The sequence below is a fragment of the Sinohyriopsis cumingii genome, chromosome 7 (genome assembly GCF_028554795.1).
Source record: "Sinohyriopsis cumingii isolate HCF-2022 chromosome 7, ASM2855479v2, whole genome shotgun sequence".
Classification (NCBI taxonomy): domain Eukaryota; kingdom Metazoa; phylum Mollusca; class Bivalvia; order Unionida; family Unionidae; genus Sinohyriopsis; species Sinohyriopsis cumingii.
In genome coordinates this window covers 15299578-15371666 of record NC_142967.1, presented here as the reverse complement: position 1 = coordinate 15371666, position 72089 = coordinate 15299578, and the positions used below count along the sequence as shown (strand labels likewise).

The following is a 72089-nucleotide window of genomic DNA, read 5'->3' as shown; positions in this document are numbered from 1 at the left end:
TTTTCTTATCCTCTCTAAATCAACTTTTGTTGACCAAAGACAATACATTTTATAAGCAAGGCAGAACGCAAAATCACATTACCCATCCACGAGTACAATGAAAATATGTAAACAAAAATAGTTAATAAAATTCCAAGGTATGTATAATATTGTAATATATTTTGGAGTATGCGCATTTGTTTACCGCTCTCCATTTTAAGGATTCCTTATATACTTGCTTGAATATGGGAAGTCGGTGCTGGGATTATAGTCTTTAGACCAAAATAATTAGCCAATTACTAGGGGCAAACGTTACGGAGTGAAGTGTAAGTGAGTTTCAAGATGACATGGTTTACTTTTGGTGAATTCAGGTAAGAGCCGCATGAGTATCCCTGTCACTCAGTAGTCCCTATTCAAATCTAATTGCGTGAATTGATCGTGTGACTCCAGGTGCAGTATTTATGACTGGAGATTGGTAAATTATACAATGGAATCAACAGAAAAGGACTGTTCCGCCGTCGGCGGGCGCCATTTATTGTTGCTGTGGTGGTAAATATGTTACAAAGTTACAGGCGAAATGAAGCTAAAAATCATGATTTAAAAGGCCTAAGGTGGCGTAGTAAAAACGGTTCCCTGTATTAGGTTGTTGAGTTGTATAGTTTCACGGCGTGAAATACTGGCGGTAAGTTACGGAAAGTTAACGAAGAGAAGCTTTGCAGTTGTGACATTGACATACAATTGGGAAGTTGGGATTTGTGGTCATGTATTAATTAGAGTAACATTACTGATAGATTGGACGCGTTGGACTTTCCAGTTTGCAGAAGTAGTTGTACAGGATTCCTTTGAATCGGGGAAACCTATGACTCGTAGCGGGATTCGCGCAAGGGCTTGACATCGCTCGGTCAAGAAACCCATTTGGTTGATACAATATTTCTTGCGTGAGCATAATGCAAATGTGTATATTGGCTTGCACTGTTTGCAGCTATGATGTACGATGTTAAGATCTCAGTCGGTCAGGATATTCTTTAACAACGGTATCTTTTATCCTAACACGTCTTTCAATACGGTACCATTTACCCCTTGCAATAAAGTATATCAGTTGGAGGTTGAGGATGAACTAATCGATATTGAATTTCTCTAAGTACTGTTTGGTCAATGTTCGGATCTCATTATCTTGTTATTGCAAAAAATATATATTGGTTATAATCAATTACACCTTTAGTTTTATGATTATTTAGACATTCTATATAAATCCAGCATGGTATCAGTTAATACTTCGACGATATTGTTATATGTGACCAGTACATTTGAACATGTATGATTATAAACAGTAAAATTAGGCATTTAAACTGTAGGAAAAAAAATTCTACTGAAAAATGTTTCATCAGCATAAAAAACTAAGGCTTGTCAAATCCGAGACTAGCAATATTTTATAGTACCTATATTTGCTCTTTTCAGGCCAAGTTCTCACGTAATGGCTTGTTTTAGTAAATTGCTTGTTTTTGTGTGGGGTTTTTTTTGGTGCTCCCACACAAAATGCGCATGCGCGGAATTTATTTTCCGTTGCCATGACGTATAAAAGTTACCGGCCATGCACCAACATTTTTCTTTATACATCAGATTTGCATAACATGATTAAAAGTAGTTATACTTGAACAAAAAGAACCAAAAAAAACCTATAAAGTGTACAGAAAAAATAATTTAATTTCTCGAAATAAAAGTATACATCACTGTTACTTAGATACGATTTTCCACCTATAGAGGACGCCAGCAGGAAATGACGTACATTTATCCCCACAAGACGAAGTACTGGGGGGGGGGGGCCGGCACCAGACAGACCCCCCACCCCACTTTTCCAAAAAATTATAGTGTTTTATGTGTATTTATCCCCCCCCCCCATGTGTTGTATGTTTTATATTATGCAAAAGAATTTAGGTCAAAAAAATTTAATTCTCCTTTTTAACGGGGTATTTCTTTTAAAACCTAGTTTTATCTATAGGGTTGTTTTTCCGAATAGGTTTCCATCTTTCCATCACCTGACTTGAAATCCCTTCCCTATACTCTTGGTTGACCTTGGCTAGAGGTCGCCTATATCCCGTGTGTGCTATATATATATATATGCTATAGTTTGTGTATGCTATATTTTGCTTCCATGTTGGGATAGCCTTTATTTTTTCCCAAATCTCCCCAGTAATCTTAGGACCTTATAATCGGATCAAGAAAAGGTTTATTTTTATTTATTTAATATATTTTTGAATTTTGGCTAAGTAACGGTGTATTATAATTTAATTAAGAAAAAAAAAACTTAATGTGTTCTGTGTGCAAATATATTGTGTCATTATTCACATATTGGATTTGTAAATTGAAATCCGCTGTACTCGAGTTGGAGTCCATACACTTTTTTATTTGCTTGTATTTCTCCCACCTAGAGTTAGGCCGTCTCAAATTATTTATTGGATTTCTGCCAAAATCTCTAAAAATGGTTGTTCTTCCCACACACACACACACACACATACACACACACGGTGGGGATTTACCGTGCAGTGCGACAGCTGCACATTTTGAGCAAATAGAATTAGAAGAGAGACTTATTAGATCCTTTGTTTTCGTGTATGTATGTAAAGTTTCCTATATGAGGTGTTTTTCCCGACTCTTTCATAGCCCCATGACGTCATTATCTCGTTCTTTTCCCATATAGTTTCTCTGTCCCGATAATTAGGATTTGTGATAGTTTACGTAATATAATTAAAGTCTATTTAATTATTTAATTTTAATTGTAATGGATAATAAAAAGAAACTGAAGCTGTTTAGGAAAATTTATAAGAATCTAAAAGGGTGGCGGCTACAGCAGATTCCAATCCGGGGTGGGGGTATGAGGGCAAGGGTTCACTTTGTGATGGTCCCCTTTAAGGGGAGATTATCCATTGCCCCATCTCCCTCCCCTTCTTTTCACCCTTTGCAGCCCCGTCCCTCCCATTCACAAATCTTCCTAGAAGTTCTTTTTTCTAATTAATTTGAAAGGATTACAAAAAAATTTGCCTATTCATTTTTTTTATGTTTATGACTTGGTCACACGCCATCATGGTTTTAGTTATGTTATCTGTTATTTTTCCTATTAAAGTTTTGTTAAAGTTGCCGTCTTGATATAAAACTTGGTTTCTTCTGTATTTTTATTTCTTGGATATCTCCATAATTAATTGTATCCTGTCTTGTTTCCTAAACTCGCACTGTGCCATCGCATGATATTTTGTGAAGTTCGCACATTTGCACATGAGATAATTTACATGTATGCATATGTCGTGTAGATATTTGAATATCAAGCTTTGTATTTTTGGAGAGCCGATGTTGGTCCAGTACCTCTAAGGTCTGTCCCAATTAACCGAGATATTTCCTCCTCTACTTTATTTTTAATTTTAGAGGTTAAATTTTCCCTTATCCAATTATATGTTTCCTTAGTTTCAATTCCCCAAAGTTCCTCATTTTCCCTATATTTACATAAAAGTTCCTTTATACTTCTAAAGGTCCTTGTTGTTTCTAGTCTTTTTACCAGTTTATTATTTTTGTAGATGTCACTTATGTTTTTCATGCTAAAACCAAACCAGTAAATGTATAAAGCTTCCTAAGGGGTTTTGGGTTGGATATTTACTTCTTTTACATTATAAATTAAATACTAGAGAGGAGGCCTAACTCGAATCGGGAGAAACACAAATAAATAAAGAAAGAAAGTGCGGACCCTGACTCGAATACAGCCTACCTCATTTTGAAAATAGACTTTAATGTGAGAAACACCACACCATAGTCAATCACATAAAACAAAAGGTTTTATTTTAATTTCAAATGGTAGTATACCGTTCATCTCGCCGGAATTCTAAATTGCAAATTAATTCAAAAGCAACTAAATTTATACCAGGACAAACAAATAAATTTGAAAAGTCCATAGAAAAATATATATTAAGACAACAGAGACAAATTTGACATAGTATTGCTGTCCCTACACACAGACTATATAGCATACACACACCATAGCATTGATACACATAGCATACACGGAACATAGAAAATTCTTGACAAAGATCACTAAAAATCAAGGATATGAAATCTGAAAATGGGAATAAGACCCATGTTTCAGACTACTACCCTTTAGAAAACACTAGGACTAATTATAAACTAAAAGTTTGATCAAAATTCCTTTTTTAAACTTTAAACAAGCACACACATCTTGGGGTATACAAGAGTACATGAAAACACTTTATTTTTTATGTGGTGGGGGTCATCTGTCTGGTGCCCCCCCCCCCCCCCCCCGATACTTTCGTAACTCGTACCTGCGAAAGATTATCATTTGCACTCACATTGTATGTTCTTTAAAATAATGATTTTTTTTTTTTATTTGCGAGATATCGTCGTATAGTTAACCTGGATACAATATAATCTTGGTCCGTTTGCACCTTGAAACTTATCATGCGTGAATGGCAGGCGCCTTCAAGCAATCTGGTGATATTTTCGTCTCTTTTGCGATATTTTTTTTATCTGACATTAGCGATACACACACAGTAAGGATGCATACGCATGCCGACATCCGCTACATTTACGGAGTTCGTTGATATATTTTGTTCTGTAAATTTCGCATGATGAAAAAAGAAGGAATACATTATAACAATGCAAGGTTAGTTTCTTTTATTTTATTTTCAATCAAGTGTTTGTTTATTGTACCGTGCCGGGGCGGGGTGGGATGGGGGGGGGGGCACAAATTCAACACAAAATTAGTTCCTTTCTTATCTGCATGGAATAATGGAGCAAATATGATTGACGATATTGACTGGTAATAACAAGCTTTCAATTTACGCGCGCACACACGAAGACAACTTGAAAAATAGAAACAAACAATAAAATTAACTGGTAACTTCGCACTTGCTCAAGGCTTTGTAGTTACAATGGGGGGGGGTCTGTGCTATTATCTGGTTAGGCATGACTATTTCGCAGAAATACAAACAAATCTTTTGAGATGAGCATAAAATACAATTATTTCTTTTCCTCCATACATTTACGATGCTCTCAAAGGACCCACATATTTAGGTAAAAGTATGACCGTTACCAGGCGTTACCGAGTTGAAAATATGCCGAGTAAACTTACGAATTACGCCACGTACAATGTATAAACAACACTTGGCAACTTTTAATGATAAAAGATGGTGTTTTCATTTATTTACTTATTTATTTAGTTATCAGAACTCTTTCAGAATAACAATGTAACTGCCGATTATACAGCTCGCCTCTAAGAAGATTTTCGTAGTTTCCAACTGCCATGCATAAAATAAGTTTATGCCAAAGTGATCGTGACCTACAAAATGTTGGCCATTGTCACAGGGCATAAAATTCATAAAACAATAAAGAACATTCCTTTTTGTTCTACCAAAGCAGCGGAACCATAATGAGTTGATAAAACACAAGGATATTTGTTGTTATTTTGCAAACCATTGCTAATAAAATCAGCTTCAGAAACTATTATTATTGTCCGCCCTAGAGGAAAGATTTTACAAGGTGGAAATCACTGACTGTCAGTATCCCTGGAATGACAACCAGAATGACAACTATAACTAGTTTGTGCATCAGTAAATAATCTTGAGTAGCCACTGCACCTGAAATGCGTCCAGTCCATTCATCGAATACCTCCTATTCATTCATTGTATAATACACATTTTACTTACTAAGAATACCCTATCACAGTATAAATGTTTAGTCATAAATCGGGAAAGTTTACAACTGTATATGCATATTTATTTCTATTTTAACCGTACTGTCATAAAGGTACTTCTGTGGAGGCTAGTGTGTATATGTCATGATGAAAGCTTATGTCATTAATAGTTTTCTTTCTTTGCTCTTTACAAAAAATCAAAATAATAAGACTTTCGTTATCTTTTGTCAGATTTCATATTTTCTTGAGAATTTTTTTAAAAATGTATCTGGAAAGTAAACATAAAAATACGATAATTTAAAAAATGAAATTTGGGTCTCCATCTAAAGAATTTATATATTCTTAGTTACTACTCAGTAATTTTTAATTATTCATAAATGATTGTAAGATAAATTAGTTTTACAGTGTAAAAGTGCGAGTTTGCTCCATTTACAGAAGGGTTTACTTGCTATTCTCTTTGTATAATTCTCCCAGCTTTAAACTACAGATACAGAACATTACATAAGACAGCGAATTTCAGTCTTAACCTAAAGCTCGAGGCTGGAGAAGAGGTCACTAAATTACCGTTTCCATAGTTACACACTGGTCAGATAGAGCAGTCTCCCGCAGGTATCATTCCCTATAGATGAATTAGAGGCCAAGTAAACTGCCTTCATTTCATGAGCTATACTAGTGTAGTATAGATGAAATAAGTTTTAAATTGCAAAAGTTGTCTCTTTTGTAACCAAAGTGCAAATCAATAAAGAAATATAATGACATGTAAAATTACATGAACAGCAATGAAGGATCTTTTCACGAGAATCGCAAAAGATTGAAACTATTTAACGAATTTCATAAATTTCATTTTAAATAAACTTAAATGTAAGATTATGTTATGTGTATCACATGACAGAAATGATATTCAATAAAAAGCATAAAAATAGGTTACATAATTGACTTTAAATTGCATTCGTCATTACACCTTCAATTCATATGTCGTCATGCCGGCATGTGCTGAGTTACTGGGTGTTATTAAACGTATCATATAGTTACGTATGATACTGGAAAATATCATATGGGTATATTAATCTTAAGAGGAGCAACATTGGCTCAGTGGTTAGCGTCTCAGACCTGCGACCGAAAGGATGCAGGTTCAACCCCTGCCATCGGATCAAATCCTCGACCTTATTGGAAAATAATGAGATAACAAGTACATTCTACAAAGACATGGAACCTATTACCTCCACTGAAACGTACGAAATGATCATCTAAATTTGCAACAAGTGATCAGGAGAAGTGCGACCTGTTGAACTCGGAAGTTTGATATGTTACACGTTTAAAAAATTATGATAAACAGTTACCGCATTTTGAAGTTAGAAATGAAACTTTTATTTCTGCCATCATTATATATAAACAAGAAATTATAGATGTAGTAACTAGTCTTGACCTAAACAAAACCGCTGGAACCAATCCAATAAGTAATAAACTTGTACAAGTATAGTTGAAGAAATGTATGTTCCATTGCAAATACATTTAAATAAATCACTCCCAGCCAGCGTGTTCCTAACACAGTGCAAGCTAGCGTATGACATACCGATGTATAAGAAAGGAGATAAAACACTACCGTCTAAATGCAGACTAATTGTTGACTTCAGCTAAATTATATACACTATTCATAAGTCCAACCTTAGAATATACTTCTGGAGTCTGGGATAATTGTTCTATTGAAGATTCGGAAAGATCAGAATAAAGGGGGGAAAATCAGATGGAAGATGCACGGATCGTTCCAGATCTATACCCATTAATTCTTCTAGATAGTCTCTTTATGCGGAAACTGCTTGGTTTGCACAACGAAGGAAAAGGAAGAGATTATGCATTATGTATTCGATTATAAATACTCAAGTACCTAACTATTTAAACGAACTTCTTCCACAAAGGAGATATGAGGCATCTAATTATCGTCTACGTTACTCTCAAAGTATCACACCAATCTCAACCAAACTTTATATTTTCACACGACCTTTTACCATATACGATTCGTCTTTAGAACTCTCTGCCTGATGATATCCGAAATCCTCCAAATCTTTCTATTTTTAAGAAACGTTTCTCTAATTTAACTAACGGGTCATCACACAAGCAGAAAGACATCTTATTGTAAGTGAGTAGTCACGTCACTTTTCAATGATAAATCTAGACTTAACCAAGAAGTGTATTGAAAGGTAGAGCGAAAGAGCTGGGATCTTTGGCATTAGGTAAGGGGCAATAGACAAAGTGTTCAACTTCTTCATTATCATAAGCACATGCACACGTGAAAGAGTTAATTAAATTCACCATGTAAAGGTCGGATTTCAGGAGACTACCTGCTTGTCTAAGTTTAGTATGTAGGATATTAAGGTGACATTTGTCAGTAGCGTAATTTTAGCGTGATGACCCGTTAGTTGAATTAGAAAAACGTTTCTTAAAAACAGAAAGATTTGGAGGATGAGAAACCTATAAACTAATATCAAATGTGTTAACATCGGTGGTTCTTTACAATTGGCATGACTTATTTGGTTATATACAAACCATCAAAAAACGGCAAGGGTAGAAGCGGGTAGCAAAGATATGAAGATCGGTAAGTCGCAAGCAATACCGAGACAAAAAAGGCAACTTTCAAGGTAGCATTTTCACACATTTATATTGACACGGGTCGTTTTAGACTAATGAGAAACCAATGACTGGATATCAAATAGGTCCAAATCTTTGTAGCTTTTTTTACGATTAACATGACATATTTAGCCTTATAGAAAACGATCATGTTGCAAGGATATAGGCGCACGGACAGAGAAATGAAGATGTACTTAATAAGATACATACACATAATTTTTACTGTTTTATTGCTTAAGTATATGCTTCATATCACTAGTATCAGCATCGAGGTATGTGATACCATCGCAAAACAGCAATACTAGAGGCACGTAACAAGGATATGAAGATTGGTAATGGTAAAGTCGCAAAGGATACTGGGTAAAATATATAAACTTTTCTAGGTTGCATTTTCACACATTTCTGTAGGCATAGATCAATTTAGACTGATGAGAAACCTACCAAATAATACCAGATTTGTCAAAATCTGTGTGTGCTTACGATTGGTATGACTTATTCGACTCTAAGATAAACGTTCGTGTTGTAAAGATCTAGGAGCACTAACATTCAAATGATTATCATCGAATTATATGGTACCATCTCAAAGCGGCAAGGGTAGAGGCACGTAGGTAGAATATAGAATATGATGATCCGTTGATGATCCGTAATATCGCAAGCGACACCAAGTAAAAAATATCAACTTTTTTACTTGCATTTTCACACATTTATATATTTCACAGATCAATTTAGACTGATGAGAAACCTATCAATTGATATCAAATTCGTCTAAATCGCGTTTTTAAAAAATTACTAATGTTATAACTTATTTGCCTATATGGAAAACGCTCATTGAGGAAGACATTGAGCGGACATACAGACACACAAAGATGTACTTTATAAGATGCATACACATATTATATATTGTTGTATAGCTTTCCTTATATGTTTGAGATCTATAATATTAAAATTGAAATATGTGGTACCGTGGCAAACTGCAATGGTAGAGGCACGTATAAGTCGCAACCGATATCGAGTCAAAAATACAAACTATTTTATTTTCATTTTCACACATTTCTGTTGGCACATATCGATTTAGACTGACGAGAAACCTAACAATTGATATCAAATTTTGCTAAATCGGTGTTTATTACTATTGTAATGACTTATTCACCTGTTTGTTAAACGATCGTATAGAAGACATTAGGAGAAAAGACAGACAAATGAAGACGTACTTAATAAGATACACACACATATTATTTACTGTTGTACAGCTTTAATTATATTCTTCAAATTTGTAGTATTAGTATCGAAATATGTGGTACAATCGCAAAACGGCAATGGTAGTTTCACGTACCAAGGATATGAAGATCGGTAATGTCGCACCCGATATTCAGTAAAAAGAACAATCTTTTTTATTTTGCATTTTCACACATGTCTATTGGCAGAGATCGACTTAGAATCATGAGAAACGTATCAATTGATATCAAACTTGTCAACATCGTTGGTTGTTTGCGATTGGTATGACTTATTCGCCTATATGGAAAATATTCGGTTAGGAAGGCACTAAACGCAAGGACGTACAAATGAAGACGTACTTCATAAGACGCATACACATTATTTACCGTTGAACAGCTTTTATTATATGTGTCAGGTTTATAGAATTAGCATCGAAAAAATGTGATACGATCGCAAAACGGGAATGGCAGATGGACGTAGCAAGGATACGATGATCGGTAACGTTGCAAGCGATACTGAGTGAAAAATACCAACTTTTCTATTTTGCATTTTCACCCATTTATATTGGCACAGATCTATTTAGACTGATAAAAATTTATCAACTGATATCAAACGTGTCAAAATCGTTCTTTGCGATTGGTATGACTTATTCGCCCATATGGAAAACTTTTGTATAGGTCAGATGTAGGCACACGGAAAGACAGATAAAGACGTGCTTAATAAGATACATACACATATTTTATAATTATGTACAGCTTTAATTCTATGCTTCAGATCTATAGTATTAGCATGGACGTATGTGCTACCATCGCAGAACGGGAACGGTATATGAACGTAGCAAGGATATGAAGATCAGTAAAGTCGAACCCAATATTCAGTAAAAAGTACACTTTTTTGTATTCTGCATGTTCACACATGTCTGTTGGCACAGATCGAGTTAGACAGATGAGAAACCTATATATTAATATGAAATTTGTCAAAATCGGTGTTTATTTACTATTGGTATGACTTATTCGTGTATATCGAAACCGTTCGTAGAGGAAGGCATTGGGCGCACGAACATACATTATGAAGACGTACTTAATAAGAAGATACATAAACATATTATTTACTGTTGTACAGCTTTAATTATATGCTTCAAATCTATAGTATTAGCATCCAAGTAGGTGCTACCATCCCTAAACGGGAAGGATGGAAGCATCAAGGATACGAAGATCGGTAAAGTCGCAAGCGACAATGAGTCGCAAATAGCAACTTTTTTATTATTCATTTTCACACATTTTTTTTAATTATTTTTTTTTTTTTTTTTTTTTTTTTTTTGCACAGATCGATTTAAACTGATGAGAAACCTATAAATTGATATCATATATGTCGAAATCGGTGGTTGTTTACGATTGGTACAACTTATTTACCTATATGGAACATGTTCGTGTAGGAAGGCATTTTGGCGCACGGAAAGACAAATGAAGACGTATTTAATAAGATATATAAACATGTTATGCTGTTGTTTAGTTTTAATTTTATGCTTCAAATCAGTAGTCAGCATCGAAGTATGTTGTAAACTCCCCCTCCCCTTAGTATGCAACTGCAAGCACACTTTGTCAAATGCTAAAAGGCACTAACTTTCTTGAAAATTATAATAATCAAAAAAAATTCCGGATTCGTATATTATAACGTTATAATGCGCTTTCATTTTCCGTCAGGTGGGTCTCCAGGTCGAGTTGTTATGAACAACAGGAAACAGTATCGTACATTCTTTGCTAAGCGATCGCTCAGGTGGTGCAGTGTCTGTACAGAGCGTCCGCCTTGGATGCGAGAGGTCGCGGATTCAAACCCCTGCCGAATCACACTAAAGACATAAAAATGGTACTAGCAGCTGCCTCTTTTGGCGCCCATCATTAAGATATTGGTGTGAGGATAATGTGACTGGGTGGGACAAAATGCTGTATGTTTGTGGCATGATGCCACATTGCTAGACATCATTATAAACTGTCACAATGCAGACATGGTAGCGATATGATTGCATTTTTTTTTAAAGCTACGTTAAAAATTACACACACACACACACACACACACACTTTGCTTAGTTATTTGCTATTTGAAGAGATGGAATATTGTTCATATTTCAACCGCTTTTTATTAATGATCATCGATGTGACCAACATATACGATAATAATACTCCCGATGATGATGATGATGGTTGTTGTTCTGATTTCTGTATTACTACTGCTCCATGGGTATATTATATATCGAACTTGAAAACAGAAGCACTACCAGCAATAAAGCAGCTTTGAAAACAAATCGCACTTAATCGATATCAATATATATTGACATCAAAATGAACGTCAAATGCTCTGTGCAACTGTATCGAAATGAACTATTACATGCTGGTTTTTTTTTCTTTTTTTTTGGGACAGTTTTAGACCGAAAAAAGTAGTACTTCAAGGCTCTGTCTATGGTATAAATATGTTCATGTACACTTTTCCATTGTAACTTTAAGTGTATAGACTGCAAATACGATGAAGCACAAATCGAGGACGTCGAGTGTTAGCATTGGAACAATGTTACTACTTCGGTCGAGAAGGATAACGACCTATATATGTATTCCTGCCCACTACCATGTAGGATGTATCAAACTGTATATTACTCAAGCGCTCTTTGTCGAGCGTGTTGGTGTGTGTGTACAAAAACAAATGGAATATAATAACTTTAACTGAAATATATACAATTAAATTCTATATAAAAGTGATGCGGCACCTGGGAGTAAAGCAAAAATGGAAGAAACAAATTTCCGGATCGCTACTATCAACAGCAATGGGATAGACAAAGCGAAAGCAGACAAAGTAGCCAAAGAAACAAACTTTGGTGTAATAATGATACAAGAAACACACTATAGAATTAAGCCAGAGTTCGAAATTTTAGTAGAAGACAAACTTAACGCAATAAAGATATGCAACAATTTTGCAAATAATGATATTAGAGTTGGTTGCAACAATAATATTTTTAAAAAGCTGGGAAAGGTTTGAGGAGGGGGAAATTTTTTAAGGGACGGTTGCTACGTGTTAAAATGTTTAATTGGCATATTATAAATGTGTACATGCCAGCTAATAGAAATAAGAAACTAATTTTAAAGAAAACTTATACACCTACCTACAACAATATTCGATGGAAAATCTAATCATAGGGGGAGATTTCAACTGGGTAACTATAAATTAAACCAGTCTAGCAGGATTGATAAATTTTACGGAAATTTTTATGATCCATTAATATATATTAATACTGCAATAACCAACCAAAAGCTATCAGACCATTTCATGCTCACTATTGACCTAAAAATGAAAAAAATAGAAAAATGTGGGTCAGGACTATGGAAACTAAATAATAAGATTTTAAATGACAAAGAATATGTCGAAATAATAATTAAAAAAAGAAATTGAAACCGTCAAAAATGAAGAAAATATTAATATAATAATTGATTGGGATGTTTTAAAAAACAAAATAAAAGAAATAAATATTCAGTACTCAAATAGAGGGCGGAAAAACCCCAGAAGAAAAAGACAAACACGAACTCAAATTAGAACTAAGCAAAACAACAAACGACGATGGAGAAAGAAAAAAAAAAACGATTGACAGACAAAATTAAAATCGTTGAAGAAGACGAAAATCAGGGGAGAATAATAAGGGCGGGAAAATTTACAGAGATCTACAACGAGGCAAAAAACGTATATAAGCGAGAAGAATTTAGAAAAGGGGGTGATACAATTTTAAACAATATCAAAATAAACAATGTAACCCATACTGTAAAAGAAGATATCCTAAATAATATTTCCAAATATTATAAAGAACTATACACCACACACCACACAGAACATATACTTCAGCACAATCGACAGCTACTTAAAAAATGTCGACTGTGAGATGACATCAGCAGTACATAGAGACCAATGTGATGATGTCATCTCAGATGAAGAAATCACAAAAAGTATATCAACACTCACAAAAGTCACCAGGGAAAGATGGACTCATCGTGGAATTCTACCAAAAGTTCCACGGTGAACTGACGCCGATCTTAAACGCTTTGTATAATAATATAGTTTTAAGTAAAAATAAAATGACTAAATCTATGAGGGAGGGAGTTATCACAATTATATACAAAGGGAAAGGGAATAGAGACGAGATTAAAAACTGGAGGCCTATATCACTTTTAAACACGGACTATAAGATTTTAAGTAGGATTTTAACAAATACAGTAAAGGGTAGGATAAACAAGATAATTAATGTAAATCAAACTTGTGGTGGAGGGATATACAAAACAATATTTTAAATATTAAAACTATAATTAACTACATAAATGAAACTGGTATGATGAGTGCTATGGTACTCTTCGACCAGGAGAAAGCTTTCGACTGATTTGAACAAAACTGTATAAAGAATGTTTTTAAAAAATTTGGTTTCGGACCCAATTTCCAAAATGGACCAAAATCCTACACACTGGGATAACACTGGACAACAAATTTTTACAAAAGTCATGTTACTGAAATAAAATTAGTCAATTCTTATCAATTTTTATGTGCTGAACACGAATATGACAGTCAAATTGCAAAATTGGCTCTAGTTTTTTTGTAATCTGCAAGAAATTAATGTTTACATAACGAAATGCATTCCAATAGTAAAAGGTCAACTGTAATAGCCTACCTATAAAAAATCAAGTCATTGACTACATCTTAGATTTCTTCGCCTGTCTCTTGTACAGCTGTTCGGGAGCATCTCTGAGGAGTGTCCAGCAGTAGTCAGCCAGCATTGTAGTGGACCATTTTCCCTGGTATCTTTGTTCCATTGTTGCGATATCTTGATGAAAACGTTCGCCGTGTTCATCACTAACAATACCACAGTTGCTAGGAAAGAAATCCAAATGGGAATGAAGGAAGTGAATCTTTAGAGACATATTGCAGCCAAGTTTCTTATACTTCATCAACATGTCTTCTACTAGTTCCTTATAGTTTTCTGCCCTAACATTTCCGAGGAAGTTTGTAGAAACTAGGCGAAAAGCATTCCATGCTTGTTTCGCGTCACCTTCCAGCAAGTTGTTGAACCGGTCATCTTTGAAAAGCTCTCGAATCTGAGGACCCACAAAAACTCCCTCTTTAATCTTTGCTTCGTTGAGTCGAGGGAATTTTTCATGCAGGTATCGGAATGCTGGCAAAGTCCGGTCAATGGCTTTCACGAAGTTCTTCATCAAACCTAGTTTGATGTGAAGGGGTGGTAGCAAGATTTTCTGAGCCTCAACCAGAGCTGGGTGTTGGATATTCTTCTCTCCAATGGCTACATTCTGCCTGTGAGTCCATTCCTTCCTCATGTAGTGCATTTCCCTTGCTCGGCTATCCCACTCGCATAAGAAACACATGTATTTTGTATATCCTTGCTGCAGTCCCATTAAAAGGGCAACTACCTTCAAATCACCACAGAGGTGCCAGCTGTACTTGTTATACTCAATGGAATTCAGTAGCTGCCTTAAGTTATCGTATGTCTCTTTCATGTGGACAGCATACGCTACTGGAATAGATGGAAGAATGTTTCCATTGTGCAAAAGCACAGCCTTGAGACTCAGTTTCGAAGACTCCACAAATAGTCTCCATTCTTGTGGGTCATGAGTGATTTTTAAAGCATTCATGAGGCCCTCAATATCGGAACAGAATATCAGATTACTTTCCTTTCTGAAGAAAGGCTCCAATTGCTGGTGGCGCTTTCGATATGCAGTAATTGTGACATCTTCTTCTAGAAGATTCCATTGTTGGAGTCTTGATCCTAGCAATTCTGCCTTGTTCTTTGATAAGTCCAAATCACGAATCAGGTCATTTAGTTCTTCCTGTGTTATTCTGTGTGGGGTTGATGATGCACCACAGTGAAAATCTGGATCACTGCATGCTGATGGACCAGGAGAAGAACAGGTCGACTCACCTTTGTCTTCGTCAGATGAATCAAGAGAATATTCTGCTGGAGGTTCTGGAATAGGAAGTCCCTCACCATGTGGAACTGGTCTCAATGCAGACGGAATGTTTGGGTAGACTATTCTCGACTTCTTTCGCTTCGTTATTCCGCCGGAAAGAGGAGGAACCAAGCAGAAGTAACAGTCATTTAGGTGGTTGCTTGGCTCTCTCCACACCATTGGGACTGCAAACGGCATTGATGACCTTTTGCAATTCAACCACTGTGAAAGCTGTGTTGTACATGTAGCACAGCATATATGCGGAGCCCAAGGCTTGTCTTGGTCACCAACCTTGCATCCGAAGTAAAGATGATATGCCTTCTTCACTTGAGAATTGATACTTTTCTTCTGGTTGGCAAATGTCACTTCCCCACAAATATAGCAAAAATTGTCCGCGGTATTAACACACTTTCGAGGCATTACTGTTCTTTTTTGTACGTAAATGGATAAAATAATAAGTTTTATGTAACAGTAGCTTGAACTGTCTCGCACAACGTCTAAAATATTTTAAATGCTGAACCTATCTGATTGGGCTTTATATAGTACACTGCTTACGTCAGCTTCAGCAGCCGCCTGGCATTAGTATAATAGGCCTACACATGTATAGTACACTGCTGACGTCAACTTACTTCAGCAGCCGCATGGCATTAGTATTGCATTGCATCAGAAAATGATGCAATCAACTGTGGATGATGTGAGCATGATGGTATTATGCAATGTTACATCATTATTCCGGATGTTGCTGCAGTCCTACTGGAGAAATTTACACAGTGAAACATAGAAAATGAGGTATATGAATATCTTCAAAACGAGAGCCAATACAAATTTTTCACGGTTATATTCGTGTTCGGCACACCAAAATACTACAGATTAGGGCCTTTTCAAGTCAGTAATGATTTCACTGTTGACCAGTGTAATTAAACGGGAAATGCACGAAAGAATTTGAAATACAACGATCAGTGATACAAGGATGTCCACTATCAATGCTAGAATACGTAATGGCAATATAAATCCTACGTCACACGATAAGAAACAACCCAGATGTGCAAGCAGGGGCGTATTAACCATTAAGCAGACTAAGCACGTGCATAGGACACCAGGGCCAAAGTGGGCACCACAAAGTTGAGAAAAGGGTGAAAAGAAAGAAAGAAAAAAGAATGAAGATTTGTAAAAAAAACTGATACAACTAGTGCAAATTGATCATGATGTTCTGTTTCTTGATCATGGTACACCCTAGGGTTATCTTCTCAGGTGTACGTGGAAAAGAGGGGCGCGCCAAGATTTGTCAGTGCTTAGGGCACCAGTGAGCCTTAATCCGCCCCTGATTATACAAGGCATACAAATACCAAACCTAAAAAAGAATTAAAAAATGCTCTAACATGCATATGATTGCAACATCTTTATAAGAGAGGGGAAATGCTATAAGCGTCGGGTTCCAAAATAAACCACAACAAGCACGAAATCTTAAAAATAGTTAACTGGAGGGGCAACCACCCTGGATTATCGCCCCCCCACACACACACACACACACTTACTGAGAGACACTGTAAAGGCTCTAGGGGTTTACTTTGGTAATAAAAAAAAGAAGCTGTAGAAAATTATGAACATATTATCAATAAAATAAGAGAAAATGTGAAAATCTGGCCATGGCGCCATTACCTATCATGGAGCGGGCCCAAGTGGCCAAGACTTATTTATACTCAAATATTAACTACATAATTAAATCCATAGATATGGATAATACAATTTTAAACAAAACAGACAACGAAATAATAGATTATATATGGAATCATAAAATGCATCATGTAAAAAAGAGACATTATATAGGGCCAAAAGTAGAGGGGGCTTGGGGTTGCCGAGCCCTCTACTACTATAATTAACTAACATAATCAATAGATTAAAAAAAAATGCACTCAGACCCGGCTACAGCGTGAGAAGCACCGTACATCTACTGGTTCGGCTTCACCTTGAGAAACCGACCAGAGATATACAAAAATAACAAATTAATATAAAAAAATCGAAGTGCCACGCAAACATATGAGAACTAATTTTAAAATATAGAGACAAAACAGATTTATGCAAAATTTAATAAGTAAAAGTCACGCTTGGATTAGGGAGGAGGTAACCAAAAATATAAAATGTAGAGTAGAGCAGGACAACTGAGGGGGTAAATTGGACAAAAAATTGGAAAAATTGGGGAAAATAAGATCTGTCAAAACACAAAGTATAATTTTTAAATACCTGCACAACACCTGGCTAACAGGCGAAGAAACAATCAAACATCGTATGCTGAGGATAATGCCGAAATGCCCTTTATGTAAAACAGCGAACTTCACCAAACTACATACGATTGTCCAATGTGATAAATCTAAACATAATAGGATAAAGTTAATAATGAAAATTTGCAAAAAATATAAGTATAACAAAAATAACATTTTATTCATAGATTTAGACTACGAAAACAAAATCGTTCTAAAATGTATAGACTATATAGTAACTACGATGATATCCTGTGGACAGGTGATAAAGATTTTTAAATAAGATACGTGGTAAAAATAAGAATATTAACCACAACAAGAACTCAGTACGTCTTACGACGAATAGATACTTACCGTCAGGTTGATATAACGCAATTGATGTTGGAATTGGGGGAGAGAGGGGGAGGGAGGAATAGGTATTACAGACCGAAGGGTCGCGTAGCGCAATTGCGAGCTGATGCCATACCCATACCCCCTCCTCGCACCCCACAACAGCCATATTTCAAAGAAAATTTCAAATTCTATTTCAAATATTTCAAAGAAACCCATATAACTTTTTTTTTTAAAAGAGAAAAGGGAAGAAAGGAAGAAAGAAAAAAATAAAAGAATTTTGTAATTTAATTTTTTTTCTTCTTTCTCTGAAAGAAAATTCTAAAGACATATATAGGAAGGGATACAGGGAAAATATAATGGGGAAGTAAATGGCGATGACATCATGGGGCTAAGTCACAGGGCTCAGTGAAGTGCATAGGCCCATCATGAGTCTTTGAAAACACCCAATGTAGAACATAAACAGACAAAATAAAGACACAAATACATACTGTATAACACTTAGTTTAAAACCCTACTAACTTCTCCCGCACTGCATGGTTGACCACTATAGAATAATGTGGTCTCATAAATACGTTTGGATCTTTCAATAAAGCATAATCAGATAAACTAAATAAAGGAGGCCTAACGCGACCCAGGAAAAACACATAGAGAATAAAGAAGCGTGAACCTTGGATCGAGCGTAACCTACCTATCAACATCTTTAAAGACTATTATGAGGAACGACACATATTATCACTCGAATAATAAAATAGGAAATTATTTTTTTTAAACAAAGTCTAAATAGTACACCATTCCATCGTCAAAATTAGAAAACCATAAAACAAATTAAAAGATACAATATAACATCATAAAGGAAGAAATACAACTGGGAAAGATATTTGATCTATACTTGCTGTCTCAAACATAAAGAAAATATAGCATACACACAATATAACACCATTACATATAGCAAACACTGAGACCTAGGCGACATATAGCAAAGGTTACAAAACATTTCAAGGGAATGAACTTCGAGCAAGGTGAGGGAAACCAGACTCGGACGAACAACCCTTTAGATAACACTATGGAAACATAAATACCCCATCAAAAATTCTAAAAACTAAATTTTTTATATAAAATTTTGTTTTAATAAAACGTAGAACACATCTGAGGGGGAAATACACAAATATAAAATACTTTTTATTTTTTTTGGGAAATGGGGGCATCTGTCCGTTGCCCCCCCCCCCCCACTCCCAAAAAAGTGTGTGTGTGTGTGTGTGTGTGTGTGTGTGTGTGTGTGTGTGTTATTATACCCATTACATTACTTGCAAAATATATATGGTGCTGACATTTTCGGCAAGAGGGAGACCTACCGATATTCTGCATATAATTATTTTAATGTTTTTCAGAGCGAGAGTATTGGGGCCTGATCTGTTCAATATATTTCTCAACTGATACAGCAGGTATAATCAGAGGCGTAGCGGGGGGGGGGGGGGGGGGGAAGGGGAGTACATATGTCCCCGGGCGCCAAGGTACAGGGGCGCCAAAATGAGGCTTACAACGTTACATTATAATAAGTAAACAAGGGTAATATTCAAAAATGTGATTAAACGGAGAGGGGGCTGGGGCGCCAATTTTATAGTTCGTCCCCGGGCGCAAAATATCATAGCTACGCCTCTGGGTATAATAGAGACCCCCCCCCCCCCCGAGTTTGCCACAGAGCGCTCGTGTAATATACGGTTTAATACAAAATACATGATTGTGGGCAGGAATATACAAAATTTGGTCGATATACATGATCGTTGGTATCTATTCAAACGAGGGCCATGAAATACATTAGCAAATTCCTACAGTATTTTAAGGCAGGCGATTACGAATTATTTAAACCACGTTTTTCATCTGTCACAGATTTTATAATCATTTTGAAGTGGCTGCTTTATCTCGAGGAAAACGAGCGGTAAGTGTTATACAAAACAAAATCTTAATAGCAATTTGATCACTTTTGCGTCATTTGACAGTAAGAATAGTAATAAATAGAGGATAATTTCTTTTCCTACGTTAGGCCTAATACCTGGTATGTTTTTTAGTGTGGTACACACACAAAAAACAACCCCAAAACAACACTAACAACATTTTAAAAAACCCACAAAAACGAGTGCCGTGCCGAAGCCACGTGCTAAAATGCTTTATTATCATTTTTTTTTATTTATAGCATCAATCACAAATTGAAATATATACAGTATTAGCGTTGGAAAAGAAAGTTTTCTTTTTGTTATATTTTTTTCTCACCCTAGCGAAACACTTTCTGCAAATGACCTTAATAAAGAAAAATAATAAATTAACCTAAACCACTTTGAATGTCGACCGTATCTTTTATTTACACGGCATCATGCGCGGAAGAAAATACCAACTGAACCGGGATTTCAGACAGCAGATGAATTGAAGTTGATTCATTGAACATCATTAGCAATTGTACAATCAAACAGATGCAACAATGAAAAGTGGAACTATGAAAAATCGAGAATGTTAGATTTGCGAAGGATTTATTCCGAATCATTGTCTGCTAATAGAGAATTCATGTCAGTTGCTGTGTCGGCGATGCCCACACAGCGCGCCGTCCAAATGTGAAGTTGCGTTTTGCTGACAGACATAACACTGTGCCATAATTTATCTGATGGCATGTAAAGAAGCTGCTTAAATTATAGTATTTAAAAGTTTCTTCATTTTGTAAGAGCTCAAGAAATTAATTCTGGTTTGAAAGACAAGATGACGGTAAAACTCAGAAGACGTAGCTGTACAGTACCGTTGGTGTTGGAGACGTCATAATAAAGGTAACTGCGTTAACTTGGCTTTTTGTTTGGTAATTTGTTGGATATTATCTTTTGCTGATCTTCTTTGAGCTTGGAGTAAATTTTACATTCTGAACATTTTTATTTGCACTTATCTGCTTAATATGTATTGCTGGGATATCATATAGAATATGAAGTCAGTATAATGGTACTATATTACATATTTGAATGATAAAAGACTGGTAAATGATATAATGATAAACTACAAAATAAATAATTTGCCCAATATCCCAAATATGTTAATTAAAACAAACATTGAATGTAAATTCAGATATAATGAGCAGTTGTAAGAAGTAAGAAATAACATTTTATCCATTGAACCTGTTATGTGTTATCATCATCAGTTTTAAAATAAACACATGGAGACAAGTTTGCTTAAATTCTAAAATTAACACACACACACACACACACACACACACACACACACATATGGTATTTTAATCTAATACAGAAATGGTGACATTGATATATGCAGACCAATAGTTTTTTTCTTCTACAGATATAAATTAAAAAGCCTAATTCTGAGAGTTTCACCTACAACATTCATGATGGGAAAGGGCCACTAATTAAGAGCTGACATATGTGGAAGAAAAATACCATCCATGTTGAAAAGGGCTAGAGGTAATGTGAGAAAACATAATTTATCAATCTTATTTAACATTATTGTTGATATTTTATCTCAACTGGTCAAAAGGCTAAGTGGGTTTATGTAATGGTCCAGAGTGTGTTATTTATTTCACATCCCCTTCTGTCTTTCAACAGTAAGAAATTAGTTACTTTGGAGTCCTTAGTTCTGATCAATTTGTTTATATAAAACTTGGTTTTGGGCTTAAATCAACATCTTGGATAAATCTAATAATGAGCAAAATCCAAGTATATACATGTGATCATGTATAAGATTAGTTGAGTTTTTTAACCAGCCTAAAAGCCATACTTCCACAATATAGGCTAAAATCATTAAGTTGTCCTTGAAGTTTGATGAGTGTTAACCATTAATAATAATAAGGTGATCTTTCATCTGAGTATGTTACCACCGCATGCAATATTTATACATGTAGTGCAGTTTTTACTAAACGTAGAATACATGCTTATATAAATGAGATCTAGATTGAAGAAGTGAAGATGCATACAAATACATGAGGTTATAACCACTACTGCTGATTCAAGTTTGATCATGCTTGGCCATTGGGCTTATAGAGTCAAGTTTCACAATGATGCTTATTATGAGTGTGATAAAGGTATGGTAGTGAAGTGACCTTGCATCTGATTGGCAGAGTTTCTTATGATTTGCACAACAGTGTTTATGATCCAATTTAGATCTGACTTGTTTAATTATTTGCTTGTATGTCTGAGGCTATAAGCAAAATCTATGCATATAATGTGGTGGTTCTACATCTCACTAGCCATTCTTGCTACTGCTCTTAAAACTATTTCTCATTAATTTCATCAGACTTGGTGAATAGATTTATCTCATCAAGATATAGCAAAAGAGCAATTTTGTAAAAAAAATATTCATTCATATTAAACTCAAATTCTGCATCTGATTGGTTGACCTTGCAAATACTATAAGGGCTCTATTTCTGACAAAAAGATTATTTTGATCTAATGTAGCAGAAATGCTTATATGATCAAAACATTGAACATATTTGATGACAAATAAGAAATAGTTTTTCATGCAAATTTGATAAACATTGATAAATCGGTTCATATCATTAAAAGCTTGGAAGAGTTTGATTACATGTGAGACCATCACATATTAATCATTCTTTATTTAGAGAATTATTTTTGTCAGGATTTAGTAAAATATGTAAAATCAATATGGACTGGTTTTGTTATATACAGCAACACTAGTTGTTTACTGAGTACTGAAGGAATTGGAGTAAGGCAAGGGTACATTGCAGTAGGTAACCTGGTTGACTTGATAACAGGATTTTAACACAAACATTTTTATCAGGAGTCTAGCATACTAACCATTGATTCACTGCAGATCCTGCCCCCATTAGTTACCTTTTAATACATAAAGCATTTGGGTTTTTTATGTCACAAATCCCATAGGGATTAAAATTAACATCATAGGTCTCACTGGATAGTTTCGTATTTTGACATCCCTCTAATTTTTAAGGTAGAAGGCATGAACCTAATTATCACAAGCCTAGCATTTATAAATTTACACATAAGCTAAATCTATAATGTGGTTCAGATTTACTTTGAGTTAGGCATGGAAATAGGTTGGCTTGTTGGTGACTGCCTGTCACAGTTAGATGAGCATTGGAGATCATATGCGTAACTTAGTCTGCAAATGAGCTGCCGACTTTTATTTGTGTCTGCTACAGAGGTAAATATAAAAAAATCTTGATGGTAGAGGGGTGATGAAAAGTATGCTAATTTGTTATAGTACTAGTGAACTTTATTCATGCATAAGGCACATACTGATTCTTTTAGTTGCCTTGTCACAGAAAAATATTGAAAATAGCTATTTCTAGTAAAAAATGAATGCAAAATGTACCTGCATCCTTTGACCCTACCAGAACCAAACTAAAAGCTCAAATTTGTGCAGCTGCTTTTGCTCATCACAAACATAATTGGGAGTATAACTGCTAACCCTACCCTCTAGCACACATTTCATTCATTCATTGGATTAAAGTCACGTGCACCTTTCGGTATGTGCGACTGTTTAGTTTGTACACGTTTGTGTACTTTTTGAATTTAGCGATTAACTTATACAATGCCCCCAAGCAAGCAAGCCGAAGCCCAGGTGCCCCAAAAGGTCCCGCCCAGGCTCTCATCGCTGCAACCTTCTCCATCGTTGTACTCCGTTGGTGGTCTGTTTCTGCATCCTGCATCTCCTTCCTCTCTCATTTCAGGCAGTAACCGAAGCACACCAGCAGCAGTATTATGAAATTTTCGTTGCAATCAATGCCCAGTTCCCTATATTTATTGGGCTATTCCTGTACTATCTTGCCAAACATGTGATTGTCACATACGCTTCAGATATTCCCGAGTTGTGAATTTTCCTATCTTTTGTAAGGTCTATTAAATTTTGTGTACTTTGCGTACTTGAATTTTCCGAAAATTTTTTCACATCTAGTAGGCTTTTAGTAGCCCTTTATTTTGTTTTGGAGATCTCAATTTGGTTAAGTATTTCGTACGTGTGGCTTTAAACCAATCAGTGTGTTTCAGGGCCAGTAAGTTGTTGGTCAAAAGAGGGCTTTCGTGGGTCAGAATGAAAGCCCTATGTGGTAAAATTTGTTTGTAAAAAAGAAAAAAAAAAAGAAAAGAAAAGAAAAAAAAGGTGGGTAGGGAGTGTGTATGCTATATTTGTGTGATGGCTATAGACATTTTTGTTCGTTTTTCTGCTTTTCCCACATATCCCGACAACACACATTCACGCTCACTTTCTCATTCACACTTATAAGTAGATGTGGGGGGGGGTGGCCTTATTTCTTTTGTTTGATTTCGGGAAGGCAATTCTTTTCATACTGGGGGGTGGGGGTGGTTTGATTATTTGAGGCATACTCTTTTCATTGTTTCTGCCTTCATTCCCCAAGGTCTGCAAGTGTCCTGTTCTTTCTTCTTTTACTGCCTTAGGACGTTTAACTTCATCCTGTGCCTTTTCCTGCTCTTCTTTATTTCAGCTCTTTCTGCCTTATCCCGTGTCCGTTTCTATTTTGGTCTTCTCGTCCTTTTGATACTGCCATGTTCGCCGTGAGATGTTTTCTTCGAGGGAGGTGGTTTGATTGCCTTTGTTTCCCTTCGCTTTGACCACTTGGCTATTTACCTGTTATTTTTGTTTAGCTTAGCTATTTGTGATTTATTTTAATGTATATTTTTTTTATTTTTATTTTTTTATATTTTTTTTATTTTTTTTTGATCCTACGGGACCTAGCATGCCGTTATAATTCCGAAACAGTGATTTTGTAATATTTTGTCCTTATCTGGTTTTTATTGTTCGGGTTATGATCGGCTGTGCCAGTCTGTGAACCCACGATACCGAGCTGGCCGTCACAATTCCCAAACAGTGATTTGTAATATTTTGACTGGTCTTTGATTTACTTTTTAATATTTTTATTTTTGTTTTTTGTTTTTTTTTTTTTTTTCCTTTTTTTCTTTTTTTTTTTTTTTTTTTTTTGAACCTACGGGGCCTAGCATGCCATTATAATTCCAAAACAGTGATTTTGTAATATTCGTCCTTATCTGGTTTTTATTGTTCGGGTTATGAGCGGCGGTGTCAGTCTGTGAACCCACTAGCCCGAGCCGGCCGTCACAATTCCCAAACAGTGATTTGTAATATTTTGATTGGTTTTTTTCTTTTTTGGTTCGATCTTTTAGGTTTATTGGTTTTAATTTCTTTACATGGTCTCTCTTTATACCCAACCCTTCATTCGGTTTAGATTTGTCCCCTTTTGCCTATTTTGTTAATGAATGTCATGATGTTATTATAGGTCATTCCTATGTTATTGTTTTTTGCCACAAGTAACTCCGGGTATGTCCACCGTTCTCCTATTTGTTCCTGTTGAGATTTTAGTTCGGCCCTTTCCTGGTTGTATTTGGGGCATATATTTATTAAGTGTGCGATTGTTTCTGGAGTTGGGCAGTAGGGGCAGTTTTCGGTTGGTCCCCTTTTTATGTGTTTCCCTGCGCATCCTGCCAATAGTGTTTTACCTGTTCTTATTCTATTTATTATTGTTATATCGTATGGATTTTTGAAGGTCGGACTTTCGACTTTTCTACTTACTTTTTTCATCATCGTGTGTATTAGACTGTTTGCATCCGATTTTTCCCATAGCTCTTGCCACATGTCATTGATCTTGTCCCATGTTATTGATTTCAGTGACGCTGTATGCTATATTTTGGGCTTTTGGTTCGTTTGTGGCGTTTTTTGCTTCTGCATCTGCTTTGTCATTGCCTGGGATTATGGATGTGAGAGGGTATCCATACGAATTCAACGTGTTTGTTGTTTTTTTCAATCTCTTTAAGTAGCGATCTTGCATGATTAATCATATTAGGTCTGCTCTTGGATTGGTCTGTTGCTAACGATTGTAGTACACTGTAAGAGTCGCTTAGAATGACTGCCTTAGTTGTGGGGTATGTTTTGACGTATGTTAATGCCATTAGTATTGCCATGAATTCTACCGTGTATATAGCGCATTGGTCTGGGAGTCTTTTTCCAACGGCGACATCTAATTTTGGGATCACTATCCCTGCTGCAGTTTTATTTGGATTTTTGGTTTTTGATCCATCTGCGAAGATTTGCGTGTATGTCTCGTATTTGTTGTCAATGTACGTTAGTATTGATGCTCTTAGTCCTATCGGGTCATTTTGTTTTTGTCCTAGTTTACGTAAGCTAAGATCTATTTGTGGTGTGGGACAGGTCCACGGGGGGTCTGGGTAGTACCTTATTTTTTCTGGGTTGATATTTGCGATTTGAAATTTCCTTTTTAATTCTATAATTATTTTCCCACTAGGTATTTTTTTATTTTTTCCTTTTGTATCGAATGGTTTGTCGCATGCTAAGAGGGCTTGTAGCGTGAGGTGGTTGGGTTGGTGTATTGATATTCGAGTCGAGTATCGCAGCATCAATTCCTTCCGCCTTAGGTCTAGCGGGGGTTCTCCTACTATTATTAAGATATCTTGTGTGGGGGTACCATTTAGGACGCCGGTGCATACCCTTAGCGCTTTTGATTGGACTGTGTCTAGTTTCTTTAGTAACGTGGCGTTCGCCGCTCCATATACCTGGCAACCGTAGTCCAATTTTGCTCTTATAAGTGCTTTATATAGGGTAACGAGTGTTTTTTGATCAACCCCCCAATTCACCCCTCTGAGGTTTCTGTGGAGGTTGATGTCTCGTTTGCACTTCGTTACGAGTTCTTGGATATGAGCTGCCCACGTGAGTTCGTGGTCGAATACCATATCTAGGAGTGTCGCTTGTTTTTCGAATTTGATGGGTACCCCCTTTAGGGTTAAGTTTGGAGTGGGTGGGGGGTGGCCACCTCCCGGATTGAAAACTATGCCTACTGTTTTTAGAGGTGACAATTTAAATCCCCATTTATCTGTCCAATTTCCTATATCGTTTAGTCCTTTTTGTAAGTGCTTGGTCGTTTCTCTGCTGGCTGGGTTGCCAGTTTTCCATACGGCGAATTGGGATAAGTCAAGGTGGTTGGGTTTTACCGCTGTTTCCAGGTCGTTTATCATTATATTAAATAAAGTTGGGCTGATTACGCTTCATTGTGGCGTGCCATTTTCCAGTTTGTATCGTTCGGAGTAGTCTTGTCCTAGTCTGACTTGTATCTTTCTATCGGTTAGGAAGTTAGCAATAAATTTGTATATATTGCCAGTTATTCTGTATGGTTTAAGTTTACTTATCAGTCCCTTAGTCCACATTAGATCATATGCTTTTTCCATGTCTAAGAAGATGGCTGTAACATATCTGGATTTTTAAAATTTTTCTCTAGATGCTAATTTGACAGCGGTTTCTAGTCTCATGAGTTGGTCTATTGTGCTTCGGTAGTTGCGAAACCCGCTCTGTGTATTAGCTAATAGTCCTTTGCTTTCTAAATGGTATTTCAGCCTGTTGTTTACCATAGTTTCCATTATTTTACATATATTGTCTGTTAGTGATATGGGCCTGTATGATTTTATATCGCTTGAGGGTTTTCCAGGCTTAAGAATCGGGACCACTACTGCCTTTTTCCATCTTATAGGTATGGTACCGGTTTCCCATATTTTATTAATGAGGTTAAGTGCAATTGTGACAAGTTTTTTGGGTAGGTTCTTGTACATTTCATACCCCAAAGTATCCTCCCCGGGGGATGTGGTCTTTTTGCCGGCGAGGGCCTTTCTCCATTCGGCTTCTGTAAACGGAAGGTTTAGTGGGCCGTCATTATTTCCTGCTTCCTTTATGTTGTCAGAGTTGCTTTCCTCAAATTGCCTTTTATGATTTTTAAACTTATCCTCTAAGTTGGTATTGCTACACATGTTGGCGAAATAGTTTGCGAATAATTCTGCCTTATGTTTGTTGTTTTGTCCAGGTATGTTGGGGGTTATTGATTTAGTTTTGCCTCTCATTTTTTTAATTCTTTGCCACACCTCCTTCGATTTTGTGTTAATATCTAGTTTTGAGCAGAATTCTCTCCATGAGTTTTGTTTAGCTATCATAATAGTTTGTTTGGCAGTTTTTTCCTTTTCCTTGTAGTAGTTAAAGTCCCTATTATTTTTAGTTCTTTTGAATTTGTTTAGAGCTCTTTTTTTCTCTTTAATTGCTATTTTACATTCATTATTCCACCAGGGCACCGTGGGTTTGGGTGCTACTCCTTTAGTTTTAGGAATTGTTTCTTGGGCCATTGTGTTAATGGTTTCTATTAATTTGTCATTAAAGGTGTCAATGTCCCGGTGATATATGGTTTCTGGGTCGATTGAGTCACCTATCTGTTTGAACCTAATCCAGTTGGCCTGTTCGTATTTCCATCTTGGTGTGAAGGACGCTTTATTTTGAGGTATTCTAATTTGTATTTCTATATTTATAAGGTAATGGTCACTTCCCATAGGGTCGCTTTCATCAACTTGCCAATCAGAAATGCCTGTTAATCTTGGTGTGCATAGAGATAGGTCTATTGCTGATGTGTGGCCTGTTCTGTCATCTATCCGGGTGTGCATTCCGTTGTTTAGAAAAACTAAGTTGCATTTTTGTGCCCATTTTTCAACAATTTTTCCTTTAATGTCCGTCTTTTGACTCCCCCATAGTTCATTGTGCGCATTGAAGTCCCCGCATATTACCACCCATTCTCCACAGTCTTTAATCATTTTGATTGTTTCGTCTGCACTTAAATTGCGCTGCTCATTTGTTTCATAGAGGTTAACGATTAGTACCTGCTTAGTTTGAGCGGTTATTTTGACTATCTGTATTTCGAAGTCATTGGGCGGTCTACTATCTGTTAATTTATGCATTTCTGATGTAATTCCATCTCTAACAAAGGTTGCTAACCCCCCTCCTCTTGCTGTGGGGGATCGATGCTTTAGGTATTTGGTGTTGTAGCCTATGATGTTTGGGATACGTGAGGTATCATTTAGGTGGGTTTCCTGTATGCATATAACATCTGGTTTTCTTTCCTGTTCAAGTATTTTGTTATTTAGTTGGTCAGCGTGGGCCCTAAGGCCGCATGCATTCCATTGCCATATTTTGATTTCTGCTCTGGAATCCATCTCTAGTGCAAAAAGTCTTAATAGTTTGTTTAATTTACTGTTGTTTTCGTTTTATGCGTGTTTCCTACCAGTGAGGGTGCTACCTATTTATTTTGTTTTTGGTATCCTGATTTTTGTTTTGGCCTGCTTATAGTTTACCCCATGGGAGATCATATATTCGACTATTAGGGCTTCTCTAAGAGCCCTGGGGCATTCTGCGTGGTTTGGTTTGTGGTTACCACTACAGTTAGCGCAGTGCTGATTGGTGGCGCTACATGTTTTCCGGTCTGGGTGGTGAAGACCACATTGATTGCACCGGAATAGGTTTCCGCAACTCTTAGAGTAATGCCCCCAATTTTTGCAGTTGCCACAGAACCGTGGTTTGTTTTTGAAAGCAAAAATTTTTTAGCCTCGAGTTTTTCGGCTATTTTGATAGTTTCTGGGGTGGCGCCCTTAAAAAAGAGTACCACTGCAGTGCTATCCTTTCCCCTTCTTGTTTTTAGGCGGATTGCTTTCTCTACTTCCTGTCCTTTACTCCTTATGTAGTCTACTATTTCATTGGTTTTATTTTGAGTTGATACGTATATGACTCCTTTGTTGTGTGTTTTTGGGGGGTTTGGGTCTATGTGTTGTTTTGTTCTGTTGTGTCTAGTGACCTGAACATTTATTTGGCCTATTCTTTCAATTTCCATATATTTGGCAATCTGTTGTTCAGTGGTGCATTTGATTATCAGCAAGTCGTCTCTAGTGCTTTTAAGCGTGAATTCTCCTTGGTGATGTTTGTTCAATTGCCATGCTATGGTTTTAAAGGCTAACTTCGTTATTTTGGAATTTACTCCCTTGATGAAGAGAGTCAGTTCAGCGGGGTGTTTCTTGTTTTGGATATTTTGCAGACTGGTCTTTTTTCCCCTGGTGTTTGTCTCTTTAGCTGACTTTGTTTCCATAACCGGCTTGCTGGGTCTTGTATTCTGACAGTTAGTGTGTTCCTTATTCTTTCTAACTGGTATTTGGGATTTGGTTTTCCTATTATTCTTACCTTTTGTTGAGTCGTGTGTGACTGCTTTATTTGTGGTAGGGTGAGGGCGTTCTGTTTCATCTAGTAGGTTCTCAGTTTGAGTCCCCTGGCTGCTAGTGTTTTTAACCAGCGTGGTCTGGGTTGTTTTTGTGCTTGTTGAGTATTGTTCCTCAGTTTGGGTACTCATGTCGGATGTAGTTTTGCGGTTACTCGGTAGATTGTCCACATTCTCGTTTACGCTTGGTGACAGGTAGAGTCTACTCATCGAGTCAGTTGGGGTCGAGTTGAAAATTGGCGTTAAGAACTGTATCTGTCGTTTTTCTCTTAGGGGGGATGAGACTGCTTCGGAGTAAGTTTGCCTTAGTTTATCTGCCTTTAGGTTGACCAGGCAGCTGAGATAACTATTTGATGATGTGACATTAATTTTGTTGTTATCCATCTTGAGTTTCTTTATTTGATGTAAGGTATATATGACGGGATATTTCTTTAGTTTTAATCCTGGGTTTGTTTTGATTTCTTGCAATTTATTTGAGTTTAATTCTAGCTTAAAGCTATCTGTCTTAACTATACTTTATTCTACTTAGTACTATGAAAAAGCAACAGCTGTAAGGGGATATGCAAATAGCTTTTATTCTGATTTGTGTAATTAATTATTATATTACTATTATCCAATTTAAACTTATTGAAAATTATTTTCTAGCCAAATGGTCAAAGTAAAAGGTTTTACTTACCCCGATCCAATTTTCTTTTTAAGATCTTTAGAGTTTTTAAATACAGCCTTCTAATTATACAAGTTTCATTACATTGGTCAATAATTAGTCACATGTGATGACACTTGTAACTAATCAAACCACAGCAACTGAGAGCAGACTAAGCACTGATATTTATATGGTACAGTGGCAATATACAGTCTGTCTGCCGCAACACATGAAACAAACTGGACAAATCTGAAAGCCTTGAATTTGACTTCATTTATCTGTATGGTAGAACAGAACCTGAGTTGAAAAGCTTTTAAAGAAAGACCTTGATATCAAACCTAATAATAACTGCAGGAGTTATATTATGGATAATTAACCATTCTCTCAGTTTCAAACTGGGCATTCCATCCCATGGGGTTCTAAATGTAAACCAAGTGTAACTGATATCCTAATGAACTGTAAAGACCATAGCAGCACAACAGCAGGGGACCAGGTATGTCCAGATCCAGAAATCACAGACCAGTTTCAAACTGATGATGAACCACATAAAAATTACACATCTGCTAGAACTTATGTTATGAAGATAACTTAAATTGCATTATTATTAATCCTTCTCCTCACATTCATCATAATTGAGATGCATCATATATGTTTTATTGTAAAATAGTTTATGCAACATAATTCAGTGAAGACCTTTGCTGCCAATTTACCAGTGAACCATTTGTTTCAATGAACATATTTTATGTTGTAACAAGGAGCATCATTTAAACATTATGATACACTTATCATACCTGTATATGAAATCTTAATACTAACACTTATACTTGCAATACTACTACTAATAAAAACACCTGCATTGATAATTTGATTATGTTCAATTGGACTTGTATCTAAATGATCACCAGCTGTATGAAAAGACATATTTTAATATATAGATATTGGATGGAATACTAGTTACCACAATTGAATAGTCATATGATAAATGATATATTATTTTAAACAATTTATATTTGCAGTGAAACATACTTTTACATTATTTTCACTTAAATTTCATTTATAGAGCAGTATACTCTGCATTCATTAAATTACTGAAATGGTTATAATACAACAACAAATACTGCAACTTCCAGAATCACAAAAATCAAAAGATATAAACAAAAACTTCCCTACATGTATCAACAGTTGTCACTTAATAGACAGAACTCTGAAGATTTAGAATAGGATGTTAACAAATTAGGTATTCAAGTTAAAAAGAAAAAAATACCAAGTAAGCTTACTACCAAAAAATCAAACAATAACAGTGAATTTTAGTACATTCCCAGGAAACAGAATATATGATTTTTCTTAACTTGATCTGATACATCTTAAATCTATAGAAAATGATTCATATTGTATGACTAAAATATTATGTAAACAAAAATTCCATCACTTTTTTCAGATGCAACATGCATACCCCAACCCATCCTTCTTGATCATAAAGTATACCAGCATTCCACTATAAGATGGGGAGCTGTAGTGGCTCAGTGGTTAGCTTTCTGGACCTGTGAAATAAGGTAGGTTCAAATTCTACCATCAGACCAACCTGGGTTAGCTACCATGGTGTGTCCTTGGGCAAGGCACTATACTTAAAGTGCCTTGGCACTAAATAACTTACTTGTGTTGGTTTACCATAAAAGGCCAAACCAAACACAAAAAAACAACAACTTTAAAATATGAGTTTTGTCAATACTAAGTAATTGAAAATCATACTGAAGAAATGTTTTTGTTAATACAGATTAATGGATCTAAAAAATCTCTTTCTTCTGCAGGAGTTTAAAACGTTAAATTAAAAAGGTCATGGTACACATTGCTTTGTTCGTACACATCAGGCTCCGTAACCCATATCCAACTAAAAATTTTAGTAGAGTCTGAATAAAACATATTTTAATCTGGATGATAATATTCTTTCTCCATTCATATATTACACCACCAAGATTGATCCAAATAAGATTACATTTTACTATAACACTGAGGATGAGTATGCCTCTTAACAACTTACAAATGTGGAGAGAATGGAGTTAAACTGAACTTTGATTTCTTTTCAACCATAGCACAAGATGATCATTTATTATGAAAAAACCTGAATAAAGTTGGAGTTCATAACCATGACAGTCTTGATACAATATAAATTCAATATATTATTGTTGTCTTGAGGTATAGTTCTGTATATTACAATCTCACACAAGATCAGGGTATATTTTAGTACCATACAGTTAATTCGGGATTGTATTAATACCTATTCTGGTGAATGAACATTAAATAAGATTTACTATTTTGGAACCAGTTGCAATAAAGTTTACTAAACAAGAGAAAATATGACTTTACTATAATATCTAAAATGTAAAATCTGCAAACAGAATACTTGCTTGACTTTACACTTCAACTATATCATAATATTTATTTGAAATGAATTTATACAAATGGCATTAAATTTGGTTTCAGGCTGGTAATGACAATGGTAGTAGTGAATAGGGACGGTCTAGGGACTAGGGAACTTCCATGTTAAAAAGGGTATATCCACTCTGGGGACTATGTAATTTAACATGGGAGAAAAAAAAAAATATCCATTCTAGGGACAAGGGGAATTTAACATGGGAGAAAGAAAAAAAACTATTCACTCTAGGGACAAGGGAAATTGAACATGGGGAATAAATCGTGGGACTGTCTTGGGACTAGGGGAAATGGAACAGGGTCGGGACCCTATTTTAATAAGGTCCCGACCTGATGGGTCTATGAAAATGGAACAGGCGAAAATTGAAACAGGGAGGGGTCTCTATTTTTTTATTATTTTTTTAAACAAAAAAATAAAAAAAGGGGTAGGCAATTGAAAGTCAAGATCTTTTCGAGAGATAGGAATGGCCCTGAAAAGGGCCTTTGGTTTTATGTTAATATACCCTTAACATAAAGGGCATCTGTGACATCTTCTTCTTGACCTTAGGCTGTGCCTGACTGCAGGACCATAGATTAAGACTCTTTTGAGGCATCCTTGATGCTCCACATAAGATTCTTCGCATCCACAGGCTGGTGTCTGTCCTGTGGATAACTGTCCAGTTGGATCGGACATACATTGATATGTCCGTCCGGAACATCATCGAAGACACAAGCGTTGAAGATTGTACATCGGTCCACATGTTGGGGTGCTGAGTAACAGGTGAAGGAATGCAGTGAACTGTACTTATTTATAGGGGGAGGAAGGATTGAAACGGATTGAGTTTGTTGACCAATCCAAACACGCGTTACAAAATTCAGTCAGCCCACGTCCAATCCGAAGAGAGCAGTCTGTGACGTCACATAGTCTATATAGATTCGCTAGCGCCTGTGCGTAGTCAATCTAAGCGACAGTTTTTCAACATGACGGAAACTCAGAAAACGATCAGTTTGGGTGCACTGATGGTGGAGACTACCCAAGGGAACCCAGACTTACTTTCAGAAGAGGTGAATTGGGATTTTGTGGATTTTTTTACCTTGCAAGAATTTGTTCCTGAACCTTCGTCACCTTCTCCTTCATTACCGCACATGGAAAATTTTAGACAGAGACAGAAAGAAGAATTGGAGAAATTTATACAACAGCAAAAGGAAGCGGAACAAGCTTTTCTCCTACAGCAACAGCAGCAAGAAGAAGAGGTAAGAAAAAAACAAGAAGAAGAAGACGCAGCAGCAAAGAAACAAGGGTGTCAAAATCAAACGGTCACGGTACTGTTAGACATTTTAGTTAAGAAGTCTGAAACAGATGTATCAGACTTCTTTATTACGGCCGAAGAGAATACGACCTTCCCAAGCTAAACACTCCAACCCTGTGACTACGCCTACTGCACCATCCTTAGTGATTTCAACGAAATCATCATCAACAGTACGCAGTCCAGAAGTAGGCCTTGGCCATGGCAAAGGCTAAAGACAGTTAAAGTTGATTGTTTAAACTCACCCCTTACACCAAAAAAGGCCCTTTTCAGGGCCATCCACGTCTCTCGAAAAGAGATAGGCTTTCAATTGCCAATAACTAAAAAAAAACATTTTACCCAATAGTACCTGTCTGTGTATGAGTGTGCGTGAGTGTAGGTTCTTATTTTAAAATCAAAACCCAAAGACACTTACCTTTTATAATTAATTTATTCTTTTATAAATATTTACAATTCACAATTCACAACAGAGCACTTTAAAAAGTTCATAGACTTATTCTGTCTCATTGTTCACTCTCTGTTTTTTTAATTTCTTCACCGTCATAGTCTTTTCCTCCTCTTCCTCCTCACTTTCTTCCCTTCTTTTCTTCTCCTGTTTCTTTTTCTTCACCTGTCTGTTTTCTTCCTCTTCTTCTTCCTCTTCCTCTGAAGAATCCCTCTCTTCTTCTGACTCCTCTTGTTTCTTTTTTGGGCAGTCTGGTGACCAATGTCCTTTTTCTTGACAATAATAACAGGTATCTTGACTTTTGTCTCTTCTAACCCCTTTTTTTTCTTTTTTGACGGTCTGGACACTCTGAAGACCAATGCCCTTTCTTCTGACAGATATAGCAAGTATCTTGACTTTTATCTTGAAAGGAAGGAGAGTAGTCCCTCGGCTGGTCTGAAGAGAATTTTCTAATGACCCCTCGCAAAGCTCTGATGAAACGTTCAATCTTGGTAGTCTCTTCCATTGTTGTGCTCAGTTTGAGAGTGAAATGAATAGTGAAAGGACAAGACACATACCCTTTATATACGCTAGTCTGCTATGACTATAAATTAATCCATGGTGTTTAAACTTTAGTCATTTGACTTTTTGCTATCGAGATGAAATGATCCAATTCATTTGAGAAGAAAGAAGAAGAAAGTAAGAGGCAGAAACGTGATCTATCGCCTCGTACTAGGGCTGAAGTCTTGGCACAAATTCATGCCAGTTATTTTGAAGAGGACATGAGTGAACCAGAATCCAAACCCTCTAAACAAAGTTTACCACCCTTAGTCAACCCTGAAAAGTACTATGACATTCGAGAGACGGAAAAGCGTCCCTCTAGAAAATTTAGAACTACGGCTTACAAATACACAGTGAAGTTTAAAGATTTCAAGTCTGAAGTACTGTTAGAGAAAGCAAAAGGGTTCATCACCGACATGTGGGATTCTTTGCTCACCACACTCAAGCGACAATGTCAACCCAAAGAAGATGATCGCTTGAGACTTTCCATACAACATGACGGCTTGAAATCCCCTGTTTGGATCGAGTTTAGCAGCCCTGCAGAATTGACCACTTCCAAAGTCATGGACAAGATTCAACACGTGCAACAATCTAATGACCAGTTTGACATCACCGATGGAAAAGCCACACTGGACATGACCCACGTCTCTCCTCCTCAAGGGACCGGACAATGCAGAAAGACCTTATTGGTCAACAACCTTCGCATTACCAAAACAAGTCTTGTCCAAATTAACAATTTTCAAGACCACATGTGTTTAGCCCGAGCCATCGTGGTGGGATGAACCTATGCCGACAAGAACGACACGGTAGAATGGAAAAGAGCCTGGGAGAACATTCGAAAATCGAACCGAGCCAAACAACGAAATGAAGCAGAACTTCTGTTACAACAAGCATGCCTGTCCAAAGACACATCCTGTGGCATTCCTGAGATGCAAAAATTGCAAGATGCCCTAGCTCCACGATACACCTTGAAAGTGCACCCTCAAGAAGTGCGCGGGTCTCTGTTGTTTCGAGGGAAAGACTTTAAGGATGGAAAATACATTCACCTCTATCATCACGATGACCATTTCGATACCATTACCACTATCACTGGATTCCTGGGATACAAATATTACTGTGAGAAATGTGACTTATGATGGTTATAATAATCGAGAGCAACACAAACATTGTGGATCGAAATGCTCAGGATGTTTGGCCTCTCAACCCTGTCTGAGCGAAGGGCAAGAACCAGTGCATTGTCCTGCTTGTCTGCGCACATTTGTCAGCCCTGCCTGTTACCAACAACATCTGAAGATGCAAGGTTCACAGAAGAAATGTGCTTGTCAACTCCTGAGATTGTGCCCAATGTGTGGACAAGGTCTATGTATCAACAGTACCAAGGCACACGTATGTTCAGGAAAGAAAAAATGTCACATTTGTCACTGCATTGTGGACTTGGAACACCAATGCTACATACAAAAATACCAATCCCAACCAGAGAAAGAGGATGGTCACAAGAAGAAGAAAGGCAATTTCATCTTTTTCGATTTCGAATGCATGCAAGAGATCAGTATTCACATTCCTAATTTCTGCGTGGCTCATCGAGCGTGCGAGAAGTGATTCAAGAACCTATCTTGAGTTATTGCCCTCACTGCAGTAAGATTCCTGGAGGGCATGAAAAAATCTTTCAAGGACCGAACACACTAGCCGATTTCACACAATGGGTCTTAGACCCCATCGACAAGACGTGGAGCCAAGAGGACATCGAACATTATTATGGAGATTGTCATTGTCATGCCACGGTGATGGCTCACAATTTCTCCGGATATGATGGACAGTTTCTTTTGAGATGTTATATGGAACGTCGCATCGAGCGTCCTAAAATCACTTTGAACGGAGCCAAAATCATTTTCATGAAAGTGGGACAAGTGCAGTTTAAAGATTCGATGAGCTACTTAGCCATGCCTTTGAGTCGAATGCCTAAAATGTTTGGAATGACAGAAATGGCTAAAGGGTACTTTCCACACTTTTTCAATACAGAAGCCAATCAACACGCCGTTCTACCCCATTTGCCTCAGGCTCACTATTACGACCCTGACAACATGCGTACCGAACGAGAAACTTTCTACGCTTGGTACCAGGCTCACGCCTCCGACCCTTTCGACTTTCAGGAAGAAATGCTAAAGTATCGTCGTTCCGACATGGACATTTTACGGCGATGCTGTGGAAAATTTCGAGAACTGTTCATGGAACACGGAGGGGTTGATCATTTAAAAGAGGCTTGCACCATTGCCAAAGCGTGTTCCTTAGTCTACCGACAACGATTCATGCTTGAAAACACTGTGGCTGTCATCAGTCCTCAAACGACCAACTATGTCAAACGTCAATACTCGGTCAAAGCCCCATGCTGGTTGCATTACTTGTGCGACAAGGAAGACAAATGGATTCAGCATGCCCGCAACGGACAGGGCGAAAGATCATCGGAATGCATTCGGTCAATGGCTGGGACTTAGAAAACCCCAAGATCATGTACGAGTTTAACGGTTGCTTATTTCACGGATGTCCCGTCTGTTACCCTGACCGCGGCACTAAAAATCAGTTCTTACAACGAACCATGGAAGACTTGTACCAGGCCATTTGTCAGCCACGCCTAAAGTTAGAACAGGAAGGATACCAAGTGGTGGAAATGTGGGAACACAAATACAATCACCGTTTGAACACCGATCCCGAGTTTAAACGCCTCATGGAAAGTTACCAGTTCATGGACCCCCTGAACCCAAGTAATAGTTTGTACGGAGGAAGGACCAATGCCACCTGTTTGCTGTACCAAGCTGACGAAGAGAAAGGAGAAGAAATCATATACTTGGACGTGTGTTCACTGTATCCCTACGTGTGCAAATATTGTTGCTTTCCTGCAGGGCACCCACAATTGTTCACCGAACACATCGACCTAAAAAACATTCGACAATACGAAGGCTTGATCAAGTGCAAAGTTTTGCCTCCCACGAACCTATACCATCCCGTCTTACCTCGCCATTGCCAAAGCAAACTTATGTTTCCTTTGTGCCGTACTTGTGCTGAAACGTGCAACCAAGATCAACCTTGTCATCACACCCAGGAAGAACGGGCCTTGACGGGGACATGGGTCAGCGTAGAATTGTTCGAAGCTCTGAACATGGGATACCAACTGTTAGAAGTGTACGAAATTTGCCACTTTCCCAAGACACAATAATTCCACAAGGGTGACCCCACGCAGAAAGGCATTTTCGCAGACTACGTGGATGCCTTTTTGAAAATGAGCAAGAAGCCAGTGGCTATCTGTCCTGGTGTCACACTCCCGAAGACCAAAAGACATTCAGAGAGAAATTCTGGGCACAAGAAGGCATTACTTCAGATCACATTGAGAAAAACGAAGGCAGGCGATCGTTTGCCAAAGTGATGTTAAATTGCTTGTGGGGTAAAATGGCACAATGACCGTGTTTACCCAAGACGGAGTATTTGACCGAACCTTCCCGCTACTTTCAGATGATTCACGACAAAGCCAAATTCATGAAACACGTGGACGTCGTTCGTGAGGATTTGATCTTGGTGAATTACGAAGAAGATCTGAACTTTGTAGAAGATGACCCCTTTGGAAATGTCATCATTGCAGCTTACATGACAGCTCATGCTCGCTTAAAATTGTACGAAGCTTTAGAACTGTTAGGGGAACGTGTCTTGTACTTTGACATGGACAGTTGCATTTATATCGATCACCCGAGTCAACAGCACCCTGACATCGAAGGAGACCGTTTAGGAGCCTGGACAGACAAGCACCCCGATGACAAGATTCTAAGTTTCGTTAGTGGTGGTCCCAAAAATTACGGCTACGAATACTGGGCCAAACAAGGAGAAGTGCACACGAAGTGTAAAGTGAAAGGACTTACTCTGAATTATCGTACCAGTCGAGTGGTCAACTTTGGCATATTGAAAGAAGCCTTGCAGTCTAGAGATAGTGACCACCTATCAACCCAACAAGATTGTACGTTTACCCACACACCACATCGTCAGTCGACCCTTGGAAAAAGTCTATCAAATCGTGTAGCAGAAGCGAGTGCGGCTTCCCACCCACTTTACTTTGCCGTATGGACATGTCGGTATAAAACATTGGTTGTAAGAGGATAGCCACCCACCAGAAGGATGACTTCGCCGCAGCAAGAATCGAGTGAGAAATCCAGTGAGAACTCCAAGTTCAAACCCTACCATTTTCCAGTCTTCTTACCCGACTATTGTGATTGTGCCCGTCGATTGGACATGTTTCAAAAATGGCCTACGGATAGGGAAGGATTACCTTCTTCGTATGTTTTAGCTAGAACAGGATTTGTCTACTTCGGACCCGAGTCAGGATTGGGATACGAAGTACAGTGTTTCGCTTGCGGACTGAAGTTACGAATGGATCTATGTATCTACAAAGATTCAGCTATTCTGGAACATACTCGATGGTCTCCGCACTGCCCTTACCTTTCAATGGCCTTTCCACCCATTAAACTACGGTACAATTATGACGGTACCTTAGAGACGGTACCTTCCAAAACTAGACGTAAACACATTGCATCCTATTTCATTGTTGTTTCTTTTCCACATAATAGCTTATTTTTTATAAAATGTTAAACTTTACTAATCTTTTTTCAAGATCACTTTAGTTTGCAAAAATACATCTTGTCATTTATTGGCATTCTACATTGAATTTTGTAAACTAGCTATAAACCTGACCTAATTACTCAACTTAACTGCTGACAGAAACAGTCTACAGTAAATGTATTTCATTTCTATAGCTCGATGGATAAACATTACATCTTTTAAAGCTGTGCACAGAATAGGCCGACATATCACGAGTCAGGAAAACATGGGGGTGGTATCCCCTGTGTCCAAAATTAATATCATTTTGAATAGAATATTCTAGTGACAATTGCCTCTTTTCAAATGGTAAGCATTGGCTTTTTTTTATTTTCATCAATCTGTCAAATTCGGTATGCATTTTGCTTTAATATTTGAGATGGAAACCTTAGGTGCATAGAAATGTCAGACAGCATTGTACATCATGGATGGTGTCCAACATACTTTTATGATCATAAAACAAAATCCCATTTTTTAGTTATGGCCACTGATTTAAAAAATATTCATCCAAGCTAAATATAATAATAATAATAATGAGGACTTTGTATAGCGCCTAATCTTTAGAAGCTCTAAGCGCTTTGCAACATTAGACAACATAAAAACATACACAATGATATGATTACAAAAACAAACACCATGAAATTAGAAAACATAAAAAACATGCTGAGAATATTTAAGGTAGTTAACATTATTAAGTCATTAAGTTTGTTTTTGTAGTCAGAATAAGTAGTTTTGAGAGCACTCTTGAATGGGATCACTGCGTCTTTGTGTCTAAGTTCAGTGGGCAATTCATTCCATGTTGCTGGGCCCTGGTATGCAAAAGAATGCTGTCCATGTGACTTTGTTTTCATAGTGAGAATAATGAGTATATGATTGTCGGAAGAGGAGTGTAAGTATCTTGCTTGTGTGTACACATAGGTGAGGTCGGATAGGTATGTTGGACTAGAGTCTGTCAGTGAAACGTAGCACAGAGAACTAATGTTGTGTTTGATTCTGGATCGAATGGATAGCCAGTGTTGGGTACAGAGCAGCGGGGAGGTGTGCTCTGATTGTGGTACTCTAAGTATGATCCAAGCAGCTATGTTTTGAACTTTTTGAAGTCTCTGCAGTAGATATTAAGATGAACCAGACAGAATTGAGTTACCATAGTCCAGTCTTGAAAGTAGTAATGAACACACAAGTGTTTTAGTGGCATCAACTGAAAGATATCTGAGAATGGAGCTGATGCGTCTCAGCTCAAGATACGCAGCCTTGCATATGTTCATGACATGTTGGTGCAATGTGAGAGTACTGTCCAGAGTAACACCTAGGTTTTGTACTGATTGTGTGAATTTAATGTTGGTGTTGCTGATATTTATTGTGTGAGGTAAAGGATGTGAATGAGAAAGTCTTTGATAAGTAAGTATGGCTTGATTTAAATTGTGTTTTTCATGTGACTTGCCAGAGATTTTTAAATGAATTGATAAAGTAACTTGAGACACATTTCAAAGTACATGTTTTAAAAATATTCCATTGATTATTGCTGGCATTTAGAAAAATGCAATGCATCCTTTGTTGTGAAACTTATTTTAAAACATTGTATTACTCATGCAGAAGCCTGCTTGAAAACTAATGGCAAAGCAAAGGCAAATGGAATGGAAGAGACCATATCAGAGACCCTCAAATATGCACCCAACCAACGCAGAATGATAAAAAACAAGGTAATCCAAATGACTCTTATTTCATCAATATTGGATTCAGTTTCGTCTTTTAAAGCATAGTATTTGCAAAGCGGATGCATTTCTAAACTGATAACAAAATCAGCTTATCCTATTGCCCAGGACTATCAGAGCTAGAGTCCAGCTAACTACAATATGCATATATCTTGTCTGATCGGACAAGTGCCTCCATTTGGAATTTTTATTCACATGAAATATTTGGATGAAATAAATTCATCTTTGTGCAAATTGATTGCACCATCCACTTGCCAGAAATGACAAGTAAGTGCAAAGTTATCTTGTATCATGGCTTAACGATAGTAAGGGAAGCACAAGTGCAGTGAAGAAAATTTCATACATTTTTATAATGCTGATTAACATGACTTCTGCATATGTAACTAGTGCTGAGATGATATGACTTTATTTAAGCATTACAATTTTGTTTTAATTTGCAGGTGCCTGAGCAGAAGAAGTAATAGATAAACTTTACAGTGGAGTTGGAGACTGATTCTGATTCATAATCTTAATTAAATCTAGAAAATAAACATTAAAGTCATATTAAAATATCTGTTGTATTGTTTCCTTCTTTCATTTTTCTCTTAAAAACGAATGTCTGAACCTTTAGTCTGTAAATTCAGTGGATTCCTTATCAGCCCATCTACTTTTACTTTACACCATGCTACTTTAAAAAAAAAATGAATTATCCCCATTGGGGTAGGTCCCCCCAACCCCCCACCCTACTTTGTCAACTTACCTGCCACATTTAAATCTAATGGAAGGCCCTGCTGTAAAGCCTGTTAGTAAAACTACCCAACAAGAGGATTTCATACATTTGCAACTCCTAGATGGATGGTAATGTTTTCATTTTTGTAATGTAGATTTGGACATTCTTGCCACCAGTATGGAATATGTGTTTCAGAAACACAAGCAGCTTTCATCAGATTTGCATATAGGTTTTATATGTTGTGAGTATGTTGTAGGAAGTTTTTTTAAATAACATCATATGAGATGATGCCAGTGGAAATGGCAGAAAAGTGTCTGTATTGTTCACCAACTACACCTTGTTCTTACAAAATGTGGCTGTTACACATTCCCATGATGATGTCACTGACAGCCATCAGTGAGGAATGCCCCAACAAGCATAATACAAATTGCTTCCATTGTAATTGTTACAATTCCATTCTGACCACTCCGGTGTCCTAGTGGTTAGAGCGTCCGCCTCAGAAGCGGGAGGTCATGGGTTCAAACCCCAGCCAAGTCATACCAAAGACTTACAAAAATGGTATTAACAGCTACCTCGCTAGACGCTCAGCATTAAGAGGTTAGTGTTAGGACTGATCGGCCTGGTGTCAGGATAATGTGACTGGGTGCAACATCATACTACATGTTTGCAGCATGATGCCCCAGTGCTATACATCACTATAAACTGCCACACTGCAGACATCGTAGCAATATGACTGAAAAATTATTCAAGCTACGTTAAAAATCCAATCACACACACACAATTCCATTCTACGATCCAGAACCAACACTAATTCCGTACTACAGTTCTTGCATTTCAATCCAATTTTGCTTTTGAAATGTAGTGCCACTCAATTCATAATGAACCCATTCATTTCAAACACTCGCAAATACTTATTATTCCTGTCTACAACTGAAAAATATCTATATAAAAAAATGTGTAACTGTGTTTTATGCAAGGGCATGGAGATGCACAAAAACTTGCACCTGAAGCTTGAATAAAACCCCGACTGTGGATAAGACTTTACCCATCGATTACCCCAGCTTGGGGATAAATTCCGACCGTGGCGATTTATTATATATCCTATGACTGCTCCAGCTTGAGGGCAAAATCCAAGCACATCCCTAAAAAGATAACAAATATAGCGGCTCTTTACCTTCTGTAAATGCCACTTGAGCTTCCTGATGCTGTTGTATCTGCCATTTGACAGAATCACGAATGTGGATATATTTCTTAATTGCCTCTAGTTGTTGAGCTAGTTTAGCTGTATGAAATTCCTTTGTGCAGACTCACTCATTATTAATATTACAACAGTGATTTAATTACACATCACCTGTCAGCACACCGATGATAAGTCAGTTATTTTATAACACACCAACAAGCTTGCCCCTTGCACCCCCCCCCCTTTTTTTTTTATTTGGGCACCTGTGGACATGAATCTGCAAGGCTCAAATTGTCATTTTTAATATAAGATCTCAACATTTTTAAGGCCTTAATTTTAAAGACATCCTTAAAACCCCCAAAAGGTTATCAACTGGATCACCAGCCTTCGTTTAGAGTAACAGCAAGTATATATATATATTTAGGTCTAAGGAAACAATAAAAATGTTTGATTTAACAATGACATATTTGCCTCAGGTCTGTGATCCTGAAGTGAATATTAACTGTCCATTTATTTTCTTGGCTTTTCTTTACTAGGAAATTGATTATAGAGATTTCTGCAATGGTGAAGGCAATGTAAAAATTGGTTACTATAACATACTTTTTACGCCATGTTTGAAAAAACAAATCCAATGGAAAGGTTATAGTCTGAAAATCTTCATTAAATTAAGTTAATATAGGGGAAAAAACTTTAAGAGTTCATAAATATTTTTCAGTGCTGAATAAAGATATAACATAACACTTTCTGCTGTGATTTTAATAGTTTCTGAGAGCATGAAAAATTTCTAGAACTATAATGTATAAATGTTTTCAAAAGATTATATTAATATGAGGGAAAAATCTGTTACGAAATAAACTGACAAGATCTTGTATGAATTCATGTTATCTTTAAATATGATATTTGTGTGAAAATATCTGGAAGAAAAAACAAGATGGTGCCACTCACACATACAATGTGGTTGCCACAGTAGCCATATTAAGAAACTTTTTATCGCTACTTCTGAATGGATAATTGTGTCAGCGTGTCAACATGTGTACAAAATACTTATGTTGATGTCTAGCAGGTCCTGAATGAGAATTATGGTGCTGTACAGACATCCTATAAGGCCACCAATGTGGCCATCCTGAAAATCTTGGTATAACTACTTCTCCTGAATGAATCGTCATATCAGTGAAAGACTTCTTATGTCTAGTTGGACGTAAATGAAAATAGTGCCAATCTAACCTCCAATATGGCTGTTTTAATGGGCATCTGGAAAACCCCTTCCTTGCTACTTCTCCTAGATGGCTGGTCATTTTGACATTGTGCTTTCACTAGATGACCTATTTGATGTCTGGTTGGCTGTAAATGGAACTATGCATATGGTTTTGATGTCTAGTTGGTCCTAAATGTGGTTTTTGCTGCTCATAAACTTCTAATGGTATTATAGTTGGTTCCTTAATGAAACTGCTGTACAAAATTAAAAGGCCTTCTCACTTTCTGTCAAGTTGGATACAATTATCTTTACCAGCTAGGATTTCTTGATCCTCTTTTTTATACATCAACCCTTCGCATATGTAGTTAGCTAAAACAGTATTTTGAACAATTAATTGCCCTCTTGCAAATACAATCCCAACTGCATGCTTTTACCAGTGTGAGAGCTCCTTATATAAGTAGCTAAGTATTCAGTAACTGAATTTCCACATCCACATGCATCAACTCAGAATTAAAAGTTGCAAAACATATACAAATTTGAAAATCTTGAGACATGTGTCACTTTGCATGGTGGGTGTTATGATTTAAATGCAACAAGGAAATTGAATTAGGGTTAATTTCTTTAAGCTGTATTCAATCATGGGGCCCTGGATTATAGAATGGTCTAGGCATACACATCACTAATCAACTCTCTCTAGTCCAACCAATGTGTGTATATGAGAAAGCTTGCCAGTAGCGTTATGTGTGTTGATTTCTTCCAATAAATATGTTGGCTGCCATGTAAAGTCTATGATGTCCTGAAAAATGGTGTTAAGCTCCATACAAGCAAGCTAAACAATCAATGATATAATGGAACAGTAGACACCATTTTAGCTAAATATGCCAAGAATTGATTTAGAGACTTGGTTAGTGATGATGACTTAAAATTGGCAAGGGATTAAAAAGATAAAAGAAATGACCTTTCATGGCACTGTAATATAACAAATGAGGAAAAACAAAAGTTTATTGCATTTGAACCTTTTGTTTTTTCACAGTTTCAATTTAAGTCATAAGGCCCCTTATTTTGCCTTACCAAACATATAGCAAGTTATTACCTCAAGCCCTAGCACTAATAATGCCTCACAAGTAAGCAGTCTTTTATGAAGTCTCAGGTCTGAGTATATGTCTAGCAATACTTATGTCCATTTTGTTTATAAAATTCTTTCTCACATGGTACAGTTTTCAGAGAGACACGATAAATTCAACAAGTGTGGTAATGAAGGGACAGGCATTCTTTATTTATGCACACATCCCAAAGGGACATTGCTATGTTTGAATCAACACTGAACTGAAGAATGGAGCATCAGCTGCATCAATTAAAATATTGTGGCCCACACAAAATACTGCAAGGACTATAATCAATTTATGAGTGCAATGGGCATGAATTACTGTAGCAGACTGGAGGAAGTAATCCGAATTTATTAATATCTTGAAGCTAAATATAGTAAAGTTTTCATCTATAATCTGTGGAATCATTTTTGCACACAGTTTGCAGGATTTGTCTTTGGGTCATCGTTTTTCTTTTTCTTCATCTTTCTAGCTTATGGTATCTTGATAAGTCTTATGGTGCCGTGCAACTGCACTTGATGATTACCACAGCCAGTGACATTGTATCAAATCTTCTGGGATCAGATGATTCAATGCAAATTCCACATAACCTATCACCATCCTCATGTTTGCCATCTGACTTACTAAGTTATTTTGCCTAAATAATAATACAAACAATCTGGTCTGATGTATTGATAGCGTTCTGAATGACCATAATATATTCTCTGTATCTATCCTAGAAAATCCTGAGTGGATTGCTGTTTGGTTTTAATAAACCAAAGTAATCCAATGAAAGGCATTTTACAGACACAAGTGTCTGTTTCCTGTATGCAGTGATTAAATGATAGTATTATGTCTTTATTTTTTTAAAACTGATGATACATATGATCACCTTCAATGTGCAATATTAGTTATGTTAATTAACGAGTGGGCAATATTTGAATTTCAAAGATAAAAGTGTATGCCATGATCACTTTAGTAGGATGATTTGTCAAGTGAGGTTATCTTTTCTGTTTGAATAAATATTGTTAACTAAACTATTTTCGCAAGTTATGACATAAGAATGATTCAAAGAAAGAAAATTCATTAAATTGAACATATAAAATGTAATACTGCAACAGAGTCTAGATGAACTATTTCTTCAGAGACACAATCCAGACTCTGTGGCAGCAAAATTATCAAATAGGACACAACTAAGAGACAATCACATTTTCAGTCACAATGGTTTGACAATTATCAATGGCTTGAATTCATTGACTGTGAAGGCAAAGTGATTTGCAGTTACTGCAAAAAAAGTTCCCAAACTGTCACAGATTTTAAATTCTACCAGTGGACTTGTAAGTGTAACTGACAAATTCAGGATTTAATCAAGCAAGTCTCATGATAGTATTATACCTAATAAAGCAAAATGTAGCACAGTATATTCATGACACTTAGGCCAGCATGTACAAAATATTCCTCAAGTTACAGTTGCTAGCACTCCACTAAGAAATGTCATTTTATAATAAATAAAAATGTAATGGAAAAAAAAATCGATAAAGTGATTGCACTCTTTAACATAGCCTACTACCTAACTCAATAATGAAAATGATTTGGTTCATTATATCTTTGTGTTTTATGGAATAAATGCATACATCTGATTGAATTTTAGGCAAGAGACTGAACTTTTGGGTTAAGTTAAAATGTATGTGGAACAAATGCATTTTCTAAAACTACTTGTATCAGTGTGCATTGTGACTTTTCTTTAAGATAACTCTAAATGGTACTGGGTATATATCATTTTCTTCAACTGCACACTGTTGTCTTCCATTTGATTTGATGACTTACAGCTATACTGTCTACACAGTAGGCCTCAACGTCAGGAAAAATTCTGTATACTTCAGTTACAGCTGAAATAAGTTTTGCATTAGTACCTGAATCAGACAAAAAAGGTTGTGTTCTGGTGTGTGAATAGAAATGGCTAAAAGTAATATAGACAAAAGCCATAAGAGTACACAAGTTACATATGAAAACCACCAATTCACTTGCATGTGTGGCATACAAGTTCAAAGATTTGCTTCATGTTTATTTCTGTACACATATTGTTCAACTCATAAGATATTTTAAGAGCTATTTCTCTATTGTATGCATAATTCATTTACAAATGTGATTAGTGGGCCACACCGAAGGCCATACTATTAGTTCACTTGGCAATATGGTAACGTCAGCTGAAAAGCATAATCATCCATTAAAAGAGCATTATGATATGAACATTAGGTATTTAGGACATATAGATTTTTCTTTTCCAAATGGAGTCCAAGTAATTATTGCCCAATCCAGGTATAATTTTGTACACAAGTAAAGAACAAAATAAGATAAATCTTCATTTATTTGCAATTGACAATACACTTCTTAATGAATATACACTTTTGCATTTATTTTGTATCACTTGAATAAACAATATTTCTTTCAGTTCATTTTAAACTTTTATTTTATATCACTTGAGTAAACAATATCTCTTTCGTTTCATTTAACACTTAGAAACAGGTTCTTCCAGTTACAATAATCAACTCTGGAAACAATAAACAAACTGGAACTTTTGACCTAATTATATTACATTTACTAGGGTTAAAACAATAAATTCCTTAACATAATAAATTAACAGTTCCAGTTAATCAAACACAAAATCACCTTTTATACAGGGTGTGAACTGTTAATATTTACAGGATAAAGCTTATAGTTTCCAAATTGATTGAAGCTTACATGTTGCAGTTGCTGGCACATATCTATTTCCAGCATGGTTTGCATACATTCCACCTTTAATAATTTTGTTACTTCCCTACCCCACCCCATTCAGTAACAAGTATCAAAAATCAGGCTCATTCTAAGGCAAAGTCTGTAACTTGTGTACCACAGTCATCAGAGAGACAAAGATGCAAAACTTTATGATGCCTGTCAAAGGAAGAAAACAGTTTGTTGTTTACCCAAGTTTTGAACCAGTTAACTTGAATTCTCAGACCATCAATTGCTACAGCCCCACTAATTACAATTGTTAGGGAATAATGAGAACTCACCTTCAGTTATCTGTGTATATATATAATTTTAATAACCAAGAATACCGGATGTCTGGGAACATTATAGCATTCAATGGTAACGTCAGAACTGAGATGAGAGAATTAAACAAGCATAGTACATGACATAATATATCCATAAACTATTGACTGGGAAAAATACTACAGAACACCATTTCTGCTGGCAGTAAGATGTTGAACCTATATGTCATAAATATCAGGTTGGACATCTAGGACCAGTAATATTCATAATGGGCAGTACCCACCCCCCACCCCCCCAAGTGAGAAGGGCCTGATTTGTAATCTAAGCCACCCAACCTATCACAGCCTTTATAGTACTTGAAACAAATATTGAGTAATAGTAAAACAAACTCTGAAAGTTATTAAAACCAATTTGTTATATTTCCATAACTCTGCATAGTTAACTGTGCAAGCAGACTTAAACATATCAGTGTATGACAGTTAAATTGAGCTATAGCATCGATGAACAGAAGCTACGAATTCATCAACAAGCAGTGAACAATCATCTTCACAATAAATGTCAAACATTAGCATCCATAAGCTGTCAAGACAAGTTGTTACACTGGATATATAATCATCCATTTATTTCAAACAAGCTGTGAAAAACGAACCTCACGTCCGCTATATGTACGCTGGCCATTGCAAAGGATGCTTTAATAGATTAATGTTTATCGTCGTGTCTTGACAACCATTTTGCGCGCGCACACCGGAAAGTCATGCTATATATTTGTTACTTGTGAACGTATTCGTGGGCAGTACGCTATATATTGTTCCCGTGACCGTATTCACGGGCAGAATGCTATATGTTTGTTCTTCGTGAACGTATTTTTGGGCAGTTACTTTGTCATCTTCAACCTAAAGGTCAAAACTGCCCATGAAATATATATATCTGCCCACGAACCGAAAACATGAATAGGACTATAACATAAGTGTATATACTTATTTTCAACATATACATAATTACTATGTAAGAAATACAACCTATGTATATGTATTTTGATTTGAAATGTAAACTATATCATGTCCTTCCCGTAAACCCACTTTCGGGATGACTGCCCACAACGCACCTAAAACGTGTATATATATATATATATATATATATATATATATATATATATATATATATATATATATACTTTTTAACTCCTGGTACAAAATTTTACAAATTCTTCAGATTATCCTTTTTTGTGCCGTACATGCATAGGTTCTGTTCTAAGATGATCTGTCGCAAAAGGAGTATGTTGTGAAATGTAGTTGTAATAGAAGATTAGATATGATAGAAAAGCTGTGCGATCAAATTCCTTCTTATTTTTTAGTAATTCTTACTTATTGTATTCCCGCTGTAGCATCAAGTTTGCAGATGTGTTTAATGTTGTACTTAGATATTGATTGAGCGGGAAAAACAATTGTTTGGACTGTTCAAGTGGAAATAGAACGTACTCATGTTTTGGACTATAATATTATTCTGGAACAACTGCAAATTATTTATAGAAGTTCTGCACATCGCCATTTTGAAAGCTTCACGGTTCTTGGTGGACCAGTACATTTCTGGTTCCAGCGTTTTTATTGAACTTTTCATTCTTTTGCACTTAATTATAACTCTTTTAGGATTATTTTTGATTCACTTCATAATACCGTAAATACCTCTCACATTCCTATTTATAACGATGAAATGTTTTTAAAAGGGTTTTACAATAGTTATTGGTCTTGCTGTTTGCCTGTACATAGTTTATTATTACCATATAGTCGTAACACCGACTATTGGGTTCGTCAGCTGATCCAAAATTATTGGAATTCTTTCGGATTTGAGATTTAATTCACTATACTGTCCGATCCTCTGAAAGTTTCACTATGTAGTTTAGAGAAATCAATTTATTTTTTAATTTTACTACACGTGTTGGTTTTGCTTCTTTCTGTAACGTAGTTTATGATTGTAGAGTCGTAACAGGGTAACGATAGGTTTTGAATTATTGGCATTGAACACAACATCTGGGTAGAGGAAAATGAGAGCAATAGTAGGTTATATTTTAGAATGTGAAATTATTTTTGAAATTCCAGTGTGAACAGTTAGGCTTTCTCTTATCCAACCATTTGTTTCTCCTACGTACTCTGGGTGACACCGAGTCAAATATTCTGTCTAATATATTTATCTCCTTATACTTAAAAACCTTTGTCAACCAAAAGTATTAAAAAAGACTTTAATCTGATTTGTCCTTTGTAATTTTATAAGTAGAACCTCTCTGTTCTAATCATGATATGTTTACTTTATTTTATCCTTAAAAAAGATAAAATATTTAGCTGCCTGGTGCAAAATCGTGCTTTTAATTTAGAAGAACACGAACAGAGATTTACAATATTCTTGTAGGGCAGTCAATAGTCACGTAGCAAATTCGAATTTCATTTTCATTATGGTGTCGGCAAAGAAATAAAATGCCGACTAGTGGGAAAAACGTTTTGTTGTAACATGTTTTATTCCTTGTAATTAAAACATTTAATGTTCCATTCTAAATAAAATGCCATACAATGCAATTTATGTTTTCTCTGTACCAAAGTTTGCAAATAAGAAAATCGTAAAACTTCTGCTATTTTAGCAAAAAATGGAGATGTAAATAGAATGCATCCCTTGCTGAAAAAATGCTGGCAATTTAATGTTGCATTTTTATTCCAGTTTCACCGAGATAATCTAACCCTGTAATCAACTGTAGATAGATTAAGTTGAAACTTAACTGTCGTCACAATGCAGAAAGACATTTCAGCTGATAAATAGTAATAATAGCGTGTATGTGATTAACAAATCTGACGCTAATAAAACAGTTCAGATATAATATTCTCTTGTCAAAATTAAATATAGTTAAGGACGCAATGCAGCCGCCGCTTTTCTAATGGAAATTTGTTTTAGCTTTCAACACGAACTTTAAAGCAGAAGTACAGTTGTCACACAGGTGCGCTAGTTCATTTAGCGAATTGACATTAGGATATATGCATACATGCATACATACGTACGTACGTACGTACGTACGAACGTACATACATACATACATACGCTTTTGCTGTTGTGTATGGTACATGTTTATGTCATTCGCCCTTTGAAGGGACAGGCATACCTCACAATCGCTCAGCTAGGTCTCTGACCTGCTGCAATTTTAATAATTCGCTCCATATCTCTCTCTCTCTCTCTCTCTCTCTCTCTGGTCATGAACTAACAGACAAGAGTGCAAACCGACAATTTTTGTAAAATTCAAGAAACAATTTGTTTTCCTAAATTGCAAAATGAAAATTTAGAAAGAACCTACAGTAATGTGACTTAAAACAAAAGGAGTCTTAAAAGTTATATCAAAAGTCTACACTTATAGTGAATTCCAAATGAATTCCTAAGACTGATTCAACTTAAAATGTTATGATAGGAATGAGTAATTCTGAAGTAAACAACATTTACTTAATAAAATCTAAAAGACAATAACTGAACCTGAATATGTGTCATTTTCCCTATCAAATTTGTAAACAACTCTCTTCTAGAACAACCTTTATTTATAAATAAAACTTGACCTTAAACTCAATATCAGTACATATGTTAATCTTAAATCAATAACGATCTTAATATATAATCTAAAATCATAGAAAAATATTAGCTATCTTATTACCTTGTATGCTGTTTATAAAAAAAAATCTAAGTGAATATTTAATTAGGCCCTATACTCAGTTGCTGTTTAATCACACAATATAGATATGCATAAAAACTAATAAAGGTGAATAGCCTAACCAAATAAAAATTAAATACACATAACAATATATGGACTGTTTCATGCAGGCAAGGCGATGGGCTATTACTCGCGAACCTGGCTTCGAATCTACGAAGAGTACGAATTAAAACTTATCTAACCTGTATTATAATACTATTTGTATTCATATTAATTTTGCCTAGTATTATCAAGCATTCTCATGTAGAAACCAGGGATGGTATGTTCCGTGTGTCTAGTATTATCAGGTACAGTATTCTCCTGTAGAACCCATGGATAGGACGTACCGATTTGTCTCGTATTATCAAGCAATATACTGTATAAACTAAGGATAGCACGTAACGTTTTGTCTAGTATTATCAAGCATTCTACTGTAGATCCTGGGGATAGCACGTACCATTCTGTCTAATATATCAAGCATTATCCTGTAGAACCTAGAGATAGCACGTACCGTTTTGTCTAGAATATCACGCATACTACTGTAGATCCTGTGCATAGCACGTTCCGTTTTGTCTAATATATCACTCATTCTACTGTAGAACCTGTGGATAGCACGTACCGTTTTGTCTAGTATTATCAAGCATTACCTTGTAGAATGAAGGGATAGTACGTACCCTTTTGTTTAATATATAAAGCATTCTCCTCTAGAACCCAGGGATAGCACGATCCGTTTTGTCTAGTAGTATCAAGCATTTTACTGTAGAACCTGGGGATATCACATACCGTTTTGTCTAGTATTATCAAGCATTCAACTGTAGATCCCAGGGATAGCACGAACCGTTCTGTCTAATATATCAAGCATTCTACTGTAGAACATGTGGATAGCACGTGCCGTTCTGTCTAGTATATCAAGCATTATCCTGTAGAACCTAGAGATAGCACGTACCGTTTTGTCTAATATATCAAGCATTCTACTGTAGAACATGTGGATAGCACGTGCCGTTCTGTCTAGTATATCAAGCAATATCCTGTATAAGTCATGGATAGCTCGCACCGTTTTGTCTAGTATATCAAGCATTCTACTGTAGAACATGTGGATAGAACGTACCGTTCTGTCTAGTATATCAAGCATTATCCTGTAGAACCTGTGGATAGCACGTTCCGTTTTGTCTAGCATATCAATCATTCTACTGTAGAACCTGTGGATAGCACGTACCGTTTAGTCTAGTATTATCAAGCATTCAGATACAGAACCACCATGTTTCAAACCGATCTCTTTTTGCGGTTTAGTACAGAGAAGCACCATGTTTCAAACAGATCTCGTTTACGATATAGCACACAGAAGCAACATGTTTCAAACCTATCTCGTTTTCCGATATAGCACACAGAAGCTCCATATTTCAAACCGATCTCGTTTTGCGGTTTAGTAAACAGCAGCACTATGTTTCAAACAGATCTCGTTTTGCGATATAGTACACAGAAGCACCATGTTTCAAACAGATTTCGTGTTGCGATATAGCACACAGAAGAACTTTAAATTATTAGTACTTGTGTCACTAATTTTAGGATTATTTGGGATTTGATTCGTAGTATTGTAAGTTCCTTTTCACTACATTTTTACTTTGTATTCTTTGAAAATTCAATTATTTGTTAAAGAGTATAGACTCGAAACAGCAAAAAGTAGCACCGTTTTTCAAGCAGATCATCTTATGAGAAAGAGCACACATAAGCACAGTACCTTTCTAACAATTGTCTTTAATGTTACAACTTGTATTCCATTTTTATATTTCTATATGATATTTATTTGTCTTTTATAAGACAGCTTCAATTATGTATTAGTATTGACATTAATTAGGGTTAGATAAGATTGATAAGACTTATTAATGTCTTCACCTATATACGATATATATATATATATATATATATATATATATATATATATATATATATATATATATATATCTTACACTAATGGCTTTTGTTTATTTTAATAAAACTGCTTGCATTTCATATGTATACCTTCATCGAATAATAATTTGTCATTATAAGACAGTTAATAACTCATATGTTCACCAGATCCGATATTAATTTGTCTTATATAAGACAGCTTTGAATCATGTGCTCACCTATGTCCGTCATTAAGTTGTGTTTTATAGCTTATCAACCCAAGTATTATCTACATCCGACTTTACTTGGTCGTTCATAGACAACTTATAGCCCATGTGATTACCTATATCTGAGATTAAACTTCATCTAAAACTTAACGAAAAGCGTCTGTAGAACTAATGTCTATGTGTATTACTATTTTCGATTACTTTCTTACTGTACAAATTTCGCACGAGAAAAGTCCCCAGAGTTTCAAACTACATTCGACATACAAAGCACTTATTCAAAATCAGTTACATATATACATAACCTCTAAATGGTTAACCACGATCTGAGTGCATATCTAACCAATGTATAGTGAAAACATTTATGGAACAAATTCTAGCTAAGTGTATCGTTTTCCATCATTTGAATGGAAAAAGTTTCATCTGAATTCGACTCAGAAATTATATAACTCCACATAAGACATTCGTATACGTTTGTGGGAACATGGTTTATATAATATGTTTTGACCATATATGTTGAGGGTTCCCTATGGATGTTGTCTTTACAGTGTCTGCTTATATGCATCAGAAGAAAAAAACATCCGATAAAAGGTATTATTGTGCTGCTGTCACATATCTGACTAATGCATACCTCGTGAATGTTGAACCTCAACCTGAGTGCATACCTCACGAATGTCTATTGACAGTAGGAGATAACATAGCCTAGTGTATCAACCTCCAGCATGTGCGAAAGAAGCCTTAATGTCAACTCAGTTCAGGAACTGCTATTTATGTAACACATTTTGACCTACATAATAGAAATTTCTTTTCACATTCCACCACATAATTACAACTCTTCTGCCTTTATCATTTACCTTTTGATATTGTGTGTTCGCTTGCATTTGAAATGGTTTATCCTTCAATATTTTGTTTACTGCGGATGGGAGGGCGACGAAGAACATTGCTTTTAATTGGTACCAGAAAGCCAATAATGTGTTGAAGTACCCTGCATTGAATCTTGACGAAACGATCGTTTTAACGATGATGGTTTAGTTGCTTTTACTCGATAAAATTATGGAATATCAAGATTAACAACTTCTAGAAAAAATTTCATCAAACATGATGACCTCATCTGTTCGCTGAGTTATTATAACATTTCATAATTTCTTTCTTTGGCAATATACTGCGAGAAACATACACACACATACACATACATGCATATATATATATATATATATATATATATATATATATATATATATATATATATATATATATATCAATTATAACAATTACTCAGTCAATAGACTTTAATAAGCCGTACACAATTTGAAACTTTCACAAACATGTATCAAAAATCATAAAAACGTGTTGTATGACTTTTCAAATAAGAAACTCCATTTGCTTTGTTTATTAACCGACTGTATTGTATATATATTTTCTGGTACATGATCTTATCTAATTTTCGATTTCTATTCATGGCTATTTTTTGTTCAGAATATCTTAAGTTAGTATTACCTACGTCACCTGAGTCAGTCAACAGCACATTATTGCACAGGATCTACTAGTATATGTTTACGTATACGTTGACAGTTACTAATAATAATCTTGATGATGAAACGCGGTTTGCTGGTCAGTTAGTACTCAATAAAATCAATAAGATTTTACATGAGGTTATTTGCCTAAACTTAAGAGTGATGTAACTAAATACTATAGCTCTTGTCGCTCTTGTCAAATGGTTGGAAAATATAAGGAAACAAACATATAGAAAGCTCATTTACAGCCATTTCCAACATTTGACTAACCATTTAAGAGAATAACGGTAGACTGCTTAGGTGCTTTCCCAAGACCAAGTCAAGCTACCAATACTTGTTGACCATAATGTGTGCAACATGGTCTCCAGCTGAAATCTCTTTACGGAATAGTATAGCGTAAAATAGAGTAAATATCTTAGTAAAGTATTTTTTATACAATTTTTGGCCTTCCTAAGTCTTTATAATCAGACCAAGGTTATAATTTGATGTCTCGGATCCTCAAACAAGGTATTAAACTGTTCAATTCCTCTGCTTATCGCCCGAAAAGCCAAGGGGCGTTGTAAAGATTGCATCAGACTTTGGAGAATATGATTGTGTCATATTGTTTTCATACCAGAGAAGATTGGGATGAAGGCTTTCACTTTTTCTTGCTTGATGTTATGGATTAATTGGATATAACCCTTTTGAAGTTGTTTACCGAGACTTATATTAACAAATGATTGAACTTGTTTTCCTGCCATGGATGGATAATCCTAAGCCTTTCATTTCAATAGCGCGTTAGTTGGAATCGTATTTATATATCATATCCGGTTAGTATAGTGGATGTAGTAAATTAACAGCGTTGATAACCAATCAGCATTGTATACAAGTAATACTATATAAAAGACCTGGCACCGGTCTTCAAACGTCTTTCATATATGCAGCATTATTTTTAAAACTAATGATGAAATTCAAATTGAAGCATTTTACATATGTCCGGAAGGGTGCTTAACTATCTTTGGCATTTACGTTTAAGATTAAATATTACATATAGCTGATGGATTCCGATCGTGGTGATGAGGGTGCTGACGGGATATTCCTAAAAGCAAATAAAAATCAATAGACAGGACCAGCTCAATGTACCAATGCCAACTCGAAGCCAGCATGGAATCATTGCATATGCACGCAAAACTCTGTCACAGAACGTACATCATACACAAAAACACTCATTGATTGTTTCTATTATGATGCAGTGTAATTCGCAAACAAATCCACTCCAGCTGAATTCCCATTAATGATGTTACAATATTAAAATCACAATGCGCGCAGCGCTATGGGTGAAATACAAAAGCATTTGTGTGATTGTAGATGATATTTCACGAATCGTCGTAGTAACCACTGTTATTATGGGTGACAGGAATCGCAACGAAAACAACTATTATAGGCAGAGTACGAACTGGTGTTGCCGCAGTGTCAAAATAGTAGCCGGTGTCGCGGATGGTGTTAATATAATACTTTCGTTACGGTTGCATTTGTAAATACATGTGTTCCAAAAATTCTAGTGGCGGCACAAAGCATTCTCAACGCAATTACCAAGCTATAATAGATGACAGTAGGAGGATACAACTATTAGCATGTTTAAATTCGACACCGTGTTGTGACAAATGGAAATCCACCGTGGCAAGACAAAACATGTATTTAAAGTCGAATCATTTCGTATTAAATATAACGGCTGCGTTGTTCCATTTCTGCACATGAAATGTTTGAATTCAGATCTGTTTACACATCTCGGCTCCGTCAGTTGGCCGAAATCAGTCTGTCCGTAGTTTTTGACAGATGTCAATAAGTTTAGTTATAAAGCTAACAGTTCAACAATAAAAGGTAACTTCATCCAGACATACATTTATTGTCTTTAATAACAAAAGCAAAATAGTAATTAATCGCTTCTTTTACCAGGAAAAGAAACATCTTTTATAAAACCGGTAACGCTATCTCTTTCTTATTGTATTCTTAAATAGTTTAACTTCCTAACTGCGAGTTTGCTGTCCCAAAACATTCTTATTAAATCCTAGTGTAATAAATGAGCTGTTTTCAACGGCAAGTTTAACTTATCCAAAAGCTAACTTATCATCATTTCAGCATTGATAATGCCCATATCCTCACTGTCAGACACCGTGCTTTCAAAGTGAGGGTAGAGATTTATTTGCGTGTTTTATTTCGGCCAATTCCTTGCAGGATTTTACTCAACCTGTCATTTTGAGTCAGTTCTACCATCATGTGCGACAGAAAAATTCAATTCACGCACACCACAATGAACATTATGCACTCCTTTGTTAGGCTTTTTTTTTATAAACTGCCAATTGCTACCATCGATGCCTGCTGATGATTTACCAGATTTTAACGAAAAGAAAGTTTTAAAAGTTAAACGAAAGATTAAGACGCATTTTTTTCCTTTTCGGCCGCTTTCAGTAGTCCTGCATAAACGATTCGCCGTGAATATATTTCTGGCTTCATCCGTACAAAATATAAAGAATCGGTAGGGCTAAACAGGTCTGCAAATGATATCAGATACGAAATGTTCTCAAATATTGACCAGCTGTAAAAACATCTGGTACCAAACAGAAAGATATACGGAATACAGTTAATAGTATCAATTCCATTCAATCATCTGAAATCGACTAAAAGCTCTACAGGACATAGTTGATAGTATGAAATCACTAAAAACATCTGATACTGACAAGGTAAATATACGGCGCATAATTGATAATTTCCAAATAATAATGGATTGCTTGACTGATGTGCAAAATAAAATACATTTGCAGGATAAAACAAAATTTCAGAAATTGACGACACTAGTACAATGCCAGTAAGTAAGAATTGATGGAGCAACGGTGGAAAAGCAAGGAAGCGTTTCCACAAGAATTGGTAGATAAAATCCAGGCACAGATGGAAGCCCGATATGAATCTTATTTATTTAATTCACAATCCGCAGAATATGTTGAGGCTGGTCAAGCCATGTAGAATATAGACTGGTCCTTAGATGCAATTCATGACAATACCCAGTGAATAGTGGTTGTGGACATATGTGTACTTATGCATGTACTTTCATGTGTGTGTTTATACTTGAACGCTGTACTTGTGTGTTCTTACTTGAACGCTGTACTTGTGTGTTTGTGCTTGAACGCTGTATTTGTGTGTTGAACGCTGTACTTGTGTGTTTGTACTTAAACGCTGTACTTGTGTGTTTGTACTTGAACCCTGTATTTGTGTGTTTGTGCTTGAACCCTGTATTTGTGTGTTTGTGCTTGAACCCTGTACTTCGGTGTTTGTGGTTGAATCCTGTACTTGTGTGTTTGTACTTGAATGCTGTACTTGTGTGTTTGTACTTGAACGCTGTACTTGTGTATTTGTGCTTGAATCCTGTACTTGTGCGTTTGTGCTTGAACGCTGTACTTGTGTGTTTGTGCTTGAACGCTGTACTTGTGTGTTTGCGCTTGAATCCTGTACTTGTGTGTTTGTGCTTGAACCCTGTACTTATGTGTTTGTACTTAAACGCTGTACTTGTGTGATTGTGCTTGAACCCTTTTCTTGTGTGTTTGTGCTTGAACGCTGTACTTGGTTGTTTATATTTGAACGCTGTACTTGTGTGTTTGTATTTGAACGCTGTACTTGTATGTTTATATTTGAACGCTGTACTTGTGTGTTTATATTTGAACGCCATACTTGTGTGTTTGCAGTAGAACCCTGTACTTGTGCGTTGTAATTGTACTTGAGTTTTGTATTTGCATGTCACGTGGGCGGACAATCTTCAGAACGTGAGAAGTAAGATCATAGCTGTTTTTCTGGTTACTGATCTAGTCTTTTTTTTATTGTGCCTCATGGTAATATACGCTAGCAAGTTATTTTTGTATGACTGAAATGTATGTGCCTCCAACAGTCGAAGTAGTCTTTTTCGCTTCAAATGTATTGACAATTTTACAGTTTGACTTTGGATCATTATGTCATTACTTAGTTACTGTTGACATGAACTTATTTAAACCTCTGACCTAGCATTCGGAAATAAACTTCTGATGAGTGTGTCAATAGTTATCCATATACGCATACAACACTTTTAATGTGAAAAAGACTGAGGCTATAATTTTTAAAGGATTTTCAAAATTTATCTTGAAACTGGGTCTTTTTACAATCTTTCTCATGTTATTTATTTTGCATGTTTGTCGATTTGAATAATTAGATTTTTTTATAACTTTTAGTCTAAGAGTTGAGGAATTATTTAATATTGGGAAATTTTTCTAATTGTGCTAATAGGAAGAAGAAGAGTAGCTTCCGAAGGCTTTCAGTCAACCGCGTATATTCGATAGCCTGTGTAATTTTATCAACATAAAAGTGAAATTTTAAAAAATCTTAATTTAAAGAACAACCTTGTTCTGTGTTTCTTTTTTTAAATAAAACAATGTTTAGTGAAACGAGTAACGTTGCATATTTGTTAGTGAATTGATTATATCGATATCTAACATTTCATTTTAATGTATTGAATATTAATTGCAATGACGTCATCAATGTCATAGCGCGTTTACTACATGAAATGACAAAATTACTATTCATCTATGAGCATTTTTAAAGATTTTGAAAGTAGAATTCCTATACTAGACAATGACCTTAATATAATTCCTGTACTAGACAATGACCTTAATAGAATTCCTGTACTAGACAATGACCTTAATAGAATTCCTGTACTAGATAATTAATTTAATAACATCTGCAACAGTTGAATGCCACAACAAAATTAATGCGCATTCTTTTAATTCTTCGGGGATTTTTAATGGCTTCTTTCAGGTTCAGCTTCCTTTGTTGCGCCTTAAATATAATGTTAACATTTCGACTCCATCCGAATGACATTCTTTGGAAGAAAAATCTTTATGAATGCCTGGTATCAATTCTTGAAGCAATCAGTTTTAGCTAAATTTCAGAAACTAGATATAACGTATGGTGATTCAGCTGTTATATTTTCTTAAACTTTTATTTTGAAGATGGTAAATTGGAGGCAAAATTATATTATTATACAAACGATGTGCACTTAATATAGTTTAGGGATCCATATTTAAGCTTGAAATTTGTATCCTTAAAGATGACTGTTAACGTTTTTTAAATATTTGCATCGGCATGTTTGTCAGAAGTTGATTATAAGCAACTCAAATGAAGCCTATTATTGTAATATATAAAACTACTGGAAAATTACATACTTCCCGGAACTACTTATTTTATTCCCAACTGTCAGACACTTTTGTGCCTCAGGTTTATTAAATGAGTTTGTTACTCCATAATTTTGGCTTAAACCGTACCAGACTATTTTCTGCACGAAAGGAATTGATAACAACATTTTAACAACTTCCAAAATTGCATTTGCACTAATATTGATCGTCTCTGGCGACCACCGTGCTCATTTGCTGCCCCACATAAAGCCAGCCGTTTCGACATCGGGCTGTGGTTTGGGGTCTAAGTTTGATATGATGATATTTACGACCCTTTTTGCGCGTTTTAATTTCATTAGCTTGCGTCTCGGTTTATGGCAGAGCTAAATTCCAAGGGATCTGTATCAAAGAGTACTACAGTATTTCAGTTCAATATAAATTCCCTAATGTACCTGTGTATGCTCAGTGCTGACTACATTAAATGGTTCTTCAAAGAAATCCCCAAGTAGTACAAAATATCTAATACCCGTGGAGAATTGATAAAGATGATATAAACAAATTGCTCTGTGCGCAAATATACATCAACGTCTCCTTTTCGATGACAACTAATTCTCGCTGTTCTTGTGACAGTTCTGTACACGTTAGGTATAAATGCAGGCCTATGTTGAATTGTAAATAGAAAAAGTAGAAAGACCAACAAATATAGCTACACTCATGCACCCTGGTGTTGTATAAATTACTTATAAATGTTATATTATTTGACATTCTTAAGTGTATCAGCTGTTAAAGAGCGGGGACGTCTAGAAATAAGGTTTGTCCTATTTTCCTATTGTTTATTCTTTATAATTTTTCAAAAACCCAAAAATGAATTTCAGTTTGACTAACAGTACAAGCTATTATTTGTATTAAATAGGTGGAAATAAACTTAAGAAAGCTTCAATGTAGAAAAAGAATTGATGGAAATCCAAAATCAGAAAGACGAAAGAGAAATACAATCGCAGAACAATGAAATGGAGCGACAAAAAAAAAGAAGAAAAATGCAAGCGCAAATAAGAAGAAAGAAGAAGAGAGGGAAACGCAGATTCAGAGAGGAGAAACTGAATTGCAATTCAAATTCAAATTATTATAAAAGCAAGGCGGATACATCTATATTTACGCACAAGTTCATGTTTTGATTTAGCCATAAACAATTGATCGGTACCTCCGTTTAATGTGAACGAAGTGGATCAATATTTTCCTAATTTAGAGAAAAGTGCTGAAACGTTTTAGGGCCAAGAGAGCTTTGGACATTATAGTCACAAAAGTGTACTTATTGGCGAAACCCGTGAAGTATGCACTTCACTGTCGGTCAATACAATAAAGTACAAATTATGATGTGTATCTTAAAGGGTTATGAGTTGGTACCTGAGGCATTTCGACTAAGACTTGGAAACTGTAGAAAAGAAATTAGACAGACCATGTCCAATGTGCACAGGAGAAAAGAAACCCCTTACTTTATATGTAATTCTCAGCCAAGAAGGTTCATCAACATTAAAATAGTTTAAGATAGCTCGTATTAGTTGACGAGTTAAAGAACAGTGTCATTAGTGAAGTCAGGTCTCATGTGATGAGCGAAAGGCCAAAACTTTACAAAATGTTGCTCGTACAGGTGCCAGTTATTGTTATTGACTCATACAGTTTTATTTGTCAGTGAGTCTTCATCTCAGTAGTTGTTTGGGTAAAGCAACCATGTTAGTCACAGACTAACACATTAAAATATCGGTCTGGAACAACTTTTAGAAATCAAACTTTTAATGAGACTGAACAGAAATCCTTATCTCATCGTATGTGCACTTGTAAATAGTACAGAGACCTTGTTTTGTTATTGCTGCAGATTTAAACATAAGCAGTAGTATAAAAATAGAGCTTTCCAAACGCAATAATTTGTAAGAGGTTAACATTAAGGTCATGTATTGAAAGCAATACGTTTTGGGAGTCAAGCAAACCAAGTCTGATTTTATTATAGAGAATTCGAACCATTCATGTCGAAATGTTCTATATCACGTATTGGTGTTTATATCAAACTTATCCTTGTGAAAATATTAAATGACACAGTAGCGTCTAGTGAAAGCGTCTTGTTCGGATAGTAGAGTGTTGTATAGTTAATAATTCTCATCACTGTGTAAATGTGTCATCCGACTTATTCTCAGGACCTGCGGCTGTTGGAGCTGTGTTTCTTCGCCCCTAGAGGGCATTCATTTATCACTAAGCAGTGACTTAGATGGAGATTGTAGTTAATCCATTACTAACCGACAAGCCTTGTATGGATCCAAAAGTCAATCCTTTTGAAAATGAAATCCCGATTTATACCTAGCTTGTACAATTACTAGACCTATGGTAAAAAGAGCTATTGAGAATGAAGTTGATCGACAATTATTTCTTTAGCTGACACAAGTATTAATGAATATTCTGATGAGGTCATTTTCGCTTCTCGTATTTTTTATCACTCATCTAGTATTGATCACAATGATCCTCTTTTTACAACTCATTCTTCGTATTCTAATCAGGGTGACAAAGGTCAAAGGTCAATCACTCGCTGTCGAACAGGAATAAGATCCTAAGATTTTTGTTCGATTCTGAAGGCAGTTAGTTAACCTGAATACAACAATAAATGAATAAGCAAAAAAATACGAATGTGCAAGTACAAATGCTTTATGATTGTGTTAAAAAAAAAAACCGTGCAGAAATCATCTGAATCTTTCTGATTAAAATCTAATTTACAAAGTTGGACTGTCTTGACGATATTGATTTATTGCTTCCTTGTCGTTACTTCGGAATCTCCGATTTGTATGAAATTCTCAATAATTACATTAGCGGACTGAAATAATATAGGAATGTTTAAAAATAACATTTTACATGATTTAAAGATTTGTTTCATTGAATGTACGATAAAAGGCCTAACATTGTTTGATTATGCATCAATCTTTATTTATTTCTTCTAGTCTCCAATCTAATGGGAAATTACATTTTAAATAGATAAGACGAATTAATCTTGAAATAATGTGGTTTAACACAGTGGAAGGAAATACAGCCACTCTATATCTGTATTTCTGCAGTTCCATCTCCTTGGAGTTATGTAAGACTACTTCCGAATGAATTCTGGGTCTGGAATGTGCTGATGCACTTATATCATTGACTTTTCTAAAGTACCAATATCACAATGGCTTTGTACAAACCCATTCTTAATGAATTCACAATAATCTGGCAAGGTTTCTTTAGTCCAGACAGTTATATGAATACTTTGTAATTCGATAAATAATTTAAATAAATGACTCCTCTCAAAATAAATCTAAACACATTAGTAAAACAATTTGCAGGCTGATATTGAAGCAATAAGAATATAGAAATTAGGAATCAGACATGAACCAGTTTTCTCTTTATATATATCTCCACGACCCTAATACGAATCTAAGTCGCAATGCCTCGTCTTGTCACAACACAACCCACCTGACTTAATTGTCCAATCCAAACGACTCCAAAGATGTCAAGAAGATAATATGTAAAACAAATAAACAATCTATTTATAATTCATTCACTCTATAGTGAGGGACCGAAGTTGTTGCTGTTGTTGTTGTTGCTGTTGTTGTTGTGTTTAATACCATTTTCAGCACAAAATAGGCTATACATGGCGGCCAGTATCAATGGTGGAGGAAGAACCCAGAAAACCTCGGAAAGAACCATCGACCAACGAGAAGCCACTGTCAGGCTTTCTCACAAGGATCAAAGTTAAAGACACAGTATAGATATAAATGACAATGAATACTTTCTCTGTTGGATCTTTTATAATTTTATAATTCAGTAAAACTGAAGAAAAATATTATAATTAATGAAAAGCCAGTTCCTTATAATGACAAGAAATACGTAAGAGATGGAAATAGACATTGCATGTTACACCAATGTACGCGGAAAGACATAGCTATAATCATTTACTTGTGATACCATTGCACGGAAAGAAGATGTGGATATAAGTGTGTGTGTGTGTGTGTGTGTGTGTGTGGTTTCGCAGTCAGTTCGCTATGATATTTGCAGTGTGGCAGTTTATAACGATGTCTAGCACTGGGGCATCATGCCGTAGACTTGTAATATCATGTCCCACCCAGTCACATTATCCTGACACCAGGCCTACCGGTCCTAACATCAGCATCTTAATGCTGAGCACCTAGCGAGGCAGTTGTAAGTACGATTTTTTATAAGTCTTTGGTATGACTCGGTCGGAGTGTGAAGCCGCGACCTCCTGGAAAATATTAAATATCCACATTGATTTTTAGCATGATTCCGTTTTATGAAAGTGTACGTAATAATAATAGGCATAATTAGAAAGATAAAATGATTGTGCGAAAGGTACCGAAAATACTGAATAACATTAACTATCATCATATAAAGAATTGACATTTTAATGAAACAGTCGTAAATCTGAAAGGATATCATCACGGAAGCGAAAACGGAAAATAGTGGTCTGGCTACAATCACTAACTGCTGTTTGCATGATAAATGTGGAAACTTGCTGCTATGTGAGATATCAGAGTCGCTTGTTAACGAAATTTGCGATACCGTGAGTATCGAGGCAATACTTATATCGATTGGTGTGCCCATAAAAATAATTTGTAAATGAACTCACTTTGGAGAAAACCGTTGCATATCAATGGATATTTTGGAGATTTCTGGTGTACACTCATAGTGGAATAACATGTAGTTCAGTAAATATTTTATGTGAGCTTCACTGAAGAGTCAATACCTGTTGTAGACATGTTGTATGGAAGAAAATATGTGTTCTTACTTCTTTCTTATATGGAAATGATGTGTAATAATGGTAACCGTCTTCACTTTCCAAAAACAAAACACTAAAAAAAAATTTTAATATATTGACAATAATCAGTTCGAACAAATGAATATGGTCAGATGATCTCATATACTGGTAATAAAATACAAAAGTACAAATGTAAATCAATTAAAATAAATAACTTTTTATCGCCATTGAAGCTTTTAGGGATTTTCTCCTATGTTCTGAGTTACATAAAGATTACGACAGTAATAAGCACGAAAAAGATAAGCATTTTGATTACAAGTTTTTCAGTCATTAGAATCCACACGGATGTTTGTCTTATTTAAAATAACAACATGCAACAAATTTAGTCACTAAATCCGTAATATTTGCTGCATGATTTTGCTATCAATGAGAAGTTTGTGGATTAATTATGCGCAATCGTTAACGCCCAAAGTTAACTTTTGACGCGGAAAGCGTTCTCTGCCTATGAATGTAACATATTTTTCCGCCATATTTTATGTCATTTATGTAACATTCACAGGACGTGTTTATGCAACTGAGTTTTTTCGTGATTGTTTCTTATATATTTATGCAAATACATTTAGAAATTATTCCAAAATTATTACTGAAGTCTTTTGTACCTGATTTTTTTGTATATATGATTAAATATTTGTATGTCTTGTCTAATCATGGTTTCCAAAACGATAACTATAAATACCAAAAGATAAGATACCACCTTTCAAAAAGGGAGCACGCTTGCAAGATTACCGTCCCCTCAAGTAGTATTCCTATTTGTTGGAATACTTTATTTTCTAAGGACATATCATCCTCTTCTACGTGAAAAACTCGGTGTTTAACGTACAGCAATTGTACTATCGTGTATACTAAGCTAGTAGGTGATTACGGTTCGAAAGTAAAATCACAACAGAAGAGGTATTTATATTACATCCAAATTTACCTCTCTTGTCTCTAAATCAATGATACCATTTTGCCTTATTGTTAAATCTATCTAGGGAATTACAGGCTAAAGTCTGCATTGATTTGATACTGCAGGAATTATTTAAAAACTCCAATCAATGAGACAACAGCTAAGAACTACTTGACGGCATGAATACTGCTCTCCAAAATAAGACAAATGTGTTATTAATTTACATATGTGTTTAGGTCCATCCAAGACCCACTTCATGCAAGACTTGTATGCCTATCAGCATTGATTCTGCTAGAATGCAAACCATATTCCATATGACCTATTTGTCCTGAAATGAGTACTTAGAAATAAATCTGTAATTTGAAACAATTAAGGTCTCAAAAAACTTGCCCGACTTTACCTCGGTATAATGTTGTGATAGGGAACCAGATCTGACCTTTATATGTCCTGTATAAATTACTTGTATGTATTGGTAGCTAGCTCCTTTTTCTCGTAACCCTTATGCAGAAATCTAATCTTCATTATCTGCACAAAACAAACGAAGAAAGACAAAGCATATAAAGTAAAATGCAAGCTAAAGAAGCATGTCAAACAGATTTTCACTACCAAATCATTTGACCTTAAATATACCACCTCCAATTGGTTCCGAGTACACCTTCGTTACAATGGTTGAATGCCAAGGTTACAACAAACGTACTTGGTATAAAAACAAACAAAAAACAAACAAACAAAAAACAAACAAACAAACAAACAAACAAACAAAAAAACAAACAAACAAAAAACAAACAAACAAACAAACAAACAAACAAACATAAAACAAACAAGCAAAAAACAAACAAACAAACAAAAAAACCCACAAAAAAACATTTGGCTAGTGTATAAAGCGATTCTAAACGACATGGTTGGGAGGTGAGGTCGGATTTAAACATTTTTCAAAGAACATCAGAATTAAATGATTTCAATATTACTTGACTTGTATCTACCGACATAATGAGAATGATTTTTATTGGCTTAAAATAGAGGATGATTAAAAAGAACAGCCACCATGTTACGTTTCATCCGATTCCTCAAACAGCAATCGAAAAGTTTTCTTAATTATTCATAATATATTTTTAATATACTTTTGAGTTAATGTTCTAACATTACAGATATTTATGGACTTGTATAGTGTTTGAGTTATTGTGCTAATATTACAAATATTTATGGACTTGACGAGTGTTTGAGTTAGTGCGCTAATATTGCACACATGTTTGGACTTGATGAGTGTTTGAGTTAATGTTCTAACATTACAAATATTTATGGACTTTATGAGTGTTTGAGTTAACGTCATAATATTGCAAATATTTATGGCCTTGCTGAGTGTTTGAATTAATGTGCTAATATTACAGATTTTATTAGACTTGATGACTGTTTGAGGCATGTGTTAATATTAAAGATATTATGCAACTGAGTGTTTTAATCAATGTTCTAATATTAAAAATATGCATGGACTTGATAAGTGTTTGAGTTAATGTACTAATATTACAGATATGTACAGACTTGATGAGGGTTTGAATTAGTGTGCTAATGTTACAGATATGTTTGGACTTGATGAGTGTTTGAGTTCATTTGCTTATATTACAGATATTAATTTACCTGATGACTGTTTGACTTAATGTTCTAACATTACGGATATGCATGGACTTTCTGAGTATTTTTGTTAATGTGCTAATATTTCAAATATCTATGGACTTGACGAGTGTTTGAGTTAATATGCTATTATTTCAAATATCAATGTGTGTGTATATATATATATATATATATATATATATATATCTGTGTGTGTGTGTTTGTATATATATATATATATATATATATATATATATATATATATATATATATATATATAATGTGTGTGTATATATATATGCTCGAAAATTTCCCTCTCCCTCCACATATTTCCATGTTCTCTTGTACAAATGCATGAGAGAGAGAGATGGAAAGAGAGAATAAATGGGATTTCACTTACAAATAGTAATATGTTTACTATGTAAGATATCCTTGCACAAGGCCGGAAGCTGTGTTTGCGTTATATGCAACATATACAAATTTTAAGCTGTCGCAAAAAAGAAAACGAAACTAAAAAGTTTGGGAAAGTTAGCAAGTAGTTTAATTGTTTAGAATACAAGTTTGAATTTTTAAAAGACGATTACAGCATTGTGATTTAAATCCCATATAATTTTAAAGGAATTATCACAAGTCCAGAAGTATAGACTGTTCCGAATGAATTCTAATAGTCTTGAACGTTTTTTCTGTATCACCTTGATATAATCCAGAATGTCTTTTAATCATCCCAAAGTATTGTTATAGTTGTTACGAGTTCATACTCTTAAAATAAGTAACAACGAAGAGTGAAAAGAAACAAACTTTGTAAAATTCAACAAATAATTTATTTCCCTATAATACAAAGTGAAAATGAAATAAAAACATGAACTTACGGTATCGCAAATTAAATCCCAGAATAATCCTAAAATTACAGGTACAACTCCTAATCATTTAAAGTTATGATTAAACTTTAGTATTAATCCAAATTAACTACAACGCTGACGATTTTTATGCGCCTGTGGTTGCCTTTATTGTGTTATCGTACCAAAATTTTCTTTGTTCAAACACAGTAATATAATTCCAGGTTTGAATTCATTATAAATCCCAGTGAATGTCTGTTTCCAAGAATTGTATTTTGGTATGAGTACTCTGTATTTCTAGAGAAAATAATCACTTTATTAATTATTTTGAAGAAATTAACTCAAGCCAAAATGAATACTGAACACAACACTAATACAAATTGATTCTGCTAGATCTTTAGCACGAATAATTAATCGTTTCAGTGAAAAGGTTATATAGTCCTCTACTTGACCTCAAGTCACAATTAATATTTTCTGAAAAACAAATTCCATTACCTAATGGAAAATAACCTTCTAGAAACTTCTTGCAAAATAAAGCGTTAGTTATTATTAAGAAGTCCGTTACTAAAATTATAATTGACAACCTGGACAATAATCAGTTACTACAGGTAAATTGTAGAGAAACCCCCATAACATAGACCCAGACTGAAATAAACGTATTTAATCATATGAACGATGATTCTAATACTAAATCCATACACAAAGAGAATAATTTAATAATTTAACTATGTATTAGTTGTTTGCAGAATAAAAAATTCAAAAAATATAAAAAACCAATAATTCAGGTTAAGTAGAAAATAAACTTTATTTTTGACAAGGTAAAATCAAAAGTAGGATGCTAGACTATAACTGAATATAATGAAAACACATTTTTTTAATACAAAAAATTAACAATCAATGCAAATTAAATATGCATAACCTAGTCCAAAATGTCAATGGGAACCTTGTAATTGATGCCATTGATTCCTCTAAAATTATGTCTGAACGCATCTAAAACTTATTCCAAAGACTGATCTTAACATAAGTAGAAGTATTATATTTACAAAACTTCTATTTATAAACACAATGTCACCTTACCTATGACTCAACAAAATGCACTGGAAGTCCGTAAATGTGGTCTGGGAATTTCCATAAATTTTCAACAAGGCTGCTTCTAGAATAGTCTAAGCTTGTAAATAAGGTTAGGTCGATAACTCAAATATTGTAATAGCTTAACAATTATGGAAAGGATTAGGTAAGCACAGACCTCATCATGCCATAAGTTAGATATGCAAACATGTTGTTAACAAATGGCCCTTATAAAGTGCAATCTACAATCTTAGACAAAATTTAAGCACAGTATAGTTATCCATAGCACAAAAAATGACGTATATGTGGCAGTAGCTGCATTTATGCAGTCTGACCTTTGGATTAATGATACATCACTTACCGTGAGTAAATAATGACAAGGTTCTGTAACCCCTCATTAACAAAAGAAACGTCGACATGAATTAACTGTTATGGTTTTTTAAAAATTGAATTGATAAAAAGAAGAAACACATTCGAGTCTGATAACAACTATTATTGAAGAAGTTTATTACTCACAGCGGAAACAAGAAGAGAATGCATGGCAATATGTGTTTTATTTGTCCCTATCAGTCATAGTGTTTATTTATCCTAGCGATTTGATTGCAGTTTTAACTGTTGACAAAACTGAAGTTCGACATAAAGCTTTTGTTAACTAATAGATTTAAATTTCAAAAGCCTAAGTGAAAATGAGAAGAGAATTAATTGCAATGCAAAATATTATTTAGTGCTACATGCCGCAATACCATATCATGAATCCCTTCAGAGATTCCAATCTGATAGGATTCATTTTAGCTTTGCATCAGTAACAGTTGACGACTAATGTTAAAACATAGCCGATTTGGGTGACAAATGCAATATTTTTCTTGCTGAAAGAAAAATATAATAGAAACCCAAATTAATTTAAAAAGAGATAAAATGAAATAATTTTGATAAAAGTAATTCAAGCGCTCTTTAGTCATAAGGAAATCTGAGTCTTTATCACAAAATCATTTCCCAGACCTTTCAGCCATAAGAGACAATTTGCTGTTTTGAGAAACATCCGTTGAGATAATATCACCACGTACTCAAGCACTCCCCCAATTTTGCATTATTACCATTCTATGATCTTGTTGCCTATGGATATGCCAGAAAAATTATATTTATATTTTTATTTACTACTTTTAAATATTTGCAACGAATACAATAACTTTAGTACTGCAATCACAATATTTATAAAGGTAAGATGTCGTGAAGGTGTTTACATGCTGAGGGGAGGGTGTATTTTTATTACAGGATT

At 35.5% G+C, this 72089-nt stretch overlaps 1 long non-coding RNA gene across 1 annotated transcript; it reads left to right on the top strand.

Annotated features, from left to right (window-relative positions):
* Window positions 1–20236: 20236 nt before the first annotated feature.
* On the top strand, window positions 20237–42407 carry LOC149794768 (uncharacterized). Its single transcript, XR_016422060.1, has 5 exons — window positions 20237–20899; window positions 21417–21538; window positions 32247–32361; window positions 41738–41844; window positions 42297–42407. It is a non-coding gene; the product is annotated as an uncharacterized LOC149794768 (long non-coding RNA).
* Window positions 42408–72089: the final 29682 nt, after the last annotated feature.